This window comes from Macrobrachium rosenbergii, chromosome 59 (assembly GCF_040412425.1).
Source record: "Macrobrachium rosenbergii isolate ZJJX-2024 chromosome 59, ASM4041242v1, whole genome shotgun sequence".
In the NCBI taxonomy this organism is placed as follows: Eukaryota; Metazoa; Arthropoda; class Malacostraca; order Decapoda; family Palaemonidae; genus Macrobrachium; species Macrobrachium rosenbergii.
The window spans coordinates 4,299,710-4,371,798 of NC_089799.1; the positions used below are offsets into that span (position 1 = coordinate 4,299,710).

General features: G+C 37.4%; 1 protein-coding gene across 2 annotated transcripts; it reads left to right on the plus strand.

Annotated features, from left to right (window-relative positions):
• Positions 1-11,781: 11,781 nt before the first annotated feature.
• LOC136837361 (tubulin polyglutamylase TTLL5-like) lies at positions 11,782-46,655 on the plus strand. Of its 2 annotated transcripts, none has more exons than XM_067102113.1 (16): positions 11,782-11,815; positions 14,429-15,866; positions 16,025-16,175; positions 16,348-16,508; positions 17,222-17,435; positions 18,148-18,401; positions 19,255-19,454; positions 19,909-20,126; positions 26,872-27,113; positions 37,646-37,779; positions 38,592-38,679; positions 40,206-40,356; positions 42,618-43,425; positions 43,683-43,851; positions 44,369-44,586; positions 44,888-46,655. In XM_067102113.1, exons 2-16 carry the CDS (start codon positions 14,944-14,946, stop codon positions 45,124-45,126), a joined length of 4,170 nt encoding a protein of 1,389 aa, XP_066958214.1. In that variant the 5' UTR covers positions 11,782-11,815; positions 14,429-14,943; the 3' UTR covers positions 45,127-46,655. The 2 variants fall into 2 exon arrangements, with proteins under 2 accessions (XP_066958214.1, XP_066958215.1); XM_067102114.1 differs by having other exon boundaries at positions 16,351-16,508.
• Positions 46,656-72,089: the final 25,434 nt, after the last annotated feature.

Consider the following 72,089-nt stretch of genomic DNA (forward strand, 5'->3'; position numbering starts at 1 on the left):
TTAACATACAAGAAAAAGTCAATAACTTTGCTTTATTCTGTACAAATCTCCTAGTCTTTTGCGTTCCCAGTTTAACATACAAGAAAAAATCAGTAACTTTGCTTTATTCTGTACAAATCTGTTAGTTTTTCACGTTCCCAGTTTAACATACAAGAAAAAGAGTCAATAACTTTGCTTTATTCTGTACATATCTCCTAGTCTTTTGCGTTCCCGGTTTAACATACAAGAAATAGTCAATAACTCTGCTTTATTCTGTACAAATCATCTAGTCTTCCCAGTCTACAGCACTTCAATTACCACTTTACTTTTAGAGAGCAGAGCCTTGTCAGTAATCCCCCCCACGTGACGTCTGCTTCCCCTGTTAAACGGTTACGGTACCATATGACTTGCAAGTTCTGGTGTGATATATTTAAGTACCCGTCATTCTCGTCACTTCGACAGAAGGCAATCTGTTGCAGCCGTGACTTTATCTGTTGGAAAACGAGGAATTTTCTTGCGTTTACACGCAGTTTTGTTATTCCTTTTTTGATATAGATTCTTTTCATAGTCAGTTTTCTTTTATTTTCATCGTGTAGAAACTCACTGAGAGGTTCCTTTGTGCAAGAAATTCGATTCACTGTAGATTTTCTCATATTTCTGTCGTGTAGAAACTCACTAAGACGTTCCTTTTGTAAGAAGTTCGATTTACTGCCAGTTTTCTAATATGTCTGTTATGTCTGTTATGTGTAAGAAATTTGATTCAACGTCAATTTTCTAATATTTTTGTCGTATAGAAACTCACTGAGAGGTTCCTTTGTGTAAGAAATTTGATTCACCGTCAATTTTCTAATGTTTTTGTCGTATAGAAACTCACTGAGAGGTTCCTTTGTGTACGAAATTCAATTCACTGTCAATTTTCTAATATTTCTGTCGTGTAGAAACTCCCTGAGAGGTTCCTTTGTGTAGGAAATTCGATTCACTGTCAATTTTCTACTATTTCTGTCGCGTAGAAACTCCCTGAGAGGTTCCTTTGTGTAAGAAATTCGATTCACTGTCAGTTTTCTCATATTTCTGTCGTGTAGGGTTAGGTGAACCTTCTAACTTCTTCAAAATTTTTTTTTTTTTTTGGTCTCGTAGAACATATATTATTCACATATCAGTATCTAACTTTATTTTCTTTTCACCAAGAGGATTTTGCAACGAAAGAAAAGGAGGACTAGAGAGTAACCAACATTCAAGAGATCTCTTTCATAACAGGCCTTGATTTCAAACGTGATTATTGCAGTCATCAGTAGGTCAAGCTTCCTTACTTTCGCTTTTCCGTTTTGGCTAACCAGGAGCTCCCGACCTCAAATTTTCTGAAGGAACCGCCCCCCCCCCGCCCCCCTCTCTTAAGAAATGGGTGGGGATGTTGTTCAATTAGTAACCTTAAAAGTTCAAGCGAAGATGCAGTGCATTACTACCTTAATACAATTCTCCTTTTATTTAAGTAATTTTCTTATATTTTATCTATTTATTTATTAATTTGGTCATTTATTTTTTCTTTCCTAATAACTGATCTCTTCTTTCTCTATTCCCCATTACCTTCTGTTACTTCTTTCTAGTGAAAACCATAATATTCTCTGGAAGCTTGAATTTCAAGTCAGTGACCCTTGTGGTGGGCTTGTTCCATATGAATAGGGATTTATCTTCGGAATAATAATAATAATAATAATAATAATAATAATAATAATTAATAATTTTGTTGACACTGAGGTCATACTTGAATGAGCTCTACCAAAACGAGGTCCCTAAATCAGAGGACGTGTTTGTTGCTCTTAAACTAGAGCGCTTATTCAACATGTCACTGAGAAGTCGAAGTGGAGAGAGAGAGAGAGAGAGAGAAAGAGAGAGAGAGAGAGAGAGAGAGAGAGAGAGAGAGAGAGCAATGACCGATAAGGCCCGAGCACGGACGTGCAAAGGCAAGAAAGACAAGGTCGTTGCTCTCTCTGCATACGAGCAATAACTGATATCAACAAAGTATTCACGCGCGCCCTTACCAAACCAGGGACGACCCCAATCAGACCATCCCAACTCCCGCGCCTTCTAAGCAGGAGAAGAAGAAGAAGAAGAAGTCTGACTGACCTCCTGCCCCCTAGTCCGATGTCAGCCCACTTGAACACCTTCGAGAAAACAGGCTTCAATAGAACGAGCGCTTTCTGAGAGAAAACCAGTAAGAAGAAGAAGGAGAGACGTACATATCAGATCAATGAGACCCCGTGTGTATACACACGTCGTCCTCAACGCTTATACGTTTGATATACGCTTGATATATACTGTGTCAGTTATATTACGCCGAGAGGTCGGCGACCTTCAATATAGAGCGACTTTAATCGGAGTCGTCCTGCGCAGGATTATTATCACGTGACTGTTGGGGGGGCACATGTGCTTGTCCCGCAGAGGAGCTGTATAATGGAGGTGTTTATTTTGAGCTAGAGCCAACTCTCAATAGCTTGATGGTGTGTGTGTGTGTGTATATGTATACATATTACACATATATATGTATATATACATATATATATATATACATATACATACATTATATATATATATATATATATATATATATATATATATATATATATATATATATATATATATATATATATATATATATATATATATATATATATATATATATATATATATATATATATATATAGAATCTACTGGTCACTTTTTACCAGATACATATGTAATTGTAATAGCCACAATGCCCTCTTAACTTTCTCGAATTCTTCACGCTTTTTTGGATACGCTTGTCACTCCAAAGCCTTAAGATTCAAATGCAAGAAATATGGAAAAATTCTGATGTCCGGTAGCGGGAAACGAACCCGGGTCCCGATGTTGCATTTGGAGCAATCCTGCGTCTGTTTATTTATTTATCTGTTTATTTATCAATTTTTTATTGGTTTATCTATTTATTTATCTATTTATTTATTTACTTTCTGGAAGCTTTCGCCATCCACACATTAGTATTTGTTAATATTTGTTTCCAATCTCGTCAACTTTGGTGGAATAATTACATAAAGAAATAAGACCTGACGAAGAATTCTGTTTTATTTGCTGTTCCTAATTGCCACTGACACAGACTTTCTGTCAATCTTTTAATTTTTTAGTTTTCTGAAAAAGAAAACTAATGTGTCGGCTTTGTCTGCCCGCCCGCACTTTATTCTGTCTGCACTTTTTCTATCCGCTCTCAGATCTTAAAAACTACTGAGGCTAGAGGGCTGCAAAGTGGTATGATGGTCATCCACCCTCCAATCTTCAATCATACCAAATTGCAGCCCTCTAGCCTCCTCAGTAGTTTTGATTTTACTTGAGGTTAAAGTTAGCCATAATCGTGCGTCAGGCAACGATATAGGGCAGGCCACCACCGGGTAGTGGTTAAAGTTTCATGGGCCGCGTTTCATACAGCATTATACCGAGACCACCGAGAGATAGATCTATTTCCGGTGGCCTTGATCATACGATCCACAGAAAACTCGATTGCGCCGTAGAAACTTCGGCGCATTTTTTACTTGTTTTATGACAGGAATGCTGATAAGAACGCATTTTCACGCTGACAAAGCTTCAAATGACAGGAAGAAATCGTAAACGCATTTTTAGATTTAAGAAGAGACACTAACCCAGATATCCTTTCAGTATAATTTTTTTTATTTTTTTTTTTTTTGTGGTAGGAATGCTGAAAAGACCAACTTATCATGTTAATGAAAACTTCAGCTGACAGGAACAAATCTTAAATGCGTTTTCAGATTTAATTACTACTACTACTACTACTACTACTACTACTACTACTACTACTACTACTACTACTACTACTATTATTATTATTATTATTATTATTATTATTATTATTATTATTATTATTATTATTATTATTATGAAGATGAACCTTATTCATATGGAACAAGCCTACCACAGGGGCCACTGACTTGGAATTCAAGCTCCCAAAGAATATGATGGTGTTCATTAGAAAGGAGAAACAGAAGGTAATGGGAAATACAGAAAGGAAAGATAATTTATTAAAAGAGATAAATTAAAAATTATTATTATTATTATTATTATTATTATTATTATTATTATTATTATTATTATTATTATTATTATTACGAAGCTACCCAATAGTGATAAATATTTCCCTCTGCTGGCCTTAATGAAAGGTAGGTATGTAGCTCCGCCGTCCCGACAATGTCAAGATCTGAAGAAACTCGTGTCAAATTTCACCTTACGTTATTGATATCAAGATCTAACCCCACCCCTCCTCTCTCTCTCTTCCCTTCCCCCCAGGGCCCACCTTAGCAACTGAGGGTACCTGAGTTTCCTGTTGCCGAATTCCTAGGAACCAGTTATTGAATATTAAGGACAGAATGACAGTAGCCAGCTACAAACAGCTCCACCGATATATGCGGGACTGGAGCCTGTTTTGGCTTTCCAGTTAGATAGATAGATAGATTAAAGACAAGGGTATATCAAAGCAGAGCATGTATACTAACCCTTCAGTTAGATAGATAGAGAGATAGAAAGATAGATATGTTAAAGACAAGTCTATATCGAAGCAGGATATGTTCACTAAATCTTCATTCTCTTAATTCCATTCTTCAGTTTCCCTTTCCAGTTTAAAAACTAAACACCATTCTACTCTGATAACGAAAGAGAGCCTTCACATATCTCAGTATCCTTGTTGATGATTTTATCCTTTATAAAGACTCTAAATGGATTTGATCTGTAGAAGTTGTAGCGGAACGAATAGTAATATCAACGAGGCTGGTTCTGAAGTCATGTATGCTTTCATTCGTTTTAAGTCCATACATTTTGAAAGCACGTGTGCTTTTATTAGTTTTAAGGCAATAAATTCTGGAAGAGTACTTGTATTAGTTTTAAGGCAATAGATTCTGGAAGCACGTGTGCTTTTATCTGTTTTAAGGAAATACGTTCTTAAAGCACTTGAGCTTTTATCTGTTTTAAGGAAATACATTCTGAAAGCAAGTATGCTTTTATTTATTTTTAGGAAATACAGTACCAGAAAAATTTAGGGTGACATAAACACGCCGATTTGAATGTCATCATGTGTTTATACGTTTCACAAGCATACTTGAAGCTCTTTGCGGCGTCCTTTCACCGAACCTCCGTTCATACTCTCTTTCTGCCCATCTTACTTTCCTCAACCCTCTCCTAACGATTGTTTCATAATGCAACTGCAAAAGGTTTCCCTCCTGCTACACCTTTCAAACATGTTCATACTTGATTTCCCTTCCAGCGCTGAATGACCTCATCATAGTAGGTCCCTGCGCTTGGCCTCTGGCCTAAATTATGTTTCGTTCCATTCCATTTCCTCATAATACTTCCTAGGTACACAATGTTTCCACAAACGTATCTTCTCTAATTCTTTCCACATAACCAAACTATCTATAAGCACTTGGATTCTGGCCTAAATTATGTTTCATTCGATTCCATTCCCTCATAATACTTCCTAGGTATATACTATTTCCACGAACGTATCATCTCTAAATCTTTCCACATAAGCAAACTATCTATAAGAGCTTGGCCTCTGGCCTAAATTTTATATTCCATTCCCTTCGGTCATAATACTTCTAGGGATACACCATTTCCACAAACGCATCTTCTCTCATTCTTTCCACGTAACCAAACTATCTATAAGCTTGACCTTTGGACTAAATTTTATATTCCATTCTATTACCTCATAATACTTCCTAGGTATACACCATTTCTACAAACGCACCTTCTCTAATTCTTTCCACATAACTAAACCATCTATAAACACTTGGCCTCTGGCCTAAATTTTATATTCCATTCCATTCCATGTTTTGAACGCGTTTCACCAAACGCGAGTCCGCGCTGGCATAAGCCGATTTCACAAGCTGTCATGTTTATTCACTTATTCATTTTCAGGGGAGACTGTCCAGCACATTACGCCAAATTTGCAAGAGGGATCAATGAATTGATCCGAAGCCGTTTACCGCTCTCGTGCGGTTTATCACCGGGACCTATTAATTATACAAGGACCCAGAGGCCATGATTTTTAGGAATTAGGGGCCACTTAGACGCAAATGCAGGTGAAACAATGGACGAGGGTTGTGTGACCTCATTCTGTGATTTGGAGTGTCTTCGTGTACACTAAGCATTGATCATGATGTATATATATGTATATTTATGTGTGTATGTGTGTGTATAGGTGTATATACTTTGTAGGTGTTTGTGTGTTCTCGTTACTTTACACTTGTTTTACTTTGTACTTATTATTCCTTATTAGAATTATTATTTTCCGTACCTCTTGAATTTTTCACTAATCTGCCATTTTTCTATATATCATTCATTTTACATAATCAAGTTAGTTGCTTCACTTCAAACAGTTTTTGTGATAAAGGCCTTCTTAATATATATAGCTGTCTATATATACACATATATACATACATATATTTATACATATATATAAATATACAGTATATATGTATATATATGTATGTATATGTATGTATGTATATATATACATACACATATATATATACATATACATATGAGTGTGTGATTTCACTCAAGAATATTCTGCGTGACTTCTGAACGTGCAACGTGATTTCTGAATCGAGTGCAGGATTTGTGTTATCAAATGTGAAAACAGACTCGCCAAAGCCTTCATAACGTCTTACCTGACCTGATTCCTCTGTGATTTATTGCCTTAACAAATTGTCGACACGAGAGAGGGAGAGAGAGAGAGAGAGAGAGAGAGAGAGAGAGAGAGAGAGAGAGAGAGAGAGAGAGAAACCAATCCCATTAATTTAAAACCTTTCCACAACATACGCGGACACACGTGAATGAATGTATGGCGATTCGTGTTTATATATTTGTTTTATGTATTTTCCTATTGTCACCTATGGCTACTGACTACGGGTTTCATGAAGTAATTTCATTTTAGTTTTCTGTAAAAGAAAACTACTGTGCCGGCTCTGTCTGTCCGTCCGCACTTTTTTCTGTCGGCACTTTTTCTATCAGCACTCTTTTTGTCCTCACTTTTTCACTTTTTCTGTCCGTCCTCAGATCTTAAAAACTACTGAGGCTAGAGGGCTGCAAATTGGCGTGTTGATCAACCACCCTCCGGTCATCGAACATACCAAATTGCAGCCCTCTGGCCTCAATATTTTTTATTTCATTTAAGATTAAAGTTATCCATAATCTTGCTTCTGGCAACGATATAGAACAGGCCACCACCGGGCAGTGGTTAAAGTTTCATGGGCCACTGCTCATACAGCATTATACCGAGACCACCGATAGATAGATCTACTTTCGGTGGCCTTGATTATACGCTGTAGCGGCTGTACAGAAAACTCGATTGCGTCGAAGGTTCTTCGGCGCATTTTTTACTTGTTTACATTCTTTTTTAGAGGCATTTCCAGATAGGCCTGCGATACGAACTGTGGGCTGCTTGTGTGTGTGTGTGCGTGTGTGTGTGTGCATGTGTATGTGTGTATGTATGAGTGAATGTGTGTGTGGGTACGAAGCTATCCTTAACCCTTGTGTCAACTTCTCGTTTGCCTTCGCATTATACGTTCACTTCTTAAACGTACACTTAATTGTATACATACAGGAATACAGTATGCATAAGTTGAAACAGACTCATATAAGTCTCATTTAATTAAAAGTTCAGTTGCTTCATTATCTTTGTGTTTCCTTGTTACTTTCTTCTAATAGAATAAACCTTGTGATTCCTTGCTATTTTTCTTTTCTATAGTTTTTTCTGAATTTTGTTTCCTTTTTTTTACGTATTGAGCTGCTTTCTTGTGTTACAGCCCTTGAAATTTTCAACTGGGATTGCTTCCCGTCTTATAATAATAATAATAATAATAATAATAATAATAATAATAATAATAATAATAATAATAATAATAATAATCGGTTCATATGTACATATACTGTAAATAGTACACATGCACAAATACTATGACATCGGAATCTCCGAGATCATAAAACGTCCTATATTTCACGACCGGATGTAAACAAACCTGTCTCGAACGCCAGGAAGGTAATCAAGCTGTAACCAAAGACGCTAGCGAAAACAGACTACCAACAATATATATCTTATATTATTACTAGAATTTAAACGGAATTGTCATCATGATTTTTCCGTAGAGACGATCGGAAATCTTGTATTTCCGAGCCCACGTGAGACCTTGCACAGACGATGCCTGTGAGGTGCTTCGTTTTCAACCTAGATAGTTTTATATGGCTTCGCTGACTTCTTCCACTCTGAGGAGTCTTGGAGGTGTCGGGTGATACCTTCGCTATCCAGTCATTGGTTGGTCTCTGGTGTCTATAAGATTCATGAGTTTGCATACAAAATATGCCGAAGTTTCTTCGACGCATTCGAGTTTTCTGTACAGCGCATAATCAAGGCCACCGAAAATAGATCTATTTTTCGGAGGTCTCGGTATAATGCTGTACGATCTACGGCCCATGAAACTGTAACCACGGCCTAGTGGTGGCCTATTCTATATCGTTGCCAGAAGTACGATTACGGCTAACTTTAACCTTAAATAAAGTAAAAACTACTAAGGCTAGAGGGCTGCAATTTGGTATGTTTGATGAATGGAGGGTGAATGATCAACATACTAATTTGCAGCCCTCTAGCCTCAGTAGTTTTTAAGACCTGAGGAAGAACAGAAAAAGTGCGGAAAGAAAAAAGTGCGGACGGACAGACAAAGCCGGCGCAAAAGTTTTCTCAAACATAAAACTAAAAAAGTGGGACAATCTGACTCTTCATCTAGGCGTATAATACTGTGATCTTGCTCCAAGAAACAGAAGCAGTTTCTCGCTGTCTAAACTTAAAACAGAATGTTGCAGGCTTCATCTTCGTCACTTGCAAATTCTTCCTGTTTTGCGTCATTTCTCTTCCCCGTGCGCCTGTGAAGTGGCTTTCCGTTATTGGCTTCTTCCTGTTCTCCTTCACTCTGTTTTATTTTATTTTGTCTTTCGTGTTGTTTCGTTTCAGCATTGTAATGTTTCTTGACATACTATTTTTTTGATCAGTCGTTCTCTTCGGTATTTTTCATCACTGTAGACTATTCATTAGGGAAGCTATTTAATGTTAGGGAAAATCATTATTTTTAGCATTTTCATTCCGGACTAAGAATTAGGTGAAAATAATTATTTTTATCCTTTTTATTCATGATTAAGCATTAGGTGAGATGTCCAAGAACACGGAAGGGAATAAGTAGGTTTGCTACACAGCAACACCTACATGCAGTTAAATATTGTACAGAGCAATACAATTTTTAAAAAAATATCCCATATCTGAAGATATGTATTAGCAAATACGCTAACAGGAAAGGTTTGAGGCGCTCATTTTAAAAGCCAAATATTCTAAGAAAGTGGCTGGTAATGTTCTCCTAACAGAGGTAAACCAATATCAAGGTACAGAGTTTGATGTGAATCCAAGCCATCAGTGGAATCAAACAAGTAACTAAAACACGCTTCTAAACTAGCAAACATCAAACGAGCGAGCAGGGAAAAATTCAGACAGTTGACTTTCATTTCTAACCGAAGTTATTCCACAGCTTTACTTTTATGTAAATATACTGTCCGATTGAATATCATTTTCCACATATATCAGCGTTCAAGTTCAAGGCTGACCCAACCAGTGACAGCTGAAATATTTGTCTTCCCGCGTTAATATTGTTTCAACAAGCTATCGAATTTCACAGAACGCAGTCTGATTGCCGTATAGATATAAGAGAAAATATGCATATGTGCATAACTGAATATGCAAGCTTACATATATGTAACTTTAGGACTATTCAAGTATATCTGGACAAATTTCTAAGGACAATTCCAAGGAAGTAAAAAATGCGCCGAAGTTTCTTCGACGCAGTCGAGTTTTCTGTACAACTTATAATCAAGGTCACCGGAAATAGATCTGTCTTCCGGTGGTCTCGGTATAATGCTGTATGACCCGGCCCATGAAACTCTCAGCCGGCCGTGGTGGCCTGTCCTATACCGTTGCCAGAAGCCCGACTATGGCTAACTTTAACCTTAAATAAAATAAAAAAAAAACTACTGAGGCTAGAGGGCTGCAATTTGGTATGTTTGATGACAGGGGGGTGGACGATCAACATACCAATTTGCAGCCCTCTAGCCTCAGTAGTTTTTAAGATCTGGGAGCGGACAGACAGAGCCGGCACAATAGTTTCCTTTTCAGAAAACTAACAAGAAAGCACATACTTGCTTAGGCAAACAAAAACAGACAAAGCAAATAAGTAGGGTACTATGCAAACATTCAGTTATACAGGTAACATGTATTCAAACCAATTAACCAGAGGCTTAATCCCAAAAGAGTGAAAAACGACAGGTACCTCTATGAATGAAACTCAGTCAGCTAGAGTTATACTCTCTCTCTCTCTCTCTCTCTCTCTCTCTCTCTCTCTCTCTCTCTCTCTCTCTCTCTCTCTCTCTCTGTATATCATAATGTTGTCACTTAGATATAAACAAGAGATAGAGTGAAGAATATTAATATAGATGGTGAAAGATTGGAAGGTGGCAGGGTGTATTCAAAAGACTGAGTGTCTATGAAAGCCAAGGTTTTGATGTATGAAGGGATTGTTGAGCCAAGCGTCCTTTATGAAAGTGAAGAGTGGATACTGGATCCGAATCAAAGAAAGAATGGTTGAAGTTTTAAAGATGAATAGTTACGTAGTGCAAATGACACTAGAAGTAAAAGAGTAAGAAAAATAAACATACAAGGAAGAAATAGTAAAAAGGTTAGTGCAGGTTGAGAGATTGTTCAGTCATATGGAGAGAATAGGCTGGTGAAAAGAATTTAAAATGCAGGAGCATTAGCTACGCAGAGGAAAGTACCCTAGAAGAAATTAAAGAGGTATGAGAAAGGAATGATATATATATATATATATATATATGTGTGTGTGTGTGCATGTATATATATGTATATATATATATATATATATATATATATATATATATATATATATATATATATATATATATATATATATATATATACATACATACATACATACATACATACATACATACATACATACATACATACATACATACATACATACATACATACCACTGCTGCAACATCTTCCATAAAATTACTCAATGCTTAAATAGTTTTTGTTGCCTTTGCGACTATTTTTCACACAAATAAAAACTAAGTTCTTGAGTTTGTTTCTAAACTGTAGTCACAAGAAATAAAAAAAACAAAATCCAATCTTTCTGAAACGTCTTATGAGGGAATCATGCGACAATGTCATTGCATTTTGCGCAAAATTTAATGTTTCTTCATTCACAGCCGCCAAGTTCAAGAACCCAAATTTTTATTAAATATTAGCATTGCTTTGCTGGCTACTGAATTATTAAGGTTTCGAGACATCGTAGAATACACTGTGCTATAAATCGATAAGGAAGAAATGCTGAATAAACGAAGATGGATTGAATATTTCGTAGAATACAGTACAAATGTCCTCATTCTCAGACGTCAAGTTCAAGAAACCAAATTTATTATTTATTATCATTATTCTGCAAGCTGCTGATATCCTGATGTTTCTGAGACATCAAAGAATACATTCTGAGATAAATCGACGAAGAGGAAAGACTGAATAAGCCTAGACAAATCAAATATTTCCCAGAACATAGTACGGTTTAAAAGGACGATTTAAATACCAGCGGGGCGGGGGTTGCAGATGTCACGTGACCGTGACGTCACACTGCGGGGGTAGGTAGAGAGTCAGTTTGTTTACATGCAGTGGAGGAACATGCACAGGTGAGGTCGACCTTCCTCTTATTTTCGCCGTTTCTGTCGCTTTCCAGCGACTGTTCCGGAAGGTAATCTTGACCCGGGATTAGGGCAATGTTACCCCTCCACAGTGACGCGGATTTGCTAGTGAAACGATTTATGTAGGGCGATTTATGTGGATTTATTTGAAGTGACTGGAGTGGCAGAACGGGTCAGGGGTCGACCTTTCTCTTATTTCGGCCATTTCTGTTGCATTTCGGCGACTGTTTGGGGTCGCAGTCTTCACCTGGGATTAGGGTAAGGTCGTCCCTCCCTGTTTGAACGGATTAACGAAAGGTGCAACGCATTTAAGTGGATTTATGTCGCTATATTTGAAGTGGTAGGACGGGTCAGGGTTGTTCACAGTTGGCCCCCTCCGCTCCCCTCCCTCCCTCCCCCCCTGTTCTTTTCGCAACACCCAGATGTTCTCGCGGGACATTTTTGGGCCCATTTTAGAGGGGAGAGGGAATTTGGGGATAGTGGCTTTGATGTAAAATAGGATTTCGTGAGGATTTGTGGATTTCGGGAATAGGCTAGGTAGGCTGGGACCTCGTTCCGTAGCCAGTGCCCCCCCTATTTAGCCGGGGCATAATTTGAAGATATTAAATGTATGACGTAACAAATATGGTCAATTTTGCAATATATTTGCAATTAGAAAACCTTTCTATCAGTTTAGCTCACAGTTGAAGTGTATGACATACCCTAGGGTAGGCTATGCTATGAGGGCCATTGCTTTAGAATTTGGGCATTTAGCCCAGGCACAACTGACAATATTAAATGATCCTCACAACAAATAAGGTCTGTTTGTCAAGTAAATTCCATTGGAAATCATTTTTATCGAGGTAGCTATCAAAATGAAGTGTATGGTATTGCCTAGGTTAGGCTATGCTACGTGGGCCATTGCTTTTGACTTTTAGTTTGGATGACCTTTGACATCAGAATTCAGCTTACTTGGCATCAGGCTTCAGCCATTCGAGGTCACTTGATGGCATGATTGACTAGCGCTGACCAGATTAAGTTGCCAGAGGCACCCTAAAACCCCATTTAACGTTGAGGTTCTGCCTAAGATAGGTGAGGCTATAGGCCAGGGTTAGCCTACTTGTAGGGTTAAGCACTGATCATAATCCAAGGCCAAATGAGAGATCATTTTGTAATGAGCGGAGTAACTCGCACATTCATCCCCATGTTTCTCTCGTATTGATCCTTCTTGAGTAATGACCTGTCATTCCTTCACAATTTTATTGGCATTTTAATCTTGGAAACAGTTATTTTTGTGGTTATGAGGATATGTGAGTAAATACCAAGCATGTAATGTTATTATTTATGCATTTGTATGGCAGGATGGTCAGAAATCGAATCTGTTACAGTATTTCATAAAATATGTGCGATTATTTCTGAGTCCTCACTGTTTTGCACTAACTCAGTATCAGTATGGATTGCCATTGTTAAATATTGACATTTTATGTTTTTTGTTTTATATTTTTTGTGAATAGGTCGTAATAGTAAAACGTGATTGATAGTGAACTGGTTTTGAGTAAATGTATTGAGTGAAGAACAAAGCCGATAGATAACCAGTGTCATATTTTTACAAAGCATCACTAGACGAAGCCTTTATGTGATATATAAAATCTAGACAAGATCTGGGCAACTTTGAAAGTTTATTATTTGTCACTAGGCCAGGATCAGTTTTATCAGGTTGTTAGGAATTTTCCCAGAATTAATGAATACTTTCACAATTTTTTTGTGTTCTGCAGCAGGTGGCAGTAATGTACAGTATCATTCATATTTTACTTGCCAGGAGCAATTCATAAAACAGAAAAAATATGAAATGTCAGTATTTAAAAGTTAGGTCTTATGCAAGATCAAGAGAGGCCACTTTGTCATTCAGTATTAATTATATCACATAAGTAGGCTGCATATTATTATTGTTGTTGTGTAGTATTCTGATATGCGAAACATCGTTTACTTGTTACCAAGGCTATTAGTACTTCTTAATTTCAATCACACAAAATAAAAAGGGATTGACTGCAGACTGGGGGCGTGGTATAAACTAGCCTTTATCTGGAAGGGCAGACAATATAAAAAATCTTATAGAACAGGGGCATAGCTCCATCCTGGCCAAGCCAGGGCACAGTGCCCTAGGTTAGGTTAGGTTTAGAGAAGGTTAGGCTAGGATGCTTTAATTTTTTTGGCAAGTTTCAGCAAAAAACATACTGCAGTGGCTCCATAGAAAGTACTTCTTGGTTTTATTTTGGCTAGAAGCAAGTACTGTACAGTACTTCTGAATTTCATCGAGGTTAGATACTTGTTCTCTGATGAGGAGGTTTTAAAAAAGTAGAGAGGTGATTTTAAATATGTTACCTACTGACCTTGCATTTATGAAAAATTCTTAAACATGCCTTTGATTAAGGAGAAGGCAGCATCCGAAGCTTTAATGAGAAAGGGGTGGGGGTGACACTTTGAATTAAGTATCTTGTAATCTTGTGCCCTTTTGAGAAGTCTTGAAGTACAGTATACACAGTATTTACTTGTAAGAATTTTAGTCTGTTAAGTACGCTGCTGAACTTAGTTGTAAACAGATATATATTCTTTCCTTTGCAGGATCTTCACTTAGGAATGCTGAGCTTTAGATGATCGATGAAAAAGCCGCCTATTCCCAGCTGACCCCACATCGCCTTGGAACTGGAATTGTGCCAAGGACGATGAACTCCCTAAAGGAACACCCCACCTAGTCAACGCCCAATCCCTCATCATACCTCGTCGTCTTTTCCCTCTCTACCTGAAAATACCTCTTGCAGAATCATTCCCATCCGTTCAAAGCATCCTGCTCCCTGACCAAGCAACGAGGAAAGAGGCCTCCAATTCTAAGTGGATTTATTTCTTCGTTTTTGTGGCTGGATGGAGATTTTGTCTTGGAGCGCTTGCGTTGTTTTTGTCTTGAGTTAATTCTTCGTGGTGTTGATCATTCCTTAGCCTAAGTGCATGTTCAGTGTTTCATTATTTATAGTTCATAGCTTTTCAGTATCTAGTCAGGTGTGAATTTATATGTTTTCAGAGATAGTTTATTTTTATAATTTTATTTAAATGTTAAAAGTGCTTCTTTGTAGAATATTATAATGGAGAAGCTATCTGCAATTTCCTCTCGATCTGACTCTCCTGTGAAGAGTGCACGGAAAGGGGATCAGAAGGTTCAGTTTTCTGACGAGGCTGAATTCAGACTTCAGGGCCATAAAGTATGCGGCAAGCCCCCCGAAGTACCTCGTGCTCCACCGTACAGCCGGAGCAGTAGTCGTATGAGTGGGAGTAGCAGTATTAGCAGCAGCAGTAGCACTAGTAGTTCAAGCACAGGTACAAGGTTTAGCAGTGCCGGAAGCACTAATTCAGCCCAAGAGCGAGGAAATAGATTGGGGGATAATTCTTCCAGATGGACTTCCTCGTTAGATCGTAAACGTGCCGGTTCGCTTCGAAGTAAGTCGTCGGATCGTCCCCCAAAGAGTGATAGTAGTCGTAGCCACTCCCTCGACAGGAGAAGAGCCGACAGCGCGCGTCGAGAAAGTGCCAGTCCAGTTAGTTCGAGCTCGGAGAGGAAGAGGAGGGAGTGCGATGGGAAAGATAGTCAGAATAAAGAGAAGAAACCCAAAACTAGAACTGGGGGCACAGCCCACAACAGAAGCTATTCTGGGGAACGTCCAAAGCTCCCAGCTCGTCAGAAGTTGGCTCCTCCTAGTCTGCCCCCAAGTGGGAAGGGGGACCATTCCAAAAAGGAAAATATTTTAGAACAAAAAGTGCCATTGCAGACTGAAGAGAAGAAACCAGGAAGGTTTACCATGGAATGGGCTCAAAGAATGAAACGAGCAGCGTCGAGGAGCCCAAGCCGAAGTCTCATTGAGAAGAGTGGCAAAGAAGACAAAGAAAATGTCAGCAATGAGAAGTTATCAGATAAGAGCAAAGACCAGAAAAGTCAAGAAAAGAAAGAAAGAGGAAGATCCTTGAAGAGAGAAAACAGAAATGGCAAATCAAGCAGCAATGGAAAGAAAGGGTAAGTGGTATTTTGATCCATTTAATAGTTTTGTATTTTTTTCATAAACTTTTAACTCCTGTATCTAAGATTGCTCTGGATCTGAATATGTATACTATTTACAGCAGATAAACATTGTCATATATTATATTTATTTATATGGATATCAATGATTTCAGTGAAGATGTGATGACAATCATAGGAGATGTTATGTGGTGGGGATCGGGCAGTAGGAAGACTGGTTACCTATTGTTCAACTATGCCAACTTGGAAGAAACACCAAAAGATTGTACAGCGTCTAAGTATACGATGACGTTCAAGTTTTCCCAGGTATGTAATCTCTGTGTTAGTATCGGACAGTTAATGTATGGTATTCGGTTAACATTATCTTTCTGACTTAAGTCTGAAAGCTTGATTTTAGAGGACACTGATGTGTAGTTTGAAATCTCATCTTGTAATTGCCAGCACTGCAGTGTTTTTGTTTTTGTTTCCCTCTTTCAAGCAGGCAGATTCAAAACTGATAAGAATGCTGTTAGAAGCCCATGGGTTTTCAGAGGTGGACTCATCCAGCACCTTCTTCAACCTGTACTGGGGTAATGCCCATTTCAACCCCAATGAAATTCGTCAGCTTCAAGACTGGCAGAAAGTGAATCATTTTCCAAGGCAAGTAGTGTTTCTAAGTAACAGTATATCTTATTCATAATGAGTTGAAGAATTGTTTTAATGGATATCTGATCCACTTACACAACAATGAAATTGGCAGCTGCATTTTATGCATTGTTTTCATGTTTGTAGAAGTCATGGGTCAGTTGTTATACTGAATAGATTGTAATAGTCCAAATTTTTATAGTCCACTGTTGGTGAAGAAAAGTACAAACAAATTTAGTAATATGTATTAATCTTGACAGTGACACAAAATTTAGTCCAGTGACTTAAAGTGCCTAGTAATTTTTGTTGTGCAAAACAAACCCATTTTTCTGGTAGAGTGAATGCCATGTACTTAATCTCATTCTTTAGTAATAGTGACCTAGACAATGAGTGCACAGTTTAATAATATCTATCTTAATGGTAAAACCTAATTAGTAAAGCAACTTGAGTTGTATAGTTGGTCAAGTTTGGAACACATACCACACCCATTCAGTGCTATTTACTTGCTGTAGAGTCTTTTTATATATGAATCTGGTACAGGTACTTTTTTATATATTAATCTGGTACTGAATTAAACTTTTTCTGATACCCATACAGTAATAATCATGCCCTTAATAGCATGCTTTTATCTTTCAGGTTATTAATCTGATGCTAAAATGAACAAAGGTTTTTTTCTGGTACCCCTACATCAATAATTCTGGCCTAAATATGATTCTTTTTCTTTGCAGGTCATCTGAATTAACAAGGAAGGACCGTTTGTATATGAATATAAAGAGAATGCAGAGGCAGTTTGGAGTGAAGATCTTTGATTTCATTCCAACAAGTTTCATTCTGCCGACTGAATACAGAGATTTTTGTGACACCCACCTCAGGGAAAGAGGCACGTGGATTGTGAAGCCCGTTGCATCTTCGCAAGGCAAAGGGATCTATCTCATCAATCAGGCAAGTAGTCACAGTAATGGAGGATGAATTTAAATTGAAGTGCTTTTCTTCTACCCCTATAATTCTGTTTTAAAATTTTGCTTTGCTCTCTTATATTATTAGTATCAGATTTTGTTTGCATATGTTACATCATTTCATTCCATTTTGTCATAATGTTCTGTGATAGTCAGTATTCAAGCATGACACCTATGTCATCACCTACTTGCTGCCATCCAGGGGTTGCCCAATGCCTTAGTTATCACCACTGAGCTCATTGCAAACTTTTATTCAGATGTGGTCTCTTCATGTCCATGTTTCCATCCTTTTCCTAAAATATTTTTTATCCCATTTCATCCAGCTGTCCTCATAAAATCAGTTTGAGAATTATTCAGACCCTGAGTGCCTCCTTTATCTGCCTTGAATGTGTACTGGTGCTGTTTAGTAACCAAGATTCCTTTCAGAGCGTGTACTTGATCATCAAAATGATCTGCAGATGTATTCAAGTAGATGAGTGGTGTTCTTAAAAACTGTAAAACATGTCTTACGGTTGGAATAGATATAGAAAATTACCATCATATATACCAGTTTATGTTTCTTATTTCAGTTCTGAAATTTGGAAAACTAATCTTCCATTTAAGTGTTCCAAAATATTTTCCAGCAAGTGAAAGGCATTATTATTGATGCTTTATTTGTTTAATTGGTACATATATTATAAAGAAAGTTCTTGTTGCAGGTTGACCAGGTACCAGCAGACGAGACATCTTTGGTCTGTAGGTACATCGATTCACCGCTGTTGGTGGATGGGTACAAGTGTGATCTACGACTGTATGTAGCTGTGACGTCGCTGGACCCCTTGGTTGTGTATTTGTATGAGGAAGGCTTAGTGCGGTTGGCCACGGTCAAGTACCAGCATGGAAAGAACCTTTGGAACCCTTGCATTCATCTCACAAATTACTCCGTTAACAAGTTTCATTCAAACTATGTACAGTATGTATCACTCACAATGTTTTCAGTAATTGTCAGCATTACTTTCCTATTGTGAAGTTTATGGTTGCTGCAGTAATTATGCAAGTGAGCTTTTAGTATGAAAGTATTGTATGGAGCATCAATATGTATTCATTTTTCATAATCACTGGGAGAGCGTGATGTATGGTTTAATAAGGTATTCAAAATTAGTAGTGTGTGTGTACACTTATAAATCCTTATAAAGATTATTTCCTTAGTTAATTATTGAACTTGTATATATGCAAACACAGTTACTCAGAAGCAGTATAGTAATTCTGGTTGTTTATATGATTTTAATTCAATGTTCGTTTTATAATATACTTCATTAGTATTTTTGGTTTGTCAACTTGCATTGTTCCTTTGAGAATAGGGGCCTTTGTCTTTTTTATCAGAGTATTCTGTGGCCCCTGCAGTAGTTTAGTTTTGAAAGCATGTTAACAGGTGGATAATCGATGGGGGCTACCTGCCAATGCTGCTTGCTTGTTTGTCGGAAGTATTTCAAGAGGACATATGTAGGTTGAAATTATCTGCCAAGAGAGTTACAGCAATCCCATTGTTAACTTCGCCAAATAATTAGGCAGATGTTTAGGCTGCCATGTATTTCAAGTCACCATTGTACACTCTACGTGATATTAATGCTGTCTGACACATGAACAAGGTTATGTTTGTAGGAAGTATTGGACGTGATTGGAGATGTGTAGTAACTGACCCACCTGTATATCTGATTTGTGGAAAAAAATTTTCCTTAGAACACTCTTGAAATTATTATTTTCTAGGTAAAATGTTGGATTTTTTCATATTTACATGTTTTATTCTGGTATTTATCCTTCAACAGAAATGAAGACCCTGAAGTTGATGATCAAGGGAACAAATGGTCCTTGAGCGCCTTCCTTCGACATCTCAAAAGCCAGGGGATTGACACGGGATCCATGATGCGTTCCATTGAAGATGTCATCATCAAGTCACTGTTGGCTGCATCTTACCAGATGAATACTGCAACAAACATGTTTGTGCCTCATCACAGAAATTGCTTTGGTGAGTTTTTCTAATAATTATTATTATTATTCAGAAGATGAACTCTGTTAATATGGAACATGCCCACAGGGGCCATTGACTTGAAATTCAAGCTTCAAAGCACATGGTGTTCATTTGGAAGACACAATAGAAGGTAATAGGAAATACAGAAAGAAGAGATCAGTTATTAGAAAAGAAAAAATAAAACCAGTTAATAAATTAATGGATCAGAATATTAGTAAATTATTATATTATAAGTTTGGATGAAGAATCTAAATGATTGGGAAAATCATAAGATTCTTGATCAATTTGAGAGTAAATTCTTGCTTGGTTTTAACCTTTTTATAATGGTTATTGGTTCATTGAGTTGCTATAGTTTAATTTAAAGGCATAGTTGAGTTGCCAAATGTTATGCAGTATTCTGCAGACTGACCTTATTTTATTCATCTTTCTTTCTTTTTTTTTTTTTTTGAAGAGTTATACGGTTTTGACATACTGGTGGACAATCAGTTGAAGCCTTGGGTATTAGAAGTGAATCTTTCGCCGTCCCTCAACATTGACCAGCCTTTAGATTTGAAGATTAAGTCAGCTATGCTGGCTGATTTGTTTTCTCTGGTTGGTATTCAAGTGTCCAACCCTTACACAGCCAAAGCATCATCTAGACCATCATTTTTCCGCAAGTTGCCATACTTGGTAAGTGTTTTATAATTGCCAAAAGTTTTTCATTCTAATATGGTAAGCATTGATTTCCAGCTCATACTCGTCATTGTAATCATTACTCATGGATGATTGTATTTCAGGCATTTTAATGTTAAAAGATTTTAAACACGAGTCAGTGTATTAAGGGCTGGGGTGATTTCACACCAGTCTGTAAAGTAGACAGAGTAATTTTCAATTATCTCTTTTTAAATGTGTTTAAATATGTTGATCCAACAAAATTATTGTTAATATTGATGAAATTAAAATAGATAGTAAGGAAACAGAAAAGTGTGCATACATTGTATAAACATTTTATTGTAATTGTAAATGTCATAGTGCAACCACTTAGCCAAACTATTGTCATTCTTCAAGAAAATGTTGGTACCATTCTCCCAGGTGAGAATTCTTGTGACAGTGAAAATCCTGTACACTACACAGTATGTCGTCACAATTGTTTTTCCACTGGTCTCTGCATGCAACCAGGCCTATTTGATTAGCAGTGTTATTGCTCATCTTTATTGTCATGACTGTATCATCCTCCTTTCGGACTTGGTAGCTATGTTGTTACTTCTTTATAAATAAGAAATTCAGGCAGTGAAGTGTAGATTCTTTTGATTATGTTTCTGGTTAGTTAAGAAGTAGGCTGCTATGTTTTTTTTTGTTTTTTTTTACATTGTAAACTCTTTCCATTACTGTGATTCCATGGCATGTGTCCGAGTTCCATTCTGCCAGCTGATTGTATTTTGAAATGAACCTGTGTTGGATGATTTTAAAATGTCAAGTAGAAGTTCTATGCCTATACACCTTTCTTTTATATTTCTCTGTACATATGTGGGTGTGTGGGATAAAAATTGAAACTAGGTTATTGGTTGGATAATGCAGTTTCTTATTGCTAAACTACCCGGAGGCTCATACTGTATTTAAAATTATGGTGATTTAGGTATGATGGGAACATAGCTAAAGTTTTCTACTAACAAATGGGGATTAGGTTGGGTAAGACTGAGCAGGGGTTAGGTTAGTTATAATAGGTTACAGTAATGGAGTATGAAAGGAGATTGAGAAAGAGAGTAATTGGAAATTGAAAGTTTGAAGTTATGTGTGGAAGAGGATAAAAAAAGGAGGTTGAATGGGAGTGGGAGGGGATGAAGGATTGAATGAATGAAGGTTGAGAGTGGAACTGAATGGTTGTCGAAAGAATGTGAATAGTAGCCGAAGGTGAGAGTGAACAAAGGTTAAAAGTGACTGAAAGAAGCTTTGTCATGAAAGTGAAATGTGTTCGCAGAGAAGAGAGGGTGAAAAGTAAGATTGAAATGACTTATAACAGGAGACTAAAAGAGGTAGTTGAATGAAGTGAAAGGATAATGAAAGAAAAAGTGAAAATGTATACAATGGAAAGAGCTAAAGGAGACTGAAAAGTGGTAAGATAGAGAGCAAAAGGCCACAAGGGAGGGAGCAAGGGAGTGAAAGATGGCTTAAAGTATGAAAATGCTTTAAAGAAAATTAATGTAAACTAATTGCAAGCAAGGAGGAGAGACCTACTCCAAACTCATAAGCATACCCTGGTCTCATGATGATCTATTGTGACTGCATCACTTACTATTTTTGTCCAGTTATTGTACCAATTCAAGATATCTGGTACATATACTATCTTCAGAATTTAGTGTTTCCAATGTCTGTTTCAGTTCTCTGGTCTTCCTTCCACAGTGCCTTCTTCTGTCTGCTACAGTATCCTCTCTTCTTCCATCCATGCTGTTTCCTGCTTGGTACAGCCTTTGGCATTTTTTGAGCTTACAGTTAAGTAGTTATCACTTGCCCCTCTGGATGCACAGCTGTGATGCTTCCTCTGTATGGGGCAGGGTTCTATGAGTTTTTCAAGGCCTTGTGGTGTCTGCTGCAGTCTCTGTATATACGCCACCCTACTTACAAACGAGCTATGTTCCAGATGGCTGTTTGTATGTTGAGTTTAAGTACAGTATGATATAAAGTCAATACAGTACTGTATGTTTCTTCATCATAAAACACGATACACTGTACATATGTACAGAATAGGCATGCAAAACAAAATTTGAACTTAATTGGCAAAGGGTAGCGCTCTGAATGCAGTTATAGTTTGCAATCCTGTTTGTTTTGTATCTGAATGTTTGTAAGTTGAATGTTCATAAGTAGGGTAGTGTCTGTATATTCATGATGCTTGGTGGGGTTTGGGTCTCGCACCATTACAGCTTTGTTGATCTTAAATACTGTTATCCTGGACACTGAGGGACTGGATCCATTTGCAAAGCCCTGGCTAAAAGACATTGAGGTTTTACTTTGTTTTGCACTTCCCTCCTTGTCACCTTTTGGCAAGATATGCTACCTCTAAGTCACTTAGTTAAGGCATAACTCTGTCGCCTTGTGGAAGATGATTTATTCAAAGGCTAAGGAACCTCTCTGAAAGAGAAATTGTAGTTATGGATGCATTTGGTGGAAAAAGAGGGTACCTAATCTGTACCAGGAGAAGCTATTGTTTATCATGCCACTGAAGGAGTTGATTCTGTATAAAGAGAATGGGTAACTGATGTCAATTACAGATCTCCATAGATCTTGCCCTGGCTGTCCTTGCCAAGTCCTCAATTTGATGGATGTTGGTTTGACAGGGGCCAATAACACATATTAAGTCCTACTAAGATAAGCATATCAAGTACACACCATAACAGAGTTGTCCAGAGGAACTTTTCAAATACAAAATGACAACGAAGATGTAAAATTGTGTTTTGTGTTTATGAAATATTGGAAGCTGTTGACTTACAGAATTTTTTTTACAGACTTACAGATTTTTTTTTTTTACAGAAGACTACAGAAGTCCAGATAGCTTGTACTATCATTTGCAGGTTATAATATTGAGTCTTATGATTGGGTTTTTAACATTGCTTGGGTTTTGTTAATATTGGTAGGGAACCTACTACAATGCAATGGATAATTGCTGAATAACAGAATGCAAAGTAGGTTTGGTGTACTTGACTTGTACTTTAATAAATGTATTTTCTTTTCAGTAAGTTTATTGTACTGTTTTATATCCATGAAAATATATTTTATAATAATTTTTAAAAGGACAGTTTATATTTGCTAATGTTTATAGTCAGCCTACTTCAGTAGTTAGTTGAAATAGCTGTCTTATACCTAGTGATTTTACAATATAACATTTGTTCCCAGCAGATCGATGAAACAATTATGCTGTTCATTTGTATTTTGTACTTTGTACCATATATACCCCAGTATTGTCATTGTTATGTGGTAAATTAATTGTCATCACTATTATTATTATTGTGTTAGCATCATCGTCATTATTATTATTACTTTATAAGGCAATGTACATAATTTCCTAAAAACATATCTTGGTGTGTTATTATTACTACATATTTGGCTGCTAAGACAAAGTCTTCACTCAGAGTTCGAATGAAGACCTGATTCGATGGTCTGAAACACGCCACTATCCTGGGTGTGAGGAAGTAGCTCAGTCATTAAGCCGTTGGACCAGTGACACATTTAGTGGGCTCAAGTTGGCTTCGTCCATTGTGATCGACCAACTGCGTACAGTAATTATGTTTTCCATTCTAAGGAACTCCTTTTGGGTTTGCTAAAACTACTTTTCTCATTACTACAACAGTGACTGGCTGGACCAGTGGTACTTGAGCCAAACCAGTTCATTTGAGTCACTGGTCCAGGTGTTCAGTGACTTCATTTATATCACTATGCTTCAGAAACTTTGCATGGTTTTACTTTACTGACTCCGTCCCTGTAAGGGAGTAAGTATTCGACTGCTTTCCTTGACTGGATTTTGAGAATCTTAATTTAATGTGGAATATTGGTTTTTATATTTTTAACTACCAACTTACAATTTGTGTTGGAGTTGGTTCCATTGATTATAAGGATTTTATGTACATTTTATTTGGAGGTTTGACCTATTCCATGCATCTTTTAGGAGCTAGATTAGTGTTATCTGTTTGATATTACATTTACAGATAACTGAGTTTGTAAGGCATGCTGGAAATAAGTATGTCCAATATGGAAGCAATAGGCTGTGATGGGTTGTGAAGACTTAGCATTTTTAAAACACTGAGTGTGGATTGTGAATAGGCTTCTGAGGTTGGCAGTTCTCTGTTGTGCTTAGTAGTCACATAACTTCCCATTGAGATTTTGATACTGTAGCACCTGTGAATAAACCTTTGTATGGCAACTGAAAGAAGTTTTAGAGACTGGTTTTTAAATCTGAAATACAAGGAATTTTTTAGTCTGACTAATCAGAATCCAAAGTAAAATAGTTATACGGACAGGGTTTTAGAATTTATATATGCTAGATTGTTCAATCAAAGAGTTACCACATGACTTTTGTTAAATTTCAAATACAGTACCTGTGCTTACAAGTGAAACTTGGGCATGTCAGGTGTATTATGCTTTTGATTTTACATCATCGTTACAGCATCATTTATTGTCTCTAAATGTCATTGATAACTAGAATTAAACTTTCTGTTGCATGTTGTAATGAAGCTTTTGATCTGAAAAGAATAACATTTTTATTCCATGGGTTCATGAGGACAGTTGTCTGTCTCAAGATAAATAAGTTTGATGGCAGAGTTGGTTTGCTGTTATGATCGAATGTTGTGTATGGTATGTGATGTTATAGTTATTGTAGAGTGTATGTGCTTCTGTTATAATTCATAGAACATCAAATAATTGTACAATTGGTTATGTAATGTATACCATGTAGGGAAGAAGTTCTGTGCGGTTAATTTGTTGTATGCATCACCATCCTTGTCATTGCACGATGTACAGGCAGTCCCCGGTTAACGGCAATCCGGTTTCCGCTTATCGGTGCCGATAACCAAAAATCAGCGCTCTTTGGCACCCATAAGTCCCGAATATCACCGAAAATCGCCGATTTTCAGTTATCACCACACTCTCAGAAACGGAACCCCGCCAATAACCGAGGACTGCCTGTATGTTAAATATTTTTAAAAGACGTTGCAATTGGCTATGTTTTGTGAAGTGGATTATGTATAACAGGCCAGTAGTTTGAAAGGAAAAGACTCTGGCATGTACGTCACATCAAGTGTTTATAGTAATTGTGAATCATACATAAAAAGGGTAATGCTGTTGGGATTTCATAGGAAAAATACCTGTACCAAATTTTGACGGCAACTTACAGGTGCACCATTATCATTTTTAAGACTCATTTTAGAATTTCATTTTAGGGGAAGAGATTGCAGAATGAGTTTGTTCTTGTCTCTTGTCTTGTGCACTTTGTGTCGGAATTCCCAACTTCATTCATACCCCAGCGTTTCAGTTTTCCTACTGTTCATCCTACTGCAGTACTTCCATGCCTCATACACTCCTGACTCCCTCTTAGTAGTTGAAAACACAGTACGTTTTATAGCCGTAGAACACCACATATCTCAGCAACTTCAACATTTATAAGATCTCCCAATATATTCCAGTCATAATAAATCCAAGCACTTCATTTTCACCTTTTCAAAATCACCTCCTCTCCTCTTTTCTCTTCACTGTTATGTCTGATGTATTCATGGTCACCAGACATTTCCTGCTGTTAATTTTGTAGTTTTGTGTATTTATTATTCAGTCTAGTTATAGCATATATTTCAGGTAAAGTTGAGGACAAAGTCTGAAGTTTGTTGGCTCTCCTGATCAGTGCATCAAGCCTTGTTGATTTTAGTTGAATATGAAGTATATTTAAATGTTTAATTCCTGGATTTACAGTCATACAGAAAAATATCCATATAGAATATATGCTTTTAGGAGTTCTGTGTACCCTCTTTCAGTGGTTGCATTATTGATTGGCGTATCTGTGCCACTTATTGTGGTATATTTAAATGCCTTATGCTGGGTTTTGTACTTTCTTTTTTGTGAGTTTCCATTGTAGCACAGAGTGTCAAGTACGAAAAAGGCTTTAGATGGCTAGCACTGTGATGTTTGTTTTACATTTTTTCATTAATTATTTAACATATTAAAGGAATTTTTTTTTTGTAGTGGCATAGTTTGTAAATAATTTTTTTCTCACAATTCACTAAGTTTCTTGTATTTTGTATAAATTAGAGATATTGAGCCAATTTGGGCACAAAAATGGCACTTGAATTTTCTTAGTCAGGAGCTGTACAAATAGCTTTGCTGCACAGGTTTTCAGTGTAACCTTGTAGGGATGTTGTCACACATCTGTATTTTGATCATTGCACTTTTTATCATTTTATGGCAGACCTGTGGTTAGACCATGATAACTGGGGCTGGTTGTTAAAAGCGTGTAAAAAAAATTGTTCAAAAAGTTTATGTATGTGGTATTTCAGGGTATACACATGATTGGTTTGTTTTACGTACCAGAAAATTTGCTTCCTTATTGAGGAAAATTTACATCCGGTTATCTTGTTTCAGCATCTCTTTTGTAACTGATGTTTCATTGCTGGTCTCAGAGTATGACTGCTTTTCTTTTTCTATAGATGTGATGGAAACTTGCATGTCACTTCTTCCATTTTTCTTAGTCGTATGAAAATACTTCAAGTCATTGTTATTTATTTTGTTTTGATTTTAGATGTTCTCACTATTCTTTCTAATGTACTTAACATTTCTATCCTTTGTTTCTGCATTTGTTGTAATTTCATGATGTTCATTAAAATTTTGTTAGAGACTGGAGATTAAATATGACATAAGATACTTCAAAATAATGACTTATCAATCGTTGATTTTGTTTCAGCGTTACTCAACAGACAACTATGAAAGAAGCCAATATGGACGAGGTGCACCAATTGTTCCCAGTGCAGAGGAGTTGCGAATTGTCAGGCAAGTCCGCGAAGAGTATGAACGGAGGGGAGGCTGGGCTCGGATATATCCCACCCCTGATTCGTGGGCTTTGTATGGAGGGCTTCAGGAGTATGATAGCCCTCTAAATTTAGTCCTCCATTATCATCTGTATCCTCAGGTGCCACGTACAAATAGGTATGGTTTTTGTGGTTCTAAATTGGCTGTTTTGTATGAAAAATTTTCTTCAGTTTTATGTGAAAAGTTATCTTTGTATGTTTTTCACCGTTATTTTCAAGCCAGTAAAGTTAGGTATTGCAATACACTCCCTGAACACCTGAATTAGCCCTTAACCCTTAAACGCCTACTGGACGTACCATACGTCGACTAAAATTGTCTGTTGGGTGCCAAGTGGATGTATGGTACGTCGACTAAAAATGGTTTTTTTAAATATTCGCGGAAAAATAATTACTGTATAGGCCTAGTTTGCGAAAGGTTTTAAATCACGCGCCTTGAGGGATGCTGGGAGTTCACGGATCACGCTGTTGTTTTGTTTATAAGCGTCACCCAGATGCGCATGCGCGAATTTCTTCCTTCTCGCACCAGAAAGCATCAGCGGCGCATCATCAGAGAGTGGTATCTTGACGCATCCGTGTTTTGCAGAACTTTGGCGAGTGTTTGCTTATTTGTGAGGCAACAGGACGTTTTGCAGAGATGTCCCAACGTCGTCAGGACCGTGAAAGGCGCATATTGCCTGTCGGTAGTGGCGTGTGAGACGAGTTTTAGACTGGGATGCTGGAGAGGACCAAGCACCCAAGATGACCCAGCTTCTCAACGCCGTGTTGTGCGCCACGTGTGACGAAGGGACCAGGACCACATCCCGTGCCTTTTCGACCCTAGGAAGCATCGGGGTGTCCTGAGGGCATCCGTAAGCATTTGGGGAGGCCTCCAACAAAGGACATTGACGAGTACTTGTTGGGAGCGATCGATCGAGCAGGTGGAAAGTCCTCATTTCGATGGCAGTTGGTCATCCAGTGATGAGGACATCACGCCTGATGTTAGTGATGACGAGTACTTGCCCCCAATGCCCATCACGGGAGCCACAGGAGGAAAGTGAGCTTGAATTTAGTGGTTTCAGTGTGTATGAGGAGAGTCTGAGGAGGAGGAGGAGGCCCGATTGTGGCTGGTGGGGACGAGACAGAAAGTGATGGTGAGTGGGAGATGGGAGTGGGGAGATGGGCCAGTGGGGAGCAGCGGGCCCGTAAGAAGGTTACAACGTCGTGGCAGCAGGTGAAGGCCGTTTGTCCAAAAGTGATGAGGGGTGGTTGGAGGACCCTACCCCACCTAACATGCACCCATTCACGGCAGCACCTGGACTGACCGTCCCTGTGCCTCTCTCACTACACTGGGGTTCATTCAGCTCTTCCTGACGCGGGAATTGCAGGAATACCTCGTTGCAGAGGCGGCAGATTATGCTCGGTACTGCCGTGAGGAACTGCAGACGACGTTGTCGTATCGCTGGCGGGCTGCAACCTCACGGACATGGCGCATTTTTGGGGCTCCACATTTTTTTGGAATGATGCCTGCTGCGACGTCAGGCAATATTGGAGGCAGAATTTTTTTAAACGCCCAATGTGCCCGGCATTATGCCCCGTGATAGTTTCCTGGCGTTGGACAGGTATTTCAACGTCTTCCACGGAAGGGCCGCACATCGAATAACCCCGACCGCCTCATCTTAGTCCACCCCAGTGTTGGAGTACATTCGTGAACGGTGCCAGTTTCGTGGTTCCTTCCAGAACCTTTCTTTGGATGAGGGATGATGCCATACAAGGCGTCTAAGTATAAAAGTGTACAACCCCAAGAAGCCAAAGAAATATGGTGTAAAGTTATTTTTATTACAGAATCCAACACTGGATACGTCGTGGACTTCTCGGTGTATTCTGGGGTCTTCTCACGCTGCGTGACACTGTCTTCGGTCTTGTGGATCGTTTCAGTAACCAGGATACCACCTGTTTATGGATAATTATTATAACTCGGTATCCCTGGCCCAGGAACTGTATGAAGCAGGTGTGCACGTCAGTTGTACCCTTCGGTTGGTGCGTGGGGCCCCAAATGTCCTCAAGAGGTTTGCTAGCCAGCCGCAACATCTGTCAAGAGGAGAGACAGAGTGGTGGCGGAAGGGAGATGTCTTCGTCATCTGTTGGAAGGGGGTCCGACTCGTGCCCATGATTATGACGAGTCATGAGCCCATCCAAGAAGAGATCATTCAGCGGAAGAAGACACGTCGGCAGGGCCGAGTTACATATGAGGAGTTTCGTGTCCAACGCCCTACTGTCATCGGGCACTACAACAGGCACATGGGAGGAGTTGATCTCTTTGATCAACTCATCCAGTATTATCCCTTCGCCAGGAGAACCAAGAGGTAGACACAGAAGCTCGTCAAATACCTCCTTCAGTTGGCCCTCCAGAATGCCTACATCTTTTACTGTGGGTACAATTCTGACGTTCGGAGGTTGTCCCACATCCAGTTTCTTGAGGTGACTGCGAATGCCCTCATGAACTTTAATCCAGAGGAGTGGCCTTCCAACACCGCCCCCCTGCCCCGAGAGGAAAGGGCAGATGTCGCTAGGAGGGCCAACCTCGGTCTTCCTGCTCCTGCCGACGCCGCCCCTGCTGTGGCCGCCCTTGATGATGCCGCCGCCCTTGATGATGCTGCCGCCCTCCCTCACATTCCAATGTCCCGTCGGGTAGTCAACCCTGTGTGTCGGCTGCAGGCAGGAGATCACACACTGGAGCTCCTAGAAGGGCGTAAACAGAAACGGTGCCGGGTGTGCCATATGAATGGCAGAAGAAGAGACACCCGGTACGTCTGTCGCACCTGCAAGGTAGCACTTTGCAGGTTCGGGGAGTGTGACCGCAAGTACCACACTGCGGTCATATATTGGAGTGTGCCTACCCGAGCGACACCAGAGGGCGCAGCGGGCCGCCCATCCACAGTAAGGGCGTGCGTCTCCCTCCTCCGCCTGTGCCTTGTCATGTCGAGAGGAAAAAATGCAAGACTCTTCAATGGAGGAGGGAGAAAACAAGAACAGAACGAAGAGTCAGGATTACGAGTGAGTATTCTGCATTGAATTTATTTTTAGTTTTATATTTATTACAAGTTTTTATATATCTGTATTTATTGGTGTTTTGTATATTATTTCGTTTTACGCAAAAAAAAAAGTTTTCACAAGCATTCCTTTTCATTATGTATTCGTACCAAAGTAAAAACAATATAAGATTATATATATTTGTATGTGTATATATATATATATATATATATATATATATATATATATATATATATATATATATAATGTATATATATATATATATATATATATATATATATATATATATATATATATATTTTTGGGTAAGCAAAAATCTAATATTCTGGTGATATTCAATCATTTACCTTCATTTTGCAACAAATGGAAAGTCTCTAGCACAATATTTCGATTTATGGTGAATTTTTGAAAAAAACTTTTTCCTTCCATGCGCGCGGGAAATCCACTGAAAATGTCAGCATTTCTTGAGTCACATCAAAATGTGCGCAATTTCATTTAGAATACAACAAAAAATAAATCATTCTTTTAGCTTTTAACAGTTTTGAAATATTCTCATTTAAATCACGATAACTGACAAAATTTTAACATTCGGTCAACTTTGACTCGACCGAAATGCTCGAAAAACGCAATCGTAAGCCAAAATTCTTACATTCTAGTAACAATCAATCATTTACCTTTATTCTGCAACAATGGAAAGTCTGGAGGGTAATGGCAGAACCGCAAGCTCCTCGAGTAGGTCTGCCGCCCCTCGCCGGGCGAGCAGGCAGTGAAGGATTCTCCCCCAACCCCCTTTAATATTGATAAATTTATGTTGGATATTTAGATCAAGATCTAGGTGTGATAAAAGAGGATAGGTTTGGGTTTGGTAGTGAGGAGAATGTTTTAACGGTGCAGTGTCGCTTCCTGAACGTGTTCTGTTTTTCGGGTTCGAAAGATTTTTGTGCTCTGACAAGAGTTTCTCCATTTCTTCTTCTCGATCTGGCTCAGTTTCAAGTCAATGTTTCTAAGCTACGGTGGGGCAGAATCCTTCTGCTTTCGCCTAACTCACTCTCTACTGTTTTCAAATCTCCACTGTACTCTTCCCTGTATTTCTACCTCCATCTAGTAAGGCGGATTATGGTGCGCTCCGCTTCTAAAGTAATTTATGGACCTGCAATTGCTGTGGCGGGTTATAAGACGGATGGCGGGTTTTTTCGACAGGTATAGACCTTTGGCAAGAGGTTATATTTTTTCTTGAATGTTTTCTCTAACATTAGAGAGTATGTGACACAGTAGTGTCCAGAATTCATGTCAGATTTGTTTTCAGGATTATTGAGGGGGGCCAGATTCGTGTACCTCTTTCCTTTTTGTTCTAGTTTTCAAGTATCTGTCGCCCATCTCCTGCTCCCACATTCTGTTACTCCCTTTTCAGTGTCCTCTTCTGCCCTTTCTTCCTTGCACTGGTCTTTCCCATGCTTCCGACCTTCCAAGCTCTCTTCCTTCGGATTTTGCTTCTTCTCCCTTCAGGTAACTTTTTTATGCATCTGTGCATTTCCTATGCCTCCCGCTTTCTCCTTCCTTAGTACAGAGTTCTCCAGTAGAGGAGCTTCCCGACAGGCGAAACCCGTTTTCGGCAGATTTTGGCCGCAGGGCTCTGTTCATCCTTCTGCTTCATGCAGCTGTCCCGATAGCATCAGGTATTTGCCAGGGTTTTCCGTCGATTCTGAAGTTCGGGCTTACTCCAAGCGTTTTGGCAGAGCGCAAGTGTACCTTCTTCGAGCTGTTCACGCTTTCATCGCCTGCATTTTCCGTGGTGGTAACTCAGGCTAGCTTCACTTCTTTCATTCTCTCTCCTTCATCTTCTTCTGTCCTCTACAGTATTTCGTTTACATCCTCCCCAAGATTTAACAATGTGTTGGTTTGGCTACTCTCACTTGTCCTCCCTTTAAAATAATGGGGAATCGTTCGGGTTTATCGTTTAGCCTTTCTCTTCCCGCCAGTCCAACAATGCGGATTCAGCTCCGGGTACCCGGAAAAGTGGTGCGCGGCATTCTGTTAGGTTGTCCGATTATGATTCTTCATCGCCGTATGGCCTTCGCCCAGTGCCTCCTCCTTTGTCGGTCTTAGACCGCTCGGACATTGCGTGAAATGGTGATTCTTATCTGTAGGTGCAGGAGCCCCATGCGGACTAGAATAACCTCTGCCAGCAGTACACTACGAACACAGGCTTGAGTATGTTACTCATCGCACTCAAGCAAGAGCTCCGACCTCCGATTTTTTGAGGTTTTTATGACACTAAACCGCTCCTGCCTCTTTTCGTTGGCTGGTTTGGTTCGGATCGGGTTAGCCAGGCTTTGAGGAAGGGGATGTTCGCTAGTACCGGGTAGTTGCTTCAATAGACCTACACTCTTCTTCTCTCTCCAGTAGGATCGATATACGCAGTTCGAGGTAATCCTTCGCAGGTGTCGGTTGCCTCAATGAATCGCTGAGGTATTCCCTGCTTGTCTCTGGCATCGCTTTCAGCTCAGATTTTAGGGAAGCAGGTGCTTGGGGGTATGTGTTGCGCAATCAGACTGAGGCTCTTGCACATTCTTTCTGGATGCGGTTCAAGTTATTATAATGCGGGTTCTAAAGAGTGACGGCTATGTCCCTTCAGATCCGTGGCTGTTGGCAGCCTAATAAATTTATCTCGAGGGGTTTGGCTCACCAGGCGAAAGCTTTGGCTTTATCTACGACGTTTGGAGCAGGAAAGTCTAAATTTCTATCTTGGTCATCTTCCCTCAGTATCCGGACGCTCATAAGAGGGATTGCTTAGAACACCATTAGCCTGCGAAGCACTCCTGTTCAAGGATGATGACGAGCCAGTATGACGAACATGGTTTCTTCAACTCATGTCTCCGTTGTCGCAATTGCGCAATACGAGGATACAGTGTTCAAGCATTCAGACGATCCAGAGTGTTGAAGTATCTAGACGATCGCTTAACTGGCCTCCTCCAGAGCTAGTAAGAGCTGCAGGGGAATTCTATGGAATTCTTAACATATTCAGGTAGCCGGATTCTCTCTTCCTCTGAGGGTTTTCTACAACCCTAGAGTCCAATCGATCCTTCACAGATAGAAGGGTTCCCCATTCAACAGGAACTAGCCATTACCAGCTTGGAGAAGCTTCTTAGGAGAATAAGCCTCTCTCTTTTTAGCAGTGGTCCGTGTCCGAATGCGCCCTCTCTTCAGGTATGTCTCAGGAATCGCTAGACTTGGCCAGTGAACGCTGTTATAGTTGGGAGCCGATTCTTGCCTCAGATCAAGGTTAGGAATCAACCTTGGAGGAATCCAGGCCTCGAACGAGTAGCCAATAAATCTTCGAAAATCACTCGTAAAGGAAGCCTCAGTTGCTCGTCTTAGTGCGCCACAGAGTAGTGGCTATGTTTAGTGACAGCTGCACTGCCGTGGTCGATCTGAAGAACTCGGAGGGGAACGGCTCATGAACTCAATACTATACTATAGCACATAGTCCTGAGGGTGCAAAGAACTAAAGTGTCTTCTTCTCCCCAATTCTATATCGGGAGTCTCAAAGTACGGGCAGATTCGCCAGGTCGCCTCTGCTCAGGTATTGGGGTGGGGTGACTTTGACTCTGAAGTACGTGTCAGGTTCTCCGAACTGACCAGCAACTGTTTCCACTTATTCACCTACACGATTAAACCATCGTCATTTCTCTAATGGTATCCCATATCAATAGTCACCAAGGTGACTTTACAAGTTGGAATCACTTGCAAGTGTATGCCTTTCCTCCGTCCGGGTCTCATTAAAAGTAATACGAAATCAGGCGGAGAGTGTCAAGATCTACCTGGACTCTAATAGCTCGCCATAACACGGTTTCCTCGAACTCTCAGAGCTCTCACGGAAGTTCCGTTGTCCCTACCAATGCTAAACTACCAGACTCGCACCAGATTCTTTCTTTATTATTTTCCAAACCTCGCTTGCTGGACTTAGTTGCAAGGCAACTTTAGAGAGTCACTAAAACAGTCCGGACTCCTAAAATCCAAAATAGTTTTTTAGATTAAGTCAACCCGTAAGCCTTACCAGGTTCAGCTAGAAATAGTATAGAAGTAGGGAGGTCGTAAGGAAGGTCATTCCATTCTTGACCTTCCATAGCCAAAATAGCGGATTTTTCCTTTTTATTCCTCCGAAAATCAAGTCTTTCATATTTAAGACAAGCGACTACCGCCAACGACATGCATATTTAGTTTCCACATTCCCGCAGTTTCAGAACAAGTGATTAAATTTCGTAAGATTGAACGTCCTGTTTTTGCTGACTCGGCACTTTATTGGGACTCATTGAAGTATTTCATGCTTTCCCTGCCTTTAAACCTATTGAACCATAACGTTAAGACACCTGCTCTTCACGGCTTTAGCAGCTAAAGGGTTGGGAGAGCTTCAGGCAGTTTCTATGGTTGGTCCTGCGCGAATGATACATATTTGTCTGTCTTCCGAATTTGCGCGCATGAAAGAGCTTCTGAGGTTAAAACCTGGGCTCGCTCAAGAAGTTCTTTATCTGCAAGTGTTCGTTACTGGTGATCCAGCGGAGATACCTTATGTCCGGGGGAGCATTAAAGTCTATCATCAAGGATTGCAAACTCCTTCCTCTTCCTAAGACACACTAGTGTCTCCTCGAATCCTTCCCGTCCACCGTCAGAGAATGTGATTAGTTACTTTCGGAGGGCTTCTCAGGGTTGTTCTTCGTCGCCTTCAGCTCTGTATTTTCCCGACCACACAGAATTCGGAGTATGTCCAATTCATCTTCCTTTTCCCAGGAATTATTTACTGCCGTCTATTCTGGAAGCAGCTACTTGAAAGTCCGTCCTCAGTGTTTACTCATTTTACTTAGTGATTCGACTACCACAGCATTTAGCGGCGGTTCATTATGTAGGGTGCTGCTCATTTAGCTGAGGGGTATTAACGCCGAGGTTCGGAGGGCTATTCTTTAAGGGGGTTTACACAGTCAAATGGTTCGTCGAACGCGGTTCGCAGACCTGTGTTTGAAGTGATATCCAAACATGTGAATGGGGTATTTGGTTGTCGAACACATTGTCGAACGGTTTGAAGAAAGTCTGTTCGAGCCTGGGACTTGTGGGCGGTGGGCTTCATTGTCCACAACCGCTTGAACGTGAAACGCCGCCAAACATCAAACTCCAGTTATAGCGTAGTAGTAACAACAGTATAAACACCATGACTGAGATCAAGGAGATGTCACAATTGTTTTGCACGCAGTAGCGTAAGTCTATTATCTAAGGTGCCATTTAGCTGAGGTGGTATTAAGCTTAGTGCGGAGGGTTATTCTCTTAGACTGCGTTAGCAGCTGTCTATTTTCTAGGGGCGTTTATTTAGCTGATGCAGTATTCGCATAGTGAAGAGATTCTTAGGTTAACCAGATAGAGGAATTCCTTTTAGTCTTTAGAATTCTTAGGCAACAGAGATAATATAATCACAAGAACTTAGGTTTAGTACGTTTTAAGTATCTTAGTCTTTGATAGTTTCCCTACGAGAGCCCAAGGGGGTACTCTAGTAGGCTAGGCTATTTCGTCGGCACCGAGATACTTTTTCGCTCGTCGATCGTCGGACCTTATCTGGAGGATCAGCGGCTCGGCACACTAATTCATTTCCCTCCATACGTGAGAGGCTATGAATAGCCACATGGGAGGTCACCGTACTCCTCCATACAAGAGAGGTTCTGAAGAACCACATGGGAGGTCGACGGACTGAGACAGTACGGACCTGACGGGCGATCAAAGTACTTTCCATCATGTCTCATCACCAAAAGCAACGATTCATAAGGTGAGTGTTTAACTAGATTGGTATCCTAGCCGAGAGTACTGACCTGACTCGATCAAAGTACTCTCCAGTAGGTCTCTTCACTGAAACCATTGATTGATATGGTGAGTGTTTGGCTAAATGGATATCTTATGCAGAGCAGATTTGTGAGCTACCATCTCTGTGGTTGTCAAAGGGGCGTGCCATAGAATTGATCCCTCCTCCTCTAAATGTTGTTAATCGGGCTAATTCAGGTGTTCAGGGAGTGTATTGCAATATGAAGTTTTCATAATAAAACTAATATTGTAATACTTACCTGAACACCTGAATGATTCCCACCCTCCTTCCCAACATCAATTTTGACCTTGAATAAAGCAATTGACGAAAATGGGGCGTGTCGGCGCACACCTGTGTCAGCATTGCCAACCGTTTGTTATGGTAGCTCAAGTGACAAGATTTTACCTGCAGCGTTGGTAACGCTGGCTGTTAAAATTCCCACTTTAGTGGGATGGGCAGTTGAGAGTTGTTTGGGCTAGTGGGATTAAGGGCTAATTCAGGTGTTCAGGTAAGTATTACAATATTAGTTTTATTATGAAAACTTCATATCTCTCATTATGGTAATAAGCCTTTTAAATTTAGCTAAATTTCATTGATAGATACTATAATGTAAGCCAGAGCCCTTAGTCAGGTTTCAAGACTTTGCAGGGCAGATCCAAAGACATTTATCATAAGTGAGACATGAAAATTGGCTACTAGATTGCAGTGGGAACATTGTATTACAAATGAAAAAATGGTAGAGGTGCAGTGTCTTGCATCTAGAAAAATTTTCTTGAGATCTCAAAGAATGAGATGCTTGAACATGTGTTGAGAAGGGAGGAGAAACAGGTAGAGGAGTTTAGATAGAAAAACAGTATAGAGACTTTTTGGAAGGGCCTGGAAATTGTTAAAAAAGCCGATAAAGATTTAGACCTGATGGGTGTTCAGTCAGAAAGTGCACAGGACACAGGAGAAGAGAACTGATCTGTCACATCTAACCACAGAAAAGGAAAAGCTGCCATGAAAACGTATAAATGATAGAAAGACTTGAGCACCCCACTTATGGTAGTGCTGCTCCTTTTGACCGTTGAATGTCTTATTGGGATAATCATATTTTTGTTATTGTTGAGAGATGTGGTAATACAGGCATCAAACGCTCCAGTGCCTGATCTACAATGTGCTTGTGTGGGGAAAAATATATGTTTTCAGTGGCTAAACAGTATGGTAATTGCTATTTTGTTATTAGGTTTTAAGCAAGTCTGACATTTTTCTTGCTGCTTTATTTACCAAACTTAATACAGGATGAATTTTGCTGTCAGTAATAATCCAATTAGATTTATAGCTGAATCAGTAACATGGATTTAACCTTGTGGTTATGTGGAGACACTAACGTCAATTTATATATGGAATGACCACAGACATTAGAAGTGAATTGCCTAACTTTATAAATGATATTTTGTCAGTGGTTCATTTATATACATTTTTGTGTAGTATATGCAAATCTTAGCAAAAGGAAAAAATATCATTTACATTAATTCTTGGGCAGCTCATTTTTAAAAAGGTGATTATAATGTCTAGCTGCAATGCGAATTTGTTAATATTTCACTAATAATATCCAGCCCCTGTAATGCCCGTGGTCTGTCTGTGAAAACTCAGAATAAACCTGATTAATATTATTTGTCTACAGTATCTCATGCAGTCTTTCAGGACAACATTTTCAACTAGCTCAGAAAAGTTCTGTTGCTTCAATAACAGCGGTATTGCATTTAACCTGTGATGGTGCTTTGTTAATACTACAGATATGGACGAGTTGCACCAGGTCGAATCTCGGGTGTGTCAAGCAGTGGACTAGCATCCTCCTTGGAACGACTCACATGCTACGAGCGGGCATTACCAAAAGGGCTAGCTTTCTTCAGGAACAAGAAAAATTTGGGTAGGCTCACACATATCTTACTGCTCTCCCAACATTTATTTTACATGCACAGACTTGTTTTTGTTGTTGTATAGTTTTTTTTATGTATATGCAGGGGCACATATTTGTCAAGCTCACATAACACACATTTCAGGGATTAGGCCAGTCCTGTGAGAGGTATGCATTTCTGGTCAGTGGTCCAGTAAACCTACTTAATTATGGTAAAAGTTGAGAGGTCATACATTTCAAATGTCAAGTTCATTATGTTCGTACGTAGGTCAAAATGCCAGTGTGCTCAAAGAAAAGATAGACAATTGTTTTACAAATTCCTTTCAGTTCTCTGGGAAGGTTAGGCCAGTGATTTGCTTTCTTTGTCAGAGTAGTTATTTATTCTGCAGTATGTTTATTGTAAGGGTAAGGGTTTATATTATTCTAGCAGTACATTAATAACTTGTGATGCTGGATGCTGGATTCCTGAATGGAAAACATACTTCATTGCACAAATTATCTGCAAGGTAGTTCTTCTGTCACATCTATTATTTTCTTTAACATGAGATGGTTCTTTTCATATATTTTCCATTTTTGAATGGTGAACAGTTTATGCTCCAATATTTTTTGTTTTGTCAAAAAAGGACATTTTATTTTATTAGAAAAACTTTCACAGATGTACATGAGTGGGGATTTAGACATTTTAGGAGTTTTGATAGAAATATATATTTTTTTTTGTAGTTTCAGACTTCATAGAATAATTACAAGAAATTACAGAAATAAAGGCTACCTGTACCGTAACGTGGCTTTCTTCGGTTTTCTCATTTGCTTTTTATTTCACGCAGGTAAAAAGGAGGACAAGTTGCCAGCAAAAGATAAGAAGCAAGTCAAAGCGAGTCTTATGAGAGCCTTGGAGAATGGGCTTGCACTAAGGTATGTCTACCAAGAGTTGACACATGCATATTTTTGTAGTATATATAATTTCACATTATACTCTTAACCCATAGGGGGCTAGTGGCATCAGTCCACGTCATGCAGTGCACTGTGGACATTACTTAATTTGGCCCCTAGCTACAACCCCTTTCATTCCTTTTACTGTACCTCTGTTCATATTCTTTACTTTCCACCCTCTCCTAACAGATGTTCCATAGTGCAATTGCGAGGCTTTACTTTTGTACCTTTGGAACCTCTTACTCTCAATTTCCCTTTCAGTGCTAAGTGGCCTCATAGGTCCCAACAGTTGGCCTTTTGCTTAAATTCTATATTCCAGTACACTCTGAACAGATTTCCCATAGTTTCTTTATGCTTACAAAGTTCTCTTGTGTGTCTTCAGGTATAATAATTGATTAAGAATACATAATGACTGTAAAACTAATTTTCCAGGTTGGGTTGATTGAAACTTTCTCCTTAGGTAAATTGCCATGGTAATACTGTATGAATAATTTTGCAGTAAAGCTTTGATGATATTCTGCTGGAGAAGAGATGTGATTATTACAAATTAATGTAAGATTGGGACTTGGTGGGAAAATGGGCAAACATAAAGAAAGAATTGACAAAAGTGGGATGCACTTTTAAAACAAAGCTGTGAAATAAATCAAGAATACTTGTGGACTCAGACCGAGGACAAGGTTGACAGTTAGAACTTTAAATGAAGATTCTTAAAACCCTCATTTCCATATTTATTTACCGTATCTTGGCTACCTTTTGGAAAAGAAAAAATTGCCAAGTGAAAATGAAACTGGGGATAATATTGGACTCATTACAGAGGGAGGGAATACTTGGTAATCTTTACAGTACCAAACAAGGTGCAGACAGGTGAGGTGTGCTCACAACTATTAACTACCACTAGGTTATTTGATAGTGAGGTATAGAAGGAAGATGAAGAGTCTGTCTCTCAGTCAAAAGAATCAAAACATGGCAACTGGAATGGGAAGAAAAGTAGCACTGTAAAGAAAAAGTGTTAATATATTACCATTAAGTAGTAGGTTGAAACTGATGAAAAAAGACACATGAAAGGCATTATGATTAGTATGTGGCCTAAAGTTAGGTAATGGAGAGAGAGACAGAGAGATGATTGTAAAAGCAATGAGAATTCAACAGTAGAAAACCATTAAAACTGAGAGAGGCTTTGCTTTTGGCTCTTAGTTTAAGTCCCTTTTATGTATTACTGTAGTTACAGCTTATACTTTTCCTGGATAATGTTATGTTAAATCAGGTTCTGAATAAATGTTTCTTAAGCATTCATATCTTCTTAGTTAATACAGCAACTTCCTGCTTAGTCTGGGTCCTTTGTTGCACCTCATCACCACTAATCTATGTTTTATCCATGCTTACATGTAAATGAATTTGGTTATAACTTGAAAAGTCACCACATATTTGAGGCTAAATCTCAGTTTTGTATATGTAAACAGTAAGTACAGTATTACAGCAAGAAATTGTACACACTTTTTTCATTTCAGCAAGTACCAGGCCCGCATGGCTTTTTCGGTGTACCTTCAACACATACAACGGAGGCTGATGATTGGGTGTGATGAAGAAAAGCAGACTGATCTTGTGTACCGTTTCCTTAAGTCTGCCGCTCGTACTCTTCATAACCCTTTGAATGTCCAGGTATTTAAAAAAATCAGTCTTAACATTTAATTTCAGTATTTATGGCATTTCATATTAGTATTTAAGACATGGACTGAATATAAACATTTCATTTCATGTGTAGTTACTTGGAGTTATTGTTATCCCATTACTATAAAGTACTGTAATTGAATAATGAAGTAAACGTAACCTTTTCTTGCCGAGATTAAGAAGCAGAGAGATATGCAGTGCTGCACAAGTCACTTGCACTGGCCAGAACTTATTTATTCCAGCCTCAAAACCTCAGATATCATTACCATTTTCTTTGTTCCCAGAGCCCTAGTTAATTCATTTTGCAAGAGGGGTACTGCCATCACTGGTGTGGATAATTGCAATAAGATATTTTTGGGTAAGAGGAGCAATAAGCCTCTCTTCTCTCCGATATTGAAAGGAGTGAGTACTTACCCTCCTAGGTTCCAAGTCCCTTGTCATCTGTAAGGGGAGGGAGCCATGTCAGAGAGCTATTAACCCTTAAACGCCGAGCCTCTATTTACAAAAACGTCTCCCGTATGCCGGCAGCGTTCGGGAGCTAGCGCCGAAGCGGAAAAGAAGTTTTTTTCAAAAAATCACAGCACGCATAGTTTTTAAGATTAAGAGTTCATTTTTGGCTCATTTTTTTCTCATTGCTTGAAGTTTAGTATGCAACCATCAGAAATGAAAATAAATATCATTATCATATATAAATATTGGAATATATGACAGCGAAAAAAAAACTCGTATATAATTGTATACAAATCGCGCTGTAAGAAAAACGGTTAAAGGTAATGAGTTACTTTTTTTTAGTTGTATTGTACACTAAATTGTGATGATTTTGGTATACAACAGATTGTAAAACGATTAAAGCAACACAGAGAAAATATCACAAAATGATGCATGAATTCGTAACGCACGGACGTAAAAAAAAGTTTTTTTCAAAAATTCACCATAAATCGAAATATTGTGCTAGAGACTTTCAAATTGTTTCAAAATGAAGGAAATTGATTGAAGATTACTAGACTGTAAGTTTTTAAGCTTACAATTGCATTTTTTTATCATTTCTATCGAGTTAAAGTTGACCGAAGGTTGATTTTTTTCTATTTATCGTTATTTATATGAAAATATTTCAAAAATGGTAAAAGCTAAAAGCATGATTTATTTTTTGTTGTATTCTACGTCCTGTTGCCTCAGAAATACGCAAACACTCGCCAAAGTTCTGCAAAACACGGATGCGTCAAGATATCGCTCTCCGACGATGCACCACTGATGCTTTCTGGTGCGAGAAGGAAGAAATTCGCGCATGCACGTCTGGGTGACGCTTATAAACAAAACAACAGCGTGATCCGTGAACTCCCAGCATCCCTCAAGGCGCGTGATTTAAAACCTTTCGCAAACTAGGCCTATAATTATTTTTCCGCGAATATTTAAAAAACCATTTTTAGTCGACGTACCATACGTTCACTTGGCACCCAACAGACAATTTTAGTCGACGTATGGTACGTCCAGTAGGCGTTTAAGGGTTAACTGTCCCTATGTGGTTGCTCTAAACAAAATTAATTTGGGCTTTCTCACCTTTTTCACCTCCCTCTTTTTTTTTTTTTTTTTACTATCTGAACAATTGCCAATAAACTGTGTGTAATCTAAAGTAAGTTTTTATTGCTCTTAGAATAGTAAACTACAGCAGAGTGAATTTGTAGAAAAGGGAGGAATACAGAATTTATTTCCTTCCATCTGTTTTTCTCCTTTTTTTAGTACCTTTGGTCCTTTTATTTTGTGGAATATATATTCTAGTATGACACTTCCATGTGAATGTTTGCTCATTTTTAGTAATAATAAGCATAATTTCAAATTTCGAAAAAGGTTTTATGGTTTTGTAATATTTTTAAGTCTTAAGTAATTACAGTTCCAAGATACTGGAAATTGTTTTATGGGGAGTGTGATCTGATGTCCTTTTCATTTAGGAATGAATAGTACAGTAGTTGATAATTTTAACTTAGTTGTCTGGTTAGATTATTATTATGCAATAATATGCTTCAATGAATAAGTAAAGTATAGCTTGTAAAGCATAAAACCACTTTTCTGACAGGTCTTAATAATGTGTTATAAGAACTTTTGGAAAATTGCCCAAAAGAACATTCTTCGAATCTCATCTGAGATGGAAAAACTTCCCTGTTGGAATTGATGGAATTTATGGTTTGCTGCATAAGTTTCTATTCTTTGTTCTGTACGGGTCGTATACCACTGAAAACCTTTCTTTTTACTTTCAGAACCCAAGTAAAACCTTACCATCAGAGGCCCGTGCTGTCGTCATCTCAAAGCAACTGGGAGATTTTATTCAGGCCTACACAAAGGAGACCCACATTTACTTGGACCAAGGCACATCAGCTTCCTGCTCCTCGTTGTCATCTCAGTGCCCCACTTCTGTAGCCACATCTTCCGAGCCATCCACACCACACGTATCATCTCCTCCATCTACATCCACTTTGTCCATTAATTCTCCACCCACCTGTTCATCAATGAGTGCCTCAACGACATCCATCAATAACCAAGCTTCTGCAACAATTTGCGGTCATTCGGCTGCAAATCAGGAGAGTGAAGCTGAAGCTTCGACTTCAGACAGTGTGACTTTTAAATCTGCTATGTCGTCAGTAAAGAAATCCAAGTCATTTGCATCTGTCAGCAGTAGTCCCCTGATAGCCAAATCCCATTCTTCAGTTTCAGTGAGCAGTTGCTCATTGATGAATGGGTCTAAGACATCAGTCAGTCCGCCAACTGCTCGACGCTACAGTTCGAACCTGTCAATCGGTAGTCCACCATCTACTTGCATGTCAGGGTCTTACACTTCTATTAATAGCCCTCCCATTATAGCTTTTTCGCCCTCGTCGACATCCATCAATAGCCCACCTTCTGCTTCAGCAATGGGCTCCACCACTTCGATAAATTTCCAACCACCCTCCAAAACCCCCTCTATAACATCGCTGAATTCTGTAACTGATGTTGCAGTGGAAATCTCTACTTTACCACCCAGAGTAAGGAGGCTTAAATCAGATGGAGATGCTTCAGGACCTATAATAGGCAAGTTGAATTATTTATTATTGTTTGACTGTCTAATCTTTAGTGGGTTATGGAAAATTTAATTTCAAATAATCAGGTAATCTTCTTCATAAATAGAATTGGTTGAGTGGCAAATTCACTTTTATTTTATAGTTTTTAGTAGATAAGAAATTTATTGTTGTACTTTTGATTTCAGATATTTGTTATGCAAGTTTTCTAGGTTTAAAAATCTTTTTCTTTTAATAAATTGATCACAGCTTATTCTCAATGCATTACAGAGGGAGATGGCACTAAGATGTCCACCAGCCTAGATTCAACAGATTTACAGAAACAATCAGGTGAACAAACAGACCAGCAACAGCAAGACTCACAAGGACAGCTGCAGCAGCCTAACAAAGATGAGCATATTACGATGGATTTATACCGAGCGTTTATGTCCAATGCTGGGTAAGGTTTCTGTTGTTTCAACATGCATATTTTATTTTGGTATACAGTAGTGCTGTGATGCTAAAAAAATTTTTGGTAATGAACACATCAAGGGCTTTATACTATTACAGAGTGTGTTTCTTAGTAAGTCAGGCTAGATTACGAAATGTTAAATTGGAATTCTGTAGGTTAGGTCAGCATTTATGGAGTGATTGTCCACATTTGTTACAAACCTGTTATTTTTCCTCTTGGCAGTAGCCTGGCCTAAGGCACTAGACTGCTTTGGTTATTGGAGCCTTCAGGCTTGAAACATTTTGCTTTTCCAATTGAGGTTTAAGTATAACTAGTGAAAATACTGTAATAATAATACTATATAGGTATTAGTGTTTACTTTTCCGTCCAAAAAACTCAACTAGTGTTTTTATGTCATCCTTGATAGTTTCAAATGTGTGTGAATTTTTTATTCCTTCCTTATGATTAAGGATTTAGAGTGTAGTGTGTGTTGGAATGAGCAAGTTGAATCTGTATGCCTTTTCAGAGAGAGTGATTTAGAAGAGATCTTGGCCTTGCAAACACGAATGCACAACTCTGTTGGCGTGTTTTTAGAAACCAACCGGAAGTCACGCTATAGTGTAGGAACTGGTGTTGGGACATCTGCAACCACAGGCCATCCAGCTACAGGAACCTCGCGTCCTCGGACGCCAACTGCATCGCCTCACGGCTCTCCTCGTAGAAGTCGACGGTCACCTTCAACAGGTTTGTCATTTTGAATTTTGTTTTTGCTCTATTTTCAGTTACGTAAATATAAAATTAGTCCAGATGCCTTTGTTCAGGGTCTGTTAAAAGTAGATGATCGTGATTGACTCCCTGGTTAACTTATAAAAGGTCACATCACATACAGCCTGCTTTGTACATCTCTAAGTTTGCCCCTCCTACAGCATTGCATCTAGTAAATAAAAATGAAAAGTTCATGCACTTGCATTATTGTTAATGGTAGATTGAAAGTGCAGAGTGAGTTATTTAATTTACTATAATTTTTTTTTTTTTTTCATTGAAGGGAGTCAGGCTCGGCAAACAGACCCAGTGACAATAGAGCCGCAGGCTCAAACTACTTCGCAGCCAGCACAACAGCCAGAGACAAGTTGCAAGCAGAGTTCTTCGTTGTCCTCGACAACATCAAGCACCAACACCACTCAGTCTTCTACCCCAGCTACAACAACTGCCTCCACTTGTTGTCTGTTCGGCAATATCCTCAAGGCCAGTCTGAAAGGAACCCACGCTTCTTTCATTTCATGAAAGTGGCACCAATTAGCCCTGGAATTTTGTTGTATATTTCTAATCTGCGTTAAGATTCAACAGCTTTATTTGAAACTTGTCGAGTATTTTATGACGTTGAATAAAGTTTATCATGACATTTCTTCTACTATTTTTTTTTTTTTTTCAAGTGTGCATGCTCTTTTAATGAAAGCCTGATTCCAGATGAATTCATTCAGTCTTAAGTTAAGGAACTTAAAATTGCAGCTATATCCGTAGGTTTAAGATTAGCACGAATGAAAAGCTTTAATGAAAATGTGTTTTCAGGTACACAATGTTGTGAAGGAGCATTGTGCAATTGTGGATTGTTGTTGCCAACTTTATCTGAAGCATTCTCACTTCAGCATTAGTGGCAGCTGATTTTCTTGCTTAATCCTTACACCAGAAGAATGGTTTTAGGCTGTGTAGATGCATGGTGATGCCTTCGTTATTTGTTCCTACAGGAATACAAACCATCTCCCTTTATTTAGGAGTATTCCTTCATACAAGCTGGAATCATTCAGTGAAATTGGTAACAGTAGTGACTTGGTTGGTGGTAGGTGGATGGGTCAGGGGGAACTCCCCACTCATATGCAATCATCAAGAGCTTTTTCTTCGGCCCAAGTCAAGAGACGCCTTGCTCGCTCTGACTGACCAAATTTATAGTTTTTTATTGTATGTAAAGTGTATTTTGTTTTTAGTTCAGCATTATTTGATAAGAAAATTAAACAATGAAAGGTAAGAAGGAAATAGATGGGTGTTTGGCCACTTAATGTTTTGAGGTCCCTCTTGTGAGAGTAAGCAACCAGCCCACACTGTCCAACAGTACTGACATATGTGTTTGTGCCAAGTTCTCCCCCAGTTAGGAATCAGTCCATGTTCTTCATTTGCCACATCATACCACTGCTTCTTGGGTAACTTAACTTGAATACTTACACTTGTTTCAACTCGATATTCTGAACAATCCATTGTTTGCTGCTGTTTTTGCAGTTGAGCCTCAGCAGTTGTCTTACTTTTGAGCAAAACTGAGGAGAGTAAGGTTTGTTGATGGAGTAAGGTGAAGAAATGTCAAAGTGTATCTTCTCCCTCTTCCTCCTCATCCCCACACTCACCCACCTATCACCAATTTGTTACCAAGTTTCAATGACCGATTGCAGCTTGTGCGGTGGAATACGCCTACCTTAAAGGCGATGGTTTGTGTTCCCTAGGAAAAATAAATTTTAAAAATTTGTGATTTTTTTTCACTTTTCTAGTCCAATTTCTGGAATACTGTATACATTTTTGCCTTATTCATACATGCTAACAATGTTATTCTTCCGATGGATAATTTTTCCTCAGAGCAGAGGAATGAGGCTATACAAGATTTAATCCTTACTTAAGAATTGTCTTTCCCAGTTAATAGGCCTATGTGAGATTTATGCTCGAACATGTAGGAAATATTTTCAGTAGCTATTGTAACTTTTGTTAGGTTAAATTGGAAAATTTAATTATTTTGGAATTACTGTATAAGTGATGCCTTAGTTATGGCATGTCACTTAATCTCTTTATTGGTTTGCGTAATTCCAGTTCAATGTTTATTTCTTCCATTCCCCTATGAAATGCAGATTTCCATTCCGTCTTTATAATGGTAATAATTGCTGTCATTTAGTTTGAGGTTTTGTCCAAAAGTTGGATGTCGGAACTGTGTTTTCGTTTTAATTTATTTAGTTTATTTAAGCCTGATGGCAGTGATCTCTCAGTTGATAGAGTAGTGTAAAAAGCAAACACTTCCGTTCTAAGCTTTTCCAAATTTGTTATATCTTTGGGTCAATCTTTATAAATAGTTTGTTTGGAATGTGCTAAACTTGTTTTAAGTAGCTACTATTGTATAGGGTTGAAACACATTGAATGCTAGGTGGTTTTAACTTCACATTTGGTTACACATGATTTGGGTAAGTTGAAAGTGTAACTTAAGCAAGATACTGTAGCATTAGGTGATGGTTCAATTCCAGAGTAATAGATTTGCCATGTAAATAGACTATTATTAATATCTCTTTTATAATACTGTATTAGAATTCTTTTGTTGGTTAGGGATTAAAATACCATGTAAATAAATACAGTAATATAAAACATCTGAAGGTGCCAGACGGTTGGTAAGCTTGAATGTACAATAACTTCACACGATTATTAATGACCAGGAAGAGAAAGTACTAAATATATTACAAAGTTATCATTATTCAATTTTTATATCATTCTGGTAAGCTTGAATGTACAATAACTTCACACGATTATTAATGACCAGGAAGAGAATTTACTGAATATATTACAAATTATGATTAATGTTCAATTTTTATCTCATTCTGTGGCAGCTCAGTGGTATTGCTTGACAACTTTTTACTGTTTTGGTCCCAGCTTCAGTTCCTCGATAGATTTTTACAGGCGCACGGCCTACATGGGGCATACAGGTCTACTTGCCTGGTCCCCTTAGGTCTTATGACATTGTGCGCAAGTATAATGGCATGTCCCTTGCCTCTGCTACTCAGCAGTAACCTTTAAACTTTCATAAGTTAATGGTGAGCACTCATATTTGCTATCATCATCATTACTGTTATGGTGTCTCAAATAAAATAGTAATTAAGCATTTTTAAATCTTTTTGGTTTTTGCTTTTAAAAGCCCCTAAAAATTGCGATGGTAACAATTTTTTTGTGTAACATGAATGTAATTTGTTGACATCTTCAATTTTCATGATGCTCTACTCGAAAGCTGATTAAGGAATTTTAGGCTATTTTATTTATGAAAATGTTTTATCAGTCAGTCTGTTTCACATTGGTCTTGATTTTCAGCATTAAAAAATTAAATTAAAATTACATAAAAGTTTGAAATTGGTGGGTCACACTACCATTAACCATTGTTTCCAAAGTGATTGTTTTTATCAACTACTCAGTTTTTCTTACAAATTATTTGCTTTTTGATCCTTTGTTCAAAGAAGGGTACCCCTACCGCATGGCTTGTACTGAACATTGTTCAAAGAAGGGTACCCGTACCGCATGGCTTGTACAGAACATTGTTCAAAGAAAGGTACCCCCTACTGCATGGCTTGTACAGAACATTGTACAAAGAAGGGTACCCCCTACCGCATGGCTTGTACAGAACATTGTTCAAAGAAGGGTACCCCCTACTGCATGGCTTGTACAGAACATTGTAGAATGCACTAATGGTTCTTTGAAGTATGAGCTTTGTTCCAGGTACAGTTTTCAATTCAACATCATTTTATGTTTTTCACATTGCCTCTTGACCTAGCTTTATAATGTACTTACTTTTGATTTATAGTTTTCACTCTTTCAAAAACAAATCCTTCAGAACAGCCTTAGTCACATGTTGAGGTGGGACTTGGTGGTGTGGATGAACTATTTGGTAGTAATTTGATTAATTCATGTTTTCCCACCAATGGTTTCCAGTTCATTTTTACTCTTCAGGTTTTATGTTAACTTAAAGAACCTCAGTATACAGTTAATATATTTTATCAAGTACTATACAAAGGCAAAGAATACCTTCTCTTTGTGTGCCTCTTGCAGATGTAGACAACATGATCAGTCCATGAAATTGATTGGTATAAAATCCTGTTATATAAGCATCACTTAGCTCTGAACATTTTACACTGCATGGGAAGGAAGAAAGAATGTAGCATATATTTAGCAATTTAATTTTTATTTAAGATTCATTTATTCCCTCAAGTTGTTATTACATTTGTGCAGATATTTCATGGTAGTTTTTTGTGTACACTCAGCTGAGGCTGTTTCGAAATTGAAAATGCCCAAGCAGAAGAGATATTTTTTATCTTCGTTTTGTAGTAGCGGTAATCCACAGGTGGTTGGTTGAATGCTTTCAGTCCTCTGCTTCTTCCTGCTTCCCTTGGCTGAAACTCCCATTCTTGTATCAGATGCCAAAGCTTGTTGTAATGTCTTTTAGGTCTCTGTTTTATAAGGAAAAAGATAATTGAGTGAATAAAGTATAGCATCAGGTTTAATCAAAGAAGTTAGCACACTGCATGACAAGAGCTTTGGCAAAATGCATGCCATTTTAGTGACTTACGATGTGTTATCTATCGCAAATGTGGTAATGTGCATCAAGTGAACAAGATTACCTCAATATTTAACATAACTTTAAGGACGTTGTTTGTACTTGAACACGGTCTGGTTGTACGTATTTGGATACAGTCTTGTTAAGCTACCTGTGTAACGTTTTGATGAACAGACCCATTTTCTAGCCTTGTAAAGTCAAATGAAACTGTTTTGGAAGGTATAAGATTTTATTTTGCTGTTTCAGAGCTTCCCTGGTTTTCAGTTTCCACTGGGTAAAGTTTTGAGCAGCTTCTAATGAGATAATGTCATATAAAAATGACATTTTAACAATTGAAATTATCTCTGGTTTTTAAATTGGTTTTTCTTAATTTTGCTGTTAAAGTGTTAATAAACGCATTCAGGGAACAAGGGCCATGTGACTTAAACTTGTACTGTTTTACTCTTAAGAAACTTTTAGTTTTACTCTTTAAGAAATTTTTAGTTTCAAAGATTTTATGGCTTTTTATACAAGTTGGATAAGTGACACCCTTTTGTTGAGAGTACTTCTACATGTCCCTTTTCCAGCACACTGTACCACTATGGAAAGCTCTTTTGAGGCATCCCACTGGCCCACAACTGTACAGGTTTCTTTCAGTTTACTTATCAATACCCATTTTACTTCTCATTCAAGAACAAATCCTGTGCTTTTGGTATAAGGACTGACAACAGTTCTATGCTAGTAATTCACATTTATTGGGTTGTATTACCTTAACCGTCTTCATTTGTTAATGATTGATATTATGTTTACTCAGATACACATGTTTCAATGATTTTTTTTGCACAGTTCACAGTTGTAATAGGTGAATATGGAGACAAGATTGTTGTATCATTTGTATGTAACCTTCTGTTTTATGATTCAAAATCACTAAGGTTGAGGCCTCTTCACTGCGTTCTTTTAACAATAAATAACGACCATTTCATGTACTGAATACAGTTGTTGTCTTTCAGTTCAAAATTTTGGTACTATTCAATGTATCACCAGTTTTTATGCTGTGCTTTCAAGTCTCTAATATGTTTCAATACAAGAATCATACAAAAATCTATTGCAAATTTACTGTTACTGAGATATTAGCTATCTTTTGTTTATGTTTTAACATTCATTCCCATGGGACTTGGCACTCATTTGAGTTGTTGTGGTATGAAATTAAAAATGTACCCAAATTTTTATGCTTTGCCTGACTTTAAAAGCCTGGTGCATCTTTGTTAGTTTCATGTGTTTTGTATTTTCTCCCTTGCATAATGTGATGGTTTTGGTGTCTATTTTTATTCTTTCCTAGATTATGTCATTTGACAGGCTACTGAAAGGGCAGAAAAAATTTAAAAAAAGGACCAATTCATCAGGTTATTGCTCGAATTTCTACAATTTTTGATGATTAGTTTTTGGAGGGTTACTCACTAAAGGAAAATTATTTCATCAGTTTTATAGCCATCATATCCTTGAACCAGTCTGTAAAATCATAATAGAAGAGGTATAGAAAGAATCATTTGTCAGTTCATGTGCTGTTGGGCAGAAATGCAGGTTGTATATGTTCGCATTAGCTTCTCTACTTTTCGGTGAGGATACGCTTTTCTCCAGAAGGAATTACAAGCCAGTTTTTAAGAATTGGTAAAGTTTGAAAGCAAATCAAGTACAGTATATCGGAAAGCTACGAACTGTTATGGTGGGGGCAAAGAGGTTTCATGGTTGGGGTAACTTGCTGCATTAAAGGAGACTATGCAAGAAATGTACAAGGAAAATAAGTTTTAATACAAAGTTCTAAATTTAACATCATGTAAAAAATGTGCATGATACTCTTGAAGTTTTATCGTATAATTTTTTATATAGTTTATTAAAGGATGCGTTCAAAAAGAAAGCACATTTGTGTAGTACTACATTTTATATGTATATTTCTTCATAAATACCTGTTGAAGGTCCCCCACACTTTAGTAACATACAGGTTCACTGTTAATTATGTCTTTTGTAGTTGAAGGTATTAGCAAGTCTATATCTCGGTGATATTGATTGCTAAATTTAATTTTTTGAAAGGAAAAACATTTTGCTCCTGTGCCAAAAGATAAAAAAATGTAAAGAAAGTGTTATTTGATAATTTAACTTATTTGTCACCTGAGTTGAGTACCTCTGTGAACTTAATTATATGTACTAAACAAATTCTGTGTAATGTACTTAATATTTATTATTTGCATGTTATGACTGAATAAGTGGTATTGAAGCAAAGGAATGTATTTATTGCTTTGATGTCACTTTAATACAATGTTATACACGGTATTAATAAGGTTAGGTTTCAGTTGCTAATTTTGATAAGCTAAATACACTTGTATTCTGAAAGCAATATCAGAAAATCTTACTTAGAAATAATGCAATAAAAGGTCACAAGAAGTAACAACAGTGCTCACTGTAAAAAAAAAAAAAAAAACTCAATATTCGGGTTCAATACTGAATAGATCGTTGAACTTGAAACTGTTTACACAAGCGAGGTAAAATATCCTTTTAGTGTGAATTATAAAGTTCTTATGAGTTAGTGTTTTATCAGGATGAACCTGACATTTCAGAATAGTTGCCATTTTTCTGAATCATGCATGAATGTTGTTTTTGTTTTGTATATTGTTGGCAAAATTAATACCAGAGCCTATAGTTATATATTGCAATCATTATAGCACAAGGGTGTCTGAATGGTAAAAATTTTTATATTTATTTCCTTTAATGTGAATACTTTTACCTGGTTATTCTTTTCCTCTTCTCGTTTACTTTACAAACTGCATGTGTAATCAGATGTAGACATCATATAATGTATATGATAAGCACATTCCATTTTACGGAATGCTGCACTGTACATAAATGTAAGTAGTTAACGTCATGGCCTGAGAAAGCGTATGACAAATCCTTGTAATTTATAGCATGATAAATTCCCTATAGAACTGCCTTAATGTTAGATAATTTTACTAACTTTGCCAAAGATAGTTGTGCTAGCTAATAAGCATCAATTAACCAATTTAGGGAAAAAAAAAGGGTTTTGGAGTCAGAGGCTCTTATAAAGATATGATGACTAATTATGTGGTCCCCCTTCCTTTTTTTATATTTTTATTTAGGTACACACACATTCATGCACCCACTGTGCACTTGCTAGAATGTTTTTTCTTTCGTGGCCAATGTCTTTTCATTGAAACCTAACTTGTTATTGTGTAGGATGGTGAGTCCATTCTTTGGATTGCATGTCCTTGATTTTATACATTCTAATAGGATAGAGATATAGTAACCTTTGTTGAATTTTTTATGTTTATTAAATGTACGAATTTTTCAAGCGTTCTTTTCAAAATGCCAAAACAATCCTTTTAACACCCGAGCGGGTACATTTGTTGTGCTTCTCAAGCTGGCTGTCATTTTACAAGTCATCTGTGTCATCCAGACCCCACTTGACTGCAGTCCTTCCAAACTGCCTAGGGAAAACATTTGTGTTTGGGTGCTGTTTGCTTTAGTTTTATATGCAGGTAATGCGTCAGGGTAATGACGTCATTGGTATATATCTCACGGTAATGTTACATTGCTTTTTCTAACGCTCATCGGTTGTTCGTTTTCATATATATATAAAGCAAACAGTTGCATTTTCAATGAGTGCACAGTTCCAAGCACATTTATTTCCTTCTACATGTTATCCTATGCATGTTTGCCCTCCATGAGCCAGATTCACTCGTGATACTATTATTCTCCTGTGCTTTATAAATCCATAAACTTCTTGCTTCTAAAAGCATTATGACATTTATATATTATAACTCTTACTTAAAAAAAAAAGTACACTTTTGAGATAAGTTTTCTTGAAGTGAATTTTCTGTACATCGTAAGTCGGTCTAAAACTCTGAAAAATAATTACAAAGTGTTTGCATGTTGGTACTTAAGAAATGTCCCAGTTATAGTGGTTACATTATTATATTTTACACCTCAGATTTGTGGGGGTTGAATTCATCCTTGTCATGGAATTTAGAGATAAATTTTGAAATGGCAAATGTACTATAGCTGTTTATGTCTATTGTTAAAAGTAAACATGCTCCCTAACTCCACTAGGACTCAAAGCACTACATTTTATATTAAAATGCTCTTTATTTATTGGTGTTGTCTTTAACAGTTGTGGAAATATAGATTTTTATTGCTGACGGAAGTTGCTTTTATTTTACTATAGTAATTGTAGACAGTAAATGCATATATGGAGAATCATTGTTATTTCAAACTTATTATCTTTAGTACTGTAAGAAACTTGTAATTCAGATTGAAAATGTTTTATACTGGTATTGCATATGCATAATTGTTTTCCCTCCTCCTTGTACCAGGGAATCCTTGTGTGCAAATCTGGCACCCTACCTCTGTAAGGAGGCAAAATCTTTCAGTATCACTTCGATGAGTTCCAGTTTTGTTTTGTCTCTAAATCTAATGATCACATCAAGTTTCAATACTCCTCTTTCTAAAGTATAGCTGGACTATTTTGTTTAAAGCAAAAATTTTTTTTAAGTCCCTGCTTTGTTAAAATAAATTTTGCCCGAGTATTTGTTTTCTCATTATGAATCAGAGAGAAAGGGTTTAAGTTTGTAATCAATGCAAGAGAATGATTGTACTTTTGTTTCTGTTATTTTGAATGGAATAGTAAAATGTTTTCATTGACTGTTTGTTTATGTAATCTCATATTAAAAGGCATTGAAGGTCCTGAACTGCAATTGAATATCACAAACCCGGTCCCGTTTAAGTGTTAAGGCACTGTATGGTACACGGTACCAGTCACCAGTCATATAAATGATGGGTTAAATCATTTGGCACCAAGAAGTGTGAGGCATGAAAGATTGAACAGTTAATCCCTATGAATGGTTATGTAAAATTACGGGAAACCATTTTAAAGAAATGCCAGAATTTATGTGGTGGTGAGTCTGGAATCAAACAGGTTGATGCAACGTAAACTAACCCCTAGGGGTGCACCTCACATGGTACACCGTAGGCATTACTCAAGTTTCATGGCAGCGTCCCTTCCGCTCTTAGCCACTATCACTTTCATTCCTTTTACTTTACCTCCACTCACATTCAAAGGGTTGTGTATCGGAATAAAGAATTTAGGCAAAAGGCCAACTATTGGGAACTATGAGGCCATTTAGCACTGAAAGGGAAATTGAGAGTAAGAGGTTTCAAAGGTGTAAAAGGAAAGCCTCACAATTGCACTGAGAAACAATGATCAGGAGAGGGTGGAAAGTAAGAGAATATGAACAGAGGCCAAAGGGACGCTGCAAAGAACCTTGAGCAATGCCTACAGTGCACTGCATGAGGTGCACTGATGATACCCCCCTATGGGTTAAGAGTTTAATGTGAAATTATATATACTACAAAAATATACCTGTGTCAATTCTTGGTAGACATACCTTAGTGCAAGCCCATTTTCCAAGGCTCTCATAAGACTCGCTTCGACTTCCTTCTTATCTTTTGCTGGCAACTTGTCCTCCTTTTTACCTGCGTGAAATATAAAGCAAATGAGAAAACTGAAGAAAGCAACATTACAGTACAGCTAGCCTTTATTTCTGTAATTTCTGGTAACTATTCTATGCAGTTTGAAACTAAAAAAAATATATTTCTATGAAAACTCATAAAATGTCTGTATCCCCATTCATGTACGACTGTGTAAGTGATTTTTAATAAAATAAAATGTCCCTCTATCCCAAAATATTGGAGCATACACTGTTCACCATTCAAAAATAGAAAATACAGTATACGAAAAGAGCCATCTCAAGTTAAAGAAAATAATAGATGTGATGGAAGAACTACTTAGCAGATGAATGTGCAATAAAGTATGTTTTCCATTCAGAAATCCAGCATCCAGCATCATAAGTTATTACTGTACTGCTAGAATAATATAAATCCTTACCCTTGCAATAAACATACGGCAAAATAAATAACTACTCTGACAAAGAGAGCAAATCACTGGCCTAGTCTTCGCATAGAACTGAAAAGGAATTTGTAAAACAATTGTCTATCTTTTCTTTGAACACCCTGGCATTTTGACCTATGAACTCGGCACTTTTAATATAAGATCTCTCAATTTTTACCATAATTAAGTAGGTTAACTCGACCCCTGACCAGAAATGCTTACCTCTCATAGGACTGGCCTAATCCCTAAAATGTGTGAGCTTGACAAATAAGTGCCCCTGCAGCATATACATAAAAAAAACTGTACAATTCAACAAAGTCAAGTCTGTGCATGTACAGTACAATAAATGTTGGAATATCAGTACAATATGTGTGAGTCTACCCAGAATTTTCTTGTTCCTAAAGAATGCTAGCCCCTTTGGTAACGTGATAACGCCCGTCGTAGAATGTGGGTCGCTCCAAGGAGGAAGAATGATACAGTCATGACAATACAGGTGAGCGATAACATTGCTAATCAAACACTAAGCTTAGTTGCTAGCAGAGACCAGGGAAAAACAATTAAGACAACATACTGTTTATAGGAATTTCACTCTAACAAGAACTTTCACCTAGGAGAATGGTACTAACATTTTCTTCAAGAATGACTTTTGGCTAAGTGGTTGCACGCTGATGTTTACAATTACAATAAAATGTTTGTACAGTGTATGCACACTTTTCTATTTCCTTACTATCTACTTAATTTCACCAATATTAACAATAATTTTGTTGGATTAACATATTTAAGCACATTTAAAAAGAAATACTTGAAAATTACTCTGTCTTTACTACACAGACTGGTGTGAAATCACCCCAGGCTTAATATACTGACCTGTGCTTAAAATCTTTTAACATTAAAATGCCTATGAGTAATGTTTACATTGATGAGTATGAGCTGGAAAACAATGCTTACCATATTAGAACAAAAAACTTTTAGTAATTATAAAACACTTACCAAGTACGGCAACTTGTGGAAAAACAATGGTCTTAGATGACGCCTTAGCTGTGTAAGGGTTGGACGTTTGAATACCAACCAGAGAAAACAAATCAGCCAGCATAGCTGACTTAATCTTCAAATCTAAAGGCTGGTCAATGTTGAGGGACAGCAAAAGATTCACTTCTAATACCCAAGGCTTCAACTGACTGTCCACCAGGTTGTCACACCGTATAACTCTTCAAAAAAAAAAAAAAAAAAAAGGAAAGATGAATAAAACAGTGTCAGTATCCAGAATACTGTATAACATTTGGAAACTCAACTATGCCTTAAATTAAACTTTAGCAACTCAATGAACCAAATAACCATTATAGAAAGAATTTAGTCTCAAGTTGATCAAGAATCTTATGATCTTCCCAGTCATTTAGATTCTTCATCCAAACTTGTATTATAATTTACTGATATTTTGATCTATTTATTTATTACCTATTTTTATTTTTTCTTTTCTAATAACTGATCTCTTCTTTCTGTATTTCCCATTACCTTCTGTTAAGCCTTCAAAATGAACACCATGTGCTTTGGAAGCTTGAATTTCAAGTCAATGGCCCCTGTGTGTGTGTTCCATATGAATCGAGTTCATCTTCTAAATTACAATAATAATTAGTAGAAAAACTCACCAAAGCAATTTCTGTGATGAGGCACAAACATGTTTGTTGCAGTGTTCATCTGGTAAGATGCAGCCAACAGCGACTTGATGACACATCTTCAATGGAACACATCATGGATCCCGTGTCAATCTCCTGGCTTTTAGATGTTGAAGGAAGGCGCTCAAGGACCATTTGCTCCCTTGATCATCAACTTCAAGGTCTTCATTTCTGTTGAAGGATAAATAACAGATTAAAACAGATAAATATGAAAAAAATCCAACACATGTCTTCATACATTTTTGGGCAAAAGTATGAAATGTCGAATAAGAGAAAAAAATTTCATTTTTCATTACAAGCTGAGTCCATACCGTCCTCATTTGAAACCATTTAAAACTATAGGTACGTAATTCTTTATGAATACTTTTACAAAACTTCTACAGGTCATTTCAACAGACATCCAACTTTAATTGATTTTGAGGTCATTGCAGATGCACCTTTATATAATGAACTGGCCTATTAATTTCCATCTCTTATTCAAGGATAAATCCTGGAAGTTGGTATTCACTGTCGGAAATTTGTTTGGTCACTTTACCTAGAAAATAATTTCAAAACAGTGTTCAAAGGAGATTTTTTTCCACAGATCACATATACAGATGGGTCAATTACTAGACACCTCCACTCAAGTCCAATACTTCCTACAAACATACACCTTGTTCAAGTTTCAGACAGCATTAATATCATGTACAGTGTAGGATGGTGACCCTCGAAATACGTAGCAGCCTAGAAATCTGCCTAATTATTTGGAGAAGTTTACAACGGATATGGTCTAACTCTCTTGGAAGACAATTTCGATATACAACTGGAAGATCAAGAACAGGTTCTAGAAGGAATCTCGGTTACTAAACAGCACCAGTACATAAACAAGGCAGCTAAAGGAGGCAATGAGGGTCTGAATAACACTCAAACAGATTTTATCATAAAATCTGGGTGAAAAGGGATAAGAAATATTTTAGGAAAAGGATGGAACCTCGAATGAGACATCAAATTTTGGTGAGAGTTCAATGAATTGTTTGAAACTTTCAATAATAATAAACTGAATGTCTAAAAATTCCTCTTTCAGCAAAGTGAGGGATACTGTATAATTATTATCACATATGGACATGTGAGAAATGACTATGAATGCGTAGCCAGATAGAAAACTACGCAAATATACAAGTTTGTTGGAATCAGACAATGTTCCATAACTACCAATACAGTTGTTAAATTGTATCAAAAAGTTTTTGAACTCTTATTTACAATGTACTCATTTTGACAAGAAACTTACTCTCAAAAGGCATGTACAAAAGTTATATGATACATGAGAAACTCCATCCCATGTAAAAATTAATACTCACAAAGGGCAAAACAAATGTAACCTATACTAGACATGAAATTGACTGAATAGGTAAGGCTAGGCTGAGCTAATTGACTAAGGGTGGATGTTGAATGTGTAGGCTATAGGTTAGGCTAAGCTAAGCTCACTGAAATAGGGTGAATGTTGAATGCATAGGATACGCTAGGCTAAGCTAATTGAAATAGGGCAAATGTTGAATGCACAGGCTAGGCTAAGCTAATTGAAATAGGGTAATGTTGAATGCATAGGGTACGCTAGGCTAAGCTAATTGAAATAAGGTGTTTGTTGAGTCCATAGGCTACGCTAGGTCAAGCTAAGCTAACTGAAATAGGGCGAATGTTGAATGCATAGCTAGGTTAGGCTAATTGAAATAAGGTGAATGTTGAGTCCATAGGCTAAGCTAGGTCAAGCTAAGCTAACTGAAATAAGGCGAATGTTGAATGCATAGCTAGGTTAGGCTAATTGAAATAGGGCAAATGTTGAATGCATAGGCTATGCAAGGCTAAGCTAACTGAAATAGGGTGAATGTTGAATGCATAAGCTACGTTAGAGTAATTGAAATAGGGTGCATGTGAGAGTTTGAACTCTAGATGTTGCAAAAGTACGTAAAATTTCCCAAAGATATAATGACTGTTTTAAGAGACAATTTCGCAACGGTAGAAAGTAACAGTTTGATTAGAAGGATTTGAGATTCTCAGAACATCCACTCAAGCTTTGGTATGTCTACATAACAGCTCCACACGAATTATTGCCTTGGAAATTGATTTTTCCCATGCTTTTAGTGTTGCTGATGAAGTAGGCAGTATTTATTATCGGTCAACTATTATTAACATACAAATCTATCCAACAATGTTGTGGACCTTGCGGGCAACTCATGGTTTTGGGTGGGGAAACACACTGGGAAAAACCGGACTGCCATGTTGGTCGTATGGAATTGTTCCGCGCAGTTGCAAGTCATTAGGGAGCCATATGTTCATGAAGGGATTGGCTAGGGAAACCTTGACCTATTATAAAAGGAACCATATATACTAACCTAACGTACCCTAGCCTAACCCAGCGGGTTGTGTTACTCAGCCAGGGCGAAGCGAAGGAAACTCCACTTTTTACCAAAAGCTCCCCTATAACGCTAAGCATGCGTGATAGCATTCTCAGATGCCCAACATACAATAACATATCAGTTCTGATGTTGATAACAGGTTAATTACAGTCGACTGACAAAAAATTACGGTAAATTGTTAATACACTAAGCAACTAAAATACTACAAGAAAAGTCAATTTCTAAGGTAATACCCGATGCAGAGCAACCCCATTGTTCTACCAAAGTAGCTTTCTACTGAAGTTTGTAGGTTTGTTTCGAACTTCAACCTGGTCCAAACTCCAACTCAACGTGACATTTTTTTTTTGTGAGTTTTCTTGCTGTTGTCAATTGTCCCATTCAAGATTTGAACCGGAAATCAATCGTTGTCAAGTTTCCAAACCTCGGGCTGTTAGCACGTTTACATGCAAAATGGGGCCCCGTCTTTAGTACCAGCCCTTGGGGACGTATGTAAAACGTAATATAATGACAGTAAAGGTATTTCTAAGTATTAGCTCAGCACGGACTGTATGGAACGGTTCCACGAATATGAAAGTCATTAGGGAGCCATAACCTATGTTCAATAAGGGATTGGCTAAGGAAACCTATTATAAAAGGAACCATACTAACCTAACATACCCTAACCTAACCTAACCTGGTAGGCCGTGTTACATAGCCAGTGAAGGAAAACTCCACCCCCCAGTGAAGGAAACTCCACTTTCACCAAAAGTTTCTCTATGGGCTACCACTGCGCATTTGCAACAGCAAAAATATAATCAATTCTGAAGTTAATTACAGGTTAATTACAGTCGAGCGACAAAAAATAAGGGTAAAATCTTGATAAGAAAACAAAATACTACAGAATAAAGTCAATTTCCAAGGTAATTATTATTATTATTATTATTATTATTATTATTATTAAAGTAGTTTAACCAGATCCAGTCCGAACTCCAATTCCACATGGCAAACATTTTTTGGTAGATCAAAGTAGTAGCTCCACGGTGGCGATTTACTTCTAACTTGACTTTTTCCACAGATTTTTGTTTGCTAATTATGGATTTTTCAATTTTTGTCGCAAGAATGTATTTAATATGTAATTAACCCCTGAAGTCCATCCAACAAGGGGTTTCCACATGCGATCTTCACAAGACTGAGCACGGGTATGTCTATTTGGAACGGTTCATATCCTGTCTGGCAAGTGCAATGACTTGTTAACATATGGGTACCCCCCGGGGCCAGTACTAAACACAGCGAAGGGGCATTCCATTCCCCGATGCCAGTACTGAACACTGCGAAATGCATTTAACTCCCTCCTGTTGACGAATGGCTCCCTCTCGTTTTTCCCCTCCAGAGGGCGCCTCCCCAACGTAAACATGTCCGCTCCATTTCTGTGTTCTCCCCCACCCAAAACCCCGAATTCCCACAGTCCCCCTTTACTGTTGAGTAGAGTTAGGGGGCAAATAACAGTTGGCCGACAACAAACAAACTCACCGCCAGTATCAGAAGCCCTAAAAGTGTAGAAAAAACCAGTTTCCAAGGTAAAAACAGGCACGGAGCTAGTACTTAGAATTACCCAAATTTTTTGACAGTTTTCCTGCTGTTTTCAATTGTCCCATTCCAGATTTCAACCGGAAATCATTCGTCGTAAAGTTTCCCACCATAGTTAAGCACGTTTACGTGCAAAATGGGCGCCGAGTTTAGAACCAGCCCCTTGGGATGTACGTGAAACATAAAATAATGACGGTAAATACCATTAACATAACGTAAATAGCGTAAATATAACGTCTCCTGCATAAATAACTTACGGAAGTTACGCCCGAAACGACCAGGACCGGAGTACTTGACGGGATGTTCCTTTTTTGTTCTTCAAAAGTAAATGCAGCTTACAACTTGCTGTAGCCGGCTTTTTTCGTTGAAGCAGCAATGATGCGTGATGCTGTATTGCTGCAAAGAGAATAGTTTGAAGCGAAGTGAAGTAATAAATATGTATAATCTTCGAGTTCAAAAGGAGCTGGTGCTAGTAGTAGTAGTAGTTGGTTTCTTTCTTGCAGCTCTTCCTAGTAGCAATAGTAGTAGTTTTCTTGGAGCCCTTCCTTTATTACGGCTCTCCTTTCGGTATTCACATTGAAGCACGGACACAACACTATCACAGAACATAGGAAGAACAAAATAAAAGGATTAGTGCATGCAGAATAAAAGGAAACAATTTATAATGTTAGTAAACAAATGTCAATGAGGCACGAAACGCAAATTTAAATCTGATATCGTGTATGAAAATTCTCACAATTCCTCTCTAAAAACAGCATTGCATTGCTTGCCACTAATTTACTACTCGATTTTTGCACTTTTTGGAAAAAATGAACAAAAATACCTGTATATTAATTTAAGACTGTACCTTCTACAAAACAGAGAAGAGAAATTCATGTGTAATAAGAAAAACTGCAATTGGCTCACGCTGTAATACAGAGTCACCGCTCCCCACCAACAACCTCTCTCTCTCTCTCTCTCTCTCTCTCTCTCTCTCTCTCTCTCTCTCTCTCTCTCTCTCTCTCTCTCTCTCGGAGAAGTTCATGGTTATCATTTAACTATACATTTAGTTACAAGCGACGTCTCTATAACTCTTTTGATTAATAGAGGAACCCAAATTATTCACAGAGAGATAACAAAAGAACAATAGGTAAGGATTACAGAGTGAAAGAATGTTTAAGAATGTTTTAAAACACGTAACTGTTGTTAATGGTTGCTTTCAAGATTTTCTTTGGTAGCCCTTGATAATACTGGACGAAGAAGGAGGCTTAGAAAAATAATAATGAAGAGGAGGAAAAAGGATTTATATACGAAGATTGCGGTAATCAGCTTATGTTAGGGAATCATGGCAGAGAGGAATGACGTCACAGTGTCTTCAGGACGAAGAGAAAAAGGAAGGAAAATGAAAAACAAAGCAACTCCACTGATGATGGGTTATGTTAGAAACTCGAAACTAGTCGCAATAAAGAATGTTTCCCCAAGTACTGGTCTACCTATTCCTTTATATATATATATATATATATATATATATATATATATATATATATATATATATATATATATATATATATATATATATATATATATATATATATATATATATATATATATATATATATATATATATATATATATATATATATATATTACTTCAAACGAACGCATAAAAAATACGAAAAACCCACGAGTAAAAGGAAAGGAAAAATTGAGAAAGAAAGGCATTTAATTCAGAATAAAAGAACGAGAATTTTTGATACACAAAGGCATCGAAGGACTTTTTTTGCAGTATAACTTTTTCCCCTGAAAGAAAGGGGTTCCAAGTGTAAGTTCAAAGGTCTCAGCAAGATTTGGGGTGAGGTTGCTGGACCCATAGCCTCCTTATCACTGCTTCTGATTCTCCACAATCGACTAACTACATGGTATGAACACAGAGGCACGATGGGTTTTAACGTGTTCTGTCAAGAATCGAACCTAGCTTTTCTGGCTGGTAGGGTAAGAGTACTAACCAGTGGACCATGGGGGAGCTCTCTCTCTCTCTCTCTCTCTCTCTCTCTCTCTCTCTACAGTATATATATATATATATATATATATATATATATATATATATATATATATATATATATATATATATATATATATATATATATATTCAACAGGCGGAGGTTTCTCAAAACCCAGTAATATAGGGAAGGCAGGCGAAGCACACCAACGGGTCAAGAAAGTCATATTTATTCAATTGCAACGTTTCGAGGCCAACCAGCAGGCATCATTTTCAAGCTACAAGTAATAATACCTAATTAGTACAATAAAATTAAGTGACAAATATTGAAATACACAATATAAATTACATTAAAACAAGCGAAGTCCTTCCTCTGCCTCCATACTCAACGGTTGGTCCTTATTCATATTTTTAACTTCGCTTGTTTTAATGTAATTTATATTGTGTATTTTAATATTTGTCACTTAATTTTATTGTACTAATTAGGTATTATTACTTGTAGCTAGAAAATGATGCCTGCTGGTTGGCCTCGAAACGTTGCAATTGAATAAATATGACTTTCTTGACCTGTTGGTGTGCTTCCCCTGCCTTCATTTTATATATATATATATATATATATATATATATATATATATATATATATATATATATATATATACATACATGTATATATATATATATATATATATATATATATATATATATATATATATATATATATATATATATATACTGTATATATATATACATATATAATACATACATGTGTGTATATATATATATATATATATATATATATATATATATATATATATATATATATATATATATATATATATATATATATATATAAAACAGAAGTAGTTGGCGCAAGCAGTATTTACAGCATATCTCAGGACAGGGTGACAAGGAGATAGTCGGTCATCTGTAGGTGGTATTTATTTGCCGACGCGTTTCGTAACACATTGTTACATCATCAAGGCTAAAAGGAAAATTTACAAATTAAAATACATGGAATAAAACTAACGACTTCAAGAGTCTCAACATGCCATATAAATATACATTAAAACAAGACAATAAATAAAAAGCACCTACTAGACTAAAAGGTTGAGGACTGAATGACTAAAAGGGAAAAGGAAAGCAGCAAAGAAAACTGGCTCAAGCCAGATACAACTGTTCAGTCCTCAACCTTTTAGTCATTCAGTCCTCAACCTCTTAGCAGGTGCTTTTTATAAATTGTCTTGTTTTAATGTATATTTATATGGCATGTTGAGACTCTTGAAGTCGTTAGTTTTATTCCATGTATTTTAATTTGTAAATTTTCCTTTTAGCCTTGATGATGTAACAATGTGGTACGAAACGCGTCGGCAAATAAATACCACCTACAGATGACCGACTATCTCCTTGTCACCCTGTCCTGAGATATATATATATATATATATATATATATATATATATATATATATATATATATATATATATATATATATATATATATATATATATATATATATATATATATATATATATATATATATATATATATATATATATATTGTATATATATATATATATATATATATATATTGTCACGATGCATATCAAGTACCTGGTTATTACACAACTAATCTCAAGATTCAAAAATATACCTCACTTCAGCCAGATACCTGAACTCTCATAACATTAATTATTACGACTGAGTACTCTAAAGGTAACAGTGATCACTTAAGAAAAAACTTATTTATTACTTGAAAAATCAAACTAAGTTTATCAGAATATGTGTGAGGTATAAAAAATTAAACTAGAAATATTCTAGAGTAGAAGGGCATCACTCCATCAAACAACTCTAACTGTTTCCCTGGTCCTAATTCACTTTAGCAAAACTAAAAGAACAAAACATGTTTATCACTTTGCCTTATGCACACACAATCAATCCTATTAAATGGTGATCAACAAATGAAACACTGTTTTTCTAAAAATGTTAAATACAAAAATTTATTTTTTAATTCAAAGTTTATAATTAGAATTCACAGTTAATTAATTAGAATTCATAATCTGAAAAATTTATTATTACTTGAAAATAACACAACACTTAATTAATTCTTGAACTAAATTATGAAACAAAACTAATTCACAAAAACTTTATCAGGAATTTAAATCAATCAAGCGAAATTTAAACTATCAAGAATTGCTCAAGATTTGAAAAGAAAATCTTAATAAATGAAATATTAAATCAAGTATGCAATGTTAAATCAAGTATGCAATGTTAAATTACCAAGAAATATTTAAAATGCTACGTAAATAAATGTTACATTACAAACATAAAACAAATGTGAAAATATGAAGAAACTGCAAACAGAAAAACACACAAAAATACACATAACATTTATCAATAATGATTTCACTCTGTCAAAATTTCCTAACTTATCATACCATGGTATTAATAAGTAAAACTCATGTTACCTTACACAAACTTGTGAAAACCTCTGTAAATCACTTGCTGCAGCTGCGTTACCACAAAACACACTTTTTTACCAGGCACCGTTACAAACTAAATAACTTTGCTAAATTCAGATCTCAAAAGTTAATGCTAATACGTGACCACAAAACACTACGTTAAAAGTAATCTCTTTTTAGGAATGAGAGAGAGAGAGGGAACCAAACTATCTGGTCTCAGAAATCAGAATGAAACAAATTTTAGAATTCCAGTAACACGTGAAACAATTACATGATGTCATTAAAGCATTTTGGGTGCGAGATACAAAAAAGTTCAAGAAGCAGGGAGGCGACGTCATTAAAGCATTTTGGGTGCGAGATACTATGGAAAAACTTCTAGAAGGAAAGTTACGTCATCCCAGCAAAACGTTTTGAATGCAATCTTACAAAACATGGTGTAACTGATCAAGACACATATTTTTTCTCTCAAAGTGGCGTACATGACTCGAACATGTAACAACGTGAAATCACTCGTCTTGAGCTGGTATGGGACGAATCGGCATTTGTTATCCAAACCTGTCATCACGACCCAAAACAAAGTGCTCTCTCTTATCTCAACTGATGACAATTGAAATGAAACAAGTCCTTGCTGGACACACACACGTGTTCATATACTACGCTTTTATCAAGGAAGATATTATTCGCTCTAAACTACGTTACTATTAAAACTGTATTATCAATTCTAAATTATGCTCTTAAGTTACTTAATCATTAGTTCTTTGGAGATCTGATGCCAAACTAAATATGACACTTCAACAATCATTATCATTACACAAAACACATGATAAAAAAAAGTAAACATGTCAAAATTATAGGAGGATGTACGTATTACAAGGCAACATCATGAAATTCCTCCCCCCAGAAGATTACTTATCCCGGGTTTGAATCCAACGATTCACAATGGGATAAATAATCTGCTATGACATTATCTTTTCCTGAAATGTGTTTGACTTTTACATTATACAGTTGCAGGCATAAAGACCACCTGGTCAGTCTCATATTATTATTTTTCATCTTATTCATGAATGAAATTGGGTTGTGGTCCGACAACACTAAAATTTCTTCATTCCTAGGTCGGTTCACATACACTTCAAACTTTTTCAATGCTGTGATTAATGCTAATGTTTCTTTTGCGATTGTTGAGTAACTTTTCTGATGCTTTTTCAACTTTGAAGACATGAAACATACTGGATGGAAGATTCTGTTGTCATCTTCTTGAAGTAGAACAGCTCCAATTCCACAGTCAGATGCATCAACTTGTATCACAAACTTTTTACTGGAGTCTGGAGCTTGAAGCACTGGTCTTGAAGTTAATATGGCTTTAACCTTCTCAAATGATTCTTGACATTCTGGAGTCCAAACAAACTTTCTTTTAGGACTGGTTAAGTCAGTTAAGGGAGCTAGTACGGCTGAGAAATTTGGACAGAATCGGTGACAAATCCAGCCATGCCCAAAAATCTTTGCAGCTGTTTCCTTGTAGTAGGAGGGGTGGCCTTACGGATACCTTCTACATTAGCATCAATAGGAGTGAGAGGGCCTTTTCCAACTTCAAATCCTAGATACTGTACAGTCGCCTTTTCAAACTCAGTTTTTTGTAAGTTGATTGTTAGTTCTGCTTCCCGTAGTTTCTTGAACACTTTTCTTAATATCTTCAGAGGTTCTTCCCATGTATTAGAATAAATCACAATGTCATCAAAGTATACATCCACTCCTTCTATTGATCCTAGTAGTTGAGCCATCACTCGCTGGAATGTTGCAGGTGCATTCATCAGACCAAACGGCAAAACAGTGTATTGATACAGTCCAAAAGGAGTAATGAAAGCTGACAGCAACTTAGCATTCTCATCTATGGGAATTTGATAATATCCTTTCAACAAGTCTATCTTGGAAACAAATTTGGCTTGCCCAATATTATCAAGTAATAATTGATCAATAAGAGGCAAGGGATAATTGTCAGCCACACTGATGGAATTCAGTTTCCTATAATCAGTACACATTCTAAATGAGCCATCTGGTTTCTTCACTAACACACAAGGAGAACTATAATGACTTGAACTGGGTTCTGCTAATCCATGCTGCAACAAATATTCAACTTCTTTCTTCAAAACATCTCGATGAAAAGGTGATAAGTGATAAGCTCTCTGTTTAAAAGGTTTTCCATCTTCTCTGATCTTTATCTCATGCTTTGTCAGATTGATACACCTAGGTACATCTGCAAAAATTTCAGGGAAACTTTGAATCACTTCACTTAATTCACTACTTTGCTCAACACTCAGATGTTTTAGTTTATCTTCCAAATTTTCTAATATTGAAGAATTGTTCATCTTGCTTTCAGCTCCCAATTCGTAGCCATCATCGTCCTCTGTAGATGAAGTTGTCTGTGTTATTGACACTATTTCAGTTTTAGTCTCTGAGAAGTAAGGTTTCAAAAGATTCACATGTATCTTCCTCTGTCGTTTCCTTCTTCCTGGTGTTTCAATCACATAAGTTTGATCACTTAACTTCTCTATTATCCTATAAGGACCTTGAAACTTATTGGTAAGGGGAAATCTTTTCACTGGTAAGAACACTAGAACTTGCTGTCCAATACTAAAATTTCTTAGCTTAGTCTTAGCATCATATTTTCTTTTCATTTTCTTTGACTAATTTTCAAATTTTCTAAAGAGAATTTTCTCATTTCTCTTAACCTTTTCTTCAAGTTCTTCACATATTCTCCTTGGATTTCCTCTTGATTTTCTTCCCAATTCTCTGCAAGAATCTTCAATGGACCTCTAATGTCTCGACCAAATATAATTTCATTTGGTGAACATCCCATGCTTTCTTGATAAGCATTCTAACTTCAAATAACATTAAAGGTAAACCAGCATCCCATTCTCTTTCTGATTCATTACAATACTTAGTTAACATACTTTTCAATGTCTGGTGGAACCTTTCCAAGGCTCCTTGAGTCTCTGGATGATAAGCAGTTGATAACTGTTGTTTTACTCCTAACAAGTTCATCACATCCTGGAATAATTTTGAAGTAAAGTTCGTTCCTCTATCACTTTGCACAATTTCTGGTATTCCAAACTTGGAGAAAAACTCCACCAACTTCTCAGCAATTACCTTTGCACTTATACTTCTTACAGGAATCGCCTCAGGATACCTAGTCACTGGACACATTAATGTTAACAGATATTCATTTCCTTTAATTGTTTTCGGAAGTGGCCCAACCACATCTATAATTATCTTGCTAAAGGGTTCTCCTCTAACTTCTATGGGATGTAGGGGGCTTTCTGAGTGGTTTCATTCGGTTTTCCAGCTATCTGGCATGTGTGACACTCTCTGCAAAATCTCTTAACATCCTTGTGAAGTCCAGGCCAGAAAAAATACTTCATAATCTTCTCAACAGTCTTCCTGATTCCCATATGTCCAGACTCATGCGCTACTGCTACAACTTGTTTCCTCAATGGATATGGAATCAAAATTTGATGATATTCACCCCATTCAGCATTTCCTGGTATATCTGCAGGTCGATGCTTCCTCATTAGCAATCCTTCCTTTAGATAATAACAGGTGGAGGTTTGTTGCATCTCTTCTTGATCAACAACTCTGAAGAACAGATCAGCCAACGTTGTATCCCTCTTCTGCAGTTTCATTAGCTTCTCTCTAGTCACTTGACCAACTTCAAGGGCTGAACTCTCCATATCTGCTAACTCTGCTTCTGTAGTTTCACTACTATCTTCAGGAACACTTTGACTACTCAGAGTCTCTTTAATAACAACAGGATCCTCTTCTTCTTGGGAAATCTCTTCATTACTAACACTAGGGGAAACTTCATTTTCCTGGAACAGTTCTTCTAAGCTTAAAGATCCGTCACTTGATCCTTCTGGTGCAGGTAAATCCTCAGTATCTTCACTTGCAAACATAGTTCTCTTCATACTCCTGGTAGTTACACAACTTGGAAACAGGTGGGGGTTATTCTTCTCTAAATATACGTAGTACTAATCCTTAACGGTTTGTCTGTCACTATAGGACAAGGAACAAATGGTACACCACCAACTTCATTACCCAGTAAAACATGTACACCTTCAACAGCTAGTGAGTCGTTTACAGCAAAATCAACATTCCTGTCACCAATTCACAGGACAAAATGCAAGCGGCATATAGGAGTTACCTCTTCTCCTCCTATACCCTTCAAAATAACTGAATCTCCGGAGGGATTCTTCTCCAGCTGTGGGTGAGCACCACGAACTACCACACTATGGTTATTCCCCATATCACGTAATACCTTGACTGGTACCTGCACACTTCCTCTTTGAGTTGTCAGCGTACCTTCATAGATATATGGCTTAAAAGCCTTCAAGCTGCTCAGCCACTCACTGCTTGAAGTTACATTTCCACTGGTTGCTAAACACTCTGCTTTAGTCTCAGTCGTCCCCACACTGCTCTTCGTAGTTTGCTTCACCTGGTTACCTTTAACCACTTGACCAACTGGTTTGGTCTGCTGTTGTGTCTGATAACAATCTCGACTGTAGTGTACTACTCTTCCACACTTGTAGCAGACAACATTAGTCTTCTGTATCTGTCTTGAGAACAGACTGGATGATGATTCAACATTCAATTGCTGAGGGGTGTTACCTGGCTTTGTATTGGCATAGCTACTAGAAGGATTTCCAGTTGTAATGTTCCTGAAATTTGGATGAGACCTGAAACCTGTGCGTTGTTGGTTCTGGTACTTGTCATTATAATTTCTTTTGCTACATATGATATTATAATCTTCGCTCAATGTAGCAGCTTTGTCAAGTTTCTTAACCTCGCTCTCTCTTAAATAGGCTCTTATGTGTTCAGGAATTCCTCTAAGATATTGTTCTAGGACTACTAACTCCTCAAGTTCGTCCATAGATTTAACTTTAGCTGCCTCCAACCATCGTTTAAAACATCTTCTTACTTTGTAGGCATAATCCAAAAAAAGTTATCTTGTCATCCTTTCTCAAAGATCTGAATCTTTCATTATAATATTCAGGGGTCATCTTGTCAGTACCTTGTATTCTTTACAAAGCTCTAAGGCTAAATAGGCTTTCATTTGGCTGAGTAGCTTCAGACTGTTCGATGGGCCGGAGTTCAATCTGATGAAGAGTTAGAGGAATTTATTTCTGATGATAGAAATTCATTTCTCGCTATAATGTGGTTCGGATTCCACAATAAACTGTAGGTCCCGTTGCTAAGTAACCAATTGGTTCTTAGCCACGTAAAATAAGTCTAATCCTTCAGACCAGCCCTAGGAGAGCTAAATCAGCTCAGTGGTCTTCCTATACTTAACTTTTTTTTCTTCCTTTACCAATGAGAACACTCTGTAACAAGACCGACCATTTATGCTCTGGCCATACCATGCCTGAAGCCACTTTTTCAAAGTGATCAAAAAACTCATCTGGAGCTTCTTCTGTAAACTTTGGAATTAACTTCTGCACTCTTACTACATCAAATACAGGGTCTGAATCACCTTGAGTAGGGTTAGACGGTGTTACAGGTAACTTGGAGCGGGCTTCTATCAGTTTCATTTCTCTTTCATAATCTTCTTGTTTCTTTGCTCTTTCTCTTTCCTCTCTTGCTCTTTCTCTTTCCTCTTTTACTCTTTCTCTTTCTTCTTCTGCTACTTTTTCTTCTTCTCTTTCTTTTATTTCTCATTTCTCTCTGTCTTCTCTTTCTCTTTCTGCCTGCATTTTCTCTCTTTCAGCCTGTATCCTCAGCTTAATCAAATTTTCTTCTGCTTCTATACGTCTGAGTTCTGCTTCTGCATCACTTTTCTCTTTCTTTCCTCCTTTTTATCTGTAAGTTCTGCCTCAGCTGCAGTCAATAACCCTTGCGCCTCTCCTAACTCTTCATCTATTTTACCAGAGTCCATCAATGCTTGGATTGCAATATATTTGATTTGTGCCTTAATCATACCACTAGACACATTACCCCTACATGCCACTGCTAAAGCAATCCACTGTGCCTTAGTCAGGTTGGATTCAGGATGGAAGGAGTTGCTAAAAACTTCTGAACATTGAACAGAGCCATTTTCTCTAAGTTACTCAACTAAATAATTCACAATACAAAGCAAAAAATAACTATGTGGTCACTCTCCTATCAAAATATATCCCTAACACCACCAGTATAAACCATAAAACAGAGTGATATTTTGTTTTGTTCCCGGGTCTCTGGGCACCAAATAATATAATGTCACGATGCGTATCAAGTACCTGGTTATTACACAACTAATCTCAAGATTCAAAAATATACCTCACTTCAGCCAGATACCTGAACTCTCATAACATTAATTATTACGACTGAGTACTCTAAAGGTAACAGTGATCCCTTAAGAAAAAACTTATTTATTACTTGAAAAATCAAACTAAGTTTATCAGAATATGTGTGAGGTATCAAAAATTAAACTAGAAATATTCTAGAGTAAAAGGGCATCACTCCATCAAACAACTCTAACTGTTTCCCTGGTCTTAATTCACTTTAGCAAAACTAAAAGAACAAAACATGTTTATCACTTTGCCTTATGCACACACAATCAATCCTATTAACTAGTGATCAACAAATGAAACACTGTTTTTCTAAAAATGTTAAATGCAAAAAATTTATTTCTTAATTCAAAGTTTATAATTAAATTCACAATTAATTAGAATTCACAATCTGAAAAATTTATTATTACTTGAAAACAACACAACACTTAATTAATTCTTAAACTAAATTATGAAACAAAACTAATTCACAAAAACTTTATCAGGAATTTAAATCAATCAAGCAAAATTTAAACTATCAAGAATTGCTCAAGATTTGAAAAGAAAATCTTAATAAATGAAATATTAAATCAAGTATGCAATGTTAAATC

Excerpts from the sequence above, each read along its gene's own strand:
- LOC136837361 (XM_067102113.1), top strand. The coding sequence starts at position 14,944 with ATGGAGAAGCTATCTGCAATTTCCTCTCGATCTGACTCTCCTGTGAAG. Across the intron at positions 27,114-37,645 it reads CAGGTGCCACGTACAAATAG|ATATGGACGAGTTGCACCAG; the intron begins GTATGGTTTTTG and ends TTAATACTACAG. Across the intron at positions 40,357-42,617 it reads ATAACCCTTTGAATGTCCAG|AACCCAAGTAAAACCTTACC; the intron begins GTATTTAAAAAA and ends TTTTACTTTCAG.